The 72,089-nt window shown below is 35.0% G+C and overlaps 1 long non-coding RNA gene across 2 annotated transcripts; it reads right to left on the bottom strand.

The window, feature by feature from the left end:
* Positions 1-3,604: 3,604 nt before the first annotated feature.
* LOC123609775 lies at positions 3,605-43,353 on the bottom strand. 2 transcript variants are annotated; one of them, XR_006717959.1, is made up of 3 exons: positions 43,286-43,353; positions 5,877-5,929; positions 3,605-3,760 (listed from the first exon to the last, which is right to left on the bottom strand). It is a non-coding gene; the product is annotated as an uncharacterized LOC123609775 (long non-coding RNA). The 2 variants fall into 2 exon arrangements; XR_006717960.1 differs by lacking the exon at positions 43,286-43,353 and adding an exon at positions 17,645-17,704.
* Between the last annotated feature and the right edge of the window lie 28,736 nt (positions 43,354-72,089).

Below are 72,089 nucleotides of genomic sequence, written 5' to 3' on the forward strand. Positions count from 1 at the left end.
TTTAAACCAAATAATTACAAATGCACATTCACAAAATAAACCTTGCAGGGTCAGTTCATTTTTATCTACTTTGATAAATAATAATTGTGACAGCATTCAGTTTCTGTTTTAAAATGAAATGAGCATTTTATCATAAAATCTGTTAAAGTGTAATTCTTAGTAAGTCAATAAAAACTAATTATAAGGGTCATAGAATATTGAGTAAACTTAATTAGTTCACTTCATATTTTCTTTCTAGAAATTACACATAACATTTACAGTAAAAAATTCATAACATTATTTTAATATTATAAATTATTACATTTGTGTCCTAGTTCAACAATAGCTCCTCCCCTCAATAAAATCTTTTCTAAGTAGAATAGGCTCTTTCCTTATTAAAACAAAGAGATGGCTAATTTGTTTCTGAATGTGGCAACAAGAGAAGAGAGCCATTTAGGAGTTATTTTTTTCATCCTCCAAACATCTCTTTTACACTCCTTCCTTACTTCTGTCTTGAATTAAGTGATGTCTTGGGTTAAGACATTAAGGATGTTTATACAAAGTATGGAAAATATTTAAGAATGAGTAAGGCATGACAAGGCCTTACTAAAACAACTGATCAGTTGGGACTGATGTTGGCTGTTAGCCTACACAGCCATCTACCCCACACATACCAATACTGTCCCTAATGCATCTCCAATTTTAGGCGGAGGGGGGGGGGGCAAGTGGACATTAACAAGGGATTCAAGGAACTGAGTGGCCTTCTTCCCTGGTATTGCCCCAATGCTAATTTTGTGGAAGAAGATCTTTTGGCAGTGGTTTTGCGTCAGACACATTCTAATAAAGGCTGCATGCCATTTTCCTTTTGGGGAGATTTCCCATCCATTGCTTTGGGTCCTTTTGTAGAGGAATCAGGGAATTGTAAAAAGGCCCATACTCTTGTCTCTATCTGGTAATTGTTTGACCTGGTGCCTGGCACTTAAGAATAAGAAAATCAAGAAGAAGTAATGCAAGTATAATTTTTATAGCCAAGTAACTTCTGCATATAAATATTTTGTAATTTCATTTTAACATGAAGATTCTCTTTCTGATATTGGACCATTCAATAATGGAGTGGAGTGCATTATGAGATAGTGAGATTTCTGTGTCATTTGGTGGTATTCCAGCAAACACTGGTATGTGTTTAGCAGTCTTCTGTGTTGTAAAGATATCTGCCCTACTTTTTTGTACTAACGATCCCCCCCCACAGAAAATCCAAAAGTCTATGACTTTTCAATACCTTATTTTAAACTTTGTTGTTCATACACATAACTTTGAATATTAATAAATTAAGTAATTTAACAGATGAGGAACCCATATCAAATACTTAAAATCATAATTGTATATGTATGTAAATAACTGTATTACTAATATATATATTTAAGTCAATGTATACTATTTTTACTCAATGCCAGTGATTGGAAATTAATTCAAGTGAATTATGTATAAACTATGAATTAAACATCTTTTGAAATAACTGACATGAATGAATACCAAACCACTAAAAATACTATCTTGAGTTAATGCCAATTAGTTATAAAATGCTAACAGGTTTTTAAATGCTTTTGTTCTACCATGATTTTTCAGTTTTTTTTTTTTTTAGTGTTTGTTTATTAGAGAGAGAGATGGAATGTGAGCAGGAGAGGGGCAGAGAGAGAGGGAGGCACAGCATCCAAAGCAAGCTCCAAACTCTGAGCTGTCAGCACAGAGGCCCAAAACAGGACTTGAACTCACAAATTGTGAGATCATGATCTGAGCTGAAGTTGGATGCTTAACTGACTGAGCCACCAGGGTGCCCCTACCATGCTTTCTAAATAGCATGTCAACTATAATGCTTAAAATAGTAAACACTTGTTTAATATAAATTGTAATATTCATGTCAATTTCTACTAGATATTTAGGAAAGAGAGCCTTTAGATATGAAACACATGTTGGCCTTCTCGGAAGTTTCTCAGCACATGAATCAAGTTACTTAAAATACATATGCCTATGACCAGATGCCTCTCAATGTTATCAATATTCTTTTGTGGAATATTTAAGAACTATTATAATAATATCATATGAATACTGAAATGGATTAAAAACTCCTGAAATAGAGAGAAGGGAAAGGAAGGAGAGGGATACATATCTGCAAAAAGGAACTTAAAGGGTTCTAACCTCTCTGATTATAATAAATATATGAACTCTTGAATGTACTGATGTTTGTGGCATCAAATAAACAGTAAAGTTTAACATTCCCCAACTACAGATATTATAAAGTTTCTATAAAAAGATAGTGTTTTTTTCTAACTACTCTAAGTATTTTTAAATCCCTAGATTTTATTGAAAATTCAAAAATATACTAACCACTTAGCATCACTGGAACAAAGGAATCTATTTGAAGGACTAGATAGAAAAAAATTTGAATTATCACTGTGTGAGTATCTATAGTGCTAAACTTGAAATCATTTTAGACTTTTGGAGGTGTGTTTGACTTTGCATAAGACGTGGATAATTTCTTTGACTTACTTGATTTAAATAAGACGAGTTTACTACGTAATGCTGTAACTCAATCATTATGCAGTCATCCAGAGCGAAAGTGAAACGTTCAGAAACATTTTCACATATGTAATTAGTATAAACCATAAGGTTATGATTAAGAAATCTTAGGAATATGTATTACTGTGGCAAAAGCAGTAGTACCAGCCTTTTTATCTTCTTGCTATAGACAGGAATATCCTCAAGGTTAGAAGGTTGCCTGCCTGTTATTTTATGAACCAAGAAAGTATTTCTGCTTTACAGGTATGGAATTTTCTAAAACCTCTTACAAGCCATAAGTAAATGTTAACAATATGCTACTTTACTCCAAACTCTCGTCACCAAAAGTACCTACATTAGGAGGATTTCAGACTAATTCTAGCATGCAGTTTTGCCCTAAGAAGATCTCAGTATGTAATGTACAGCCATTTTTTTGCTCCAAGTTCTTAATGAACTGAACACATTACAGGAGTATTTCCTTTCTCTGTAGTGTGCACAGTTCAAATAAAGTCGCCCAACTTCCACAAAATATCCCACCTCATATCATCCATTGCACAGTTAAAAATAAATTTTCCAGGGGCGCCCAAGTGGCTCAGTAGGTTAAGTGTCTGACTTTGGCTCAGGTCATGATTTCACATGGCTTGTGAGTTTGAGCTCCATGTCAGGCTCTGTGCTGACAGCTCAGAGCCAGGAGCCTGCTTTGGATTCTATGTCTTCCTCCCTCTGCCTCTCTCCCACTCATGCGTGCGCTCTCTCTCTCTCTCGCTCGCTCTCTCTCTCCTTCAAAAATAAACGTTAAAAAATTAAAAAATAACTAACTAACTAAATAAAGTTTCCATCTAGCCTTTAATGAGAACTTAAGTAAGTCCTTAAATAAAGACCCTTTCATTGGTTTTATACTTCCACAAATGTCATTCAGTTTAAATGACTGACTTATTTGCATAGCTTGTTGGAGAAATTGGTAAAACATTATTGCTGCATTTCTGATAGTTTCCTAATATTTTGCTACATTTGTTTTATCCACATTACTTTGTCTCACATTACTTTCTTTTCTTATAGATGTTCAAAATCGTACTGACATGTTTTATTCAATAAACAAACACATTTTAAGCATTACCATATGAAAAACACTTTGTTAGATGTTATGAGAGACAAAAAGATACATCAATCCTGGTCCCAGACTTCACAGTCCGGGGGAAGTAGATATATAAGTAATTCTCATGTCCTGAAAGAGAAAACAAAAATTTCCACGATGAAAGAATACAATGGGAAAAGAAGAGATTATTCCCAGTTGTGGAATTTTAGACGAAAGCTAGTGTTTCCACAGGTGACAGAAATATTCTATGGAGAGGGAATTCCCATTATTGGCAAGCAGTATCCATTTCACTGGGATTTCTGCTAACCATGGCCTAGTGAGGTATGTGGTGCAGTGTCTTCAATCCAAAATCAAAACAACACATTTCTAAGAGCACTTCATTTATTTTGGAAAACCATTTTTCTGAGTTTTCAATTTCTTTCTCTGTAAAGTACAGCTTTTCTAATCTATATTCATGAGAAGCTCTATAAGTTTGAGTAACAAATGGAATAATGTACAAAAAAGCACTTTGAAAATTACTATTCAAAATCGCAGGCTTTTTTTGTCAAGCTCTTCATGTGTATTTAAGATATTGATATAGGTTTTTGAGTGAAAGTTCTTGAGAAATAGAAAATCTAAATGTATTGCTGATGCATCACTGCTCATTACAAGAGCATCCCAATTCCAAGGAGACATCAGAGAATTGAGACTTGAAAGTCAGAAAGGTATTTGCTGTCCTGTTTCAGGCCCCAGTTAGTTACAAAGAGACAAGGATGCCCCTTAGATTATTTATTATTTTTCCTTCCAAAAACTTAAGTTCTCCAAAAGAAAAAGGACTTAGAAGACAATTGTTACCTATTTCCTCCCCAGCCTGTGCATGGGGTAAGAGATGAAGCTAAGAAATTTTGCCATTTGATGATAAAAATATAGTCAACTTAATTTTTTAATAGCCAACTTATTTTTAACAACACATTATTAAGCATGAGTTGAAAGAATATCTGTGTAAACAAATCAGAATCCAAGGAGATTCAGGCTTTATGATGCTCAAGTCATTCTCTTGAACCATGTAACTACACTTCTAACACTACATTTGATGTTCTCACTCCCAGAACTCTTTAACTGCCCTAAATCACAATGTTCTACTTTTTAAAAGACAAATAATTTAAATTTCCCCTGTGTTTTACTGTCAAATCATAATTCTTCCCTAAAAATCGTAGACTATTCCAATGAGTTATTGGTGAAGTTACCACCTTGATGAATAAATGGATTCCAGATACATGAAAAGAAAAAAAAAATCATCAATTTTTCATCAATATTTTATTGGCAAGCTCTTAAGAAGTAGTTTCCTGGGGCGCCTGGGTGGCGCAGTCGGTTAAGCGTCCGACTTCAGCCAGGTCACGATCTCGCGGTCCGTGAGTTCGAGCCCCGCGTCGGGCTCTGGGCTGATGGCTCAGAGCCTGGAGCCTGTTTCCGATTCTGTGTCTCCCTCTCTCTCTGCCCCTCCCCCGTTCATGCTCTGTCTCTCTCTGTCCCCAAAATAAATAAACGTTGAAAAAAAAATTAAAAAAAAAAAAAGAAGTAGTTTCCTACTATAAAAAAATGCACACTGACAGTAAATTTTGAAATTTCTAAAAGATAACCAAAATACAATAACAAATCACATTCAAAATGGAAACATGAACATTATAAATGTATTCAAATTCACATCTAGTAAATTTGTGAACTGAAAAATCTCAAGTCCTAAAAATAGTGAAGTATGACTGAACAAAGGAAAGATCATTTGAGATTTTGTCTTTATTCATTCAAAGATGATCATATGATATACTCCCATCTTCCATAGAATCTATTGCAGTAGGCAAACTATTTAAATATTAACAAGTTTTCATCAAATATTAACTTTAAACACATTAGAGATCATTTAAATCTAAGGAATACAATAACTTAAAATAATACAGTTATGGTGGCATATAATTAGTGGCACTTTGTAATAAGCTATTTCACTTCACATTACATACTCTGAATGGGAACAGGTTTAGAAAGACATTAACAGAAAATGTGACAGAATTTGCCTGAAGACTATAAACTGATTGATGTTTTGGAACTTTCCTCAGACCTCACTGAATGATGTTCTCATTCAGGCAACACTAAATGTACTAAAAAATTCAAATTCTGTTTTACAATTTTCAAGAAAGAAAGAAAGAAAAATGAAAGAAAGGTCAGCAACAATCGTGGCTTAGAATTTAGGTTAAAAGAAAATGTTACATACTTGTCAATGTTGTTTGTATGTCATCCTGAAGGAGATGTATGTGGGCATATTCACTGAAAATAAATGAGCAACGATAAGTATTTCCTCTTAATATTATCTTCCACTTTACAATTTTGTAGAGTTCATTTTCAAGCTCTTTCACAAAAACACAGGGCTTCAAATCAACTATTCTAGGAAGAAATACAGCCATATTTTTGTTGATACTTTAGAATGCAAGCACAGAAGACAAGATACCCTACTATAATCTCAAAGATATTTAACCTCATGTTAACAAAATTAAATAGGGTTCATACATTTTATGTAGCCTTACTTTTAGAAAGCTTCATCTGTAATAATAAAGACCCCATCTCACTGCCAGAGCTTTGATTCTGCATTAATTAAATATTTATTTCCTCTTTTATTCTTAACCTAATTTCTAACCCAGAGCTTTAGTTTCATGTTTTTGCTTCTGTAAACTTTAAACCACTGCTGCTAATTACAATAGCAGGATATATATGCTGAGTTATCCAAACCAACCTAAAACATTTGAGGTCCACCTGGTTTTGCCTCATTATAGGTAGAAAATGGGTCAAAGCAAAAATTTCTTTGTACGCATACAAACATTTGGTTCTTAATTTCACTGACACTGAGTTTCTGGGCAATAGATGTATTTTTCTCAGAATTATTTTGGAGATATGTACGTGACTCGGACTTTGTGTCAACACAGTAAGAAAGAATTCTGGTTCACTGATCTTTTTTATCTGAGATACCTGCAAAGCTAAGTCATTATAATATTACAAGGCTGAACTTACTTCCTAACTAAATATGTTAAGCATTTCAAATGTAGTACCTGAATTTTCAAATTATTTAATGGAAAGTCAACAATACCCTGATGCAAGGCAATGTGTAATTAGCAAAAATATGTTTCCAAGATATGCTTAACATTTCAAGTTTATGTTCATTAACATATAAAAATATATATTCATCAACAGAATAAATATGAATTCAAAATCCTACAGGGTTTATTTTCCCCATTGATCATGAACAAAAGCCATTAAAGGGTGAAGTGTATCTACATCAGTGAGTAGCTTTGTTCTTCATTTCTGGATAAGGATTTAGGTTGTCTTCTTTAGATTTTTCTCATGTCTATAACTCAGATGTCTCAATGGCTTCTTCCCATTTTTAAGTCAATAAATCACTTCAAATAATGTGCAATTATTTTTTCCCAAAATCTGACTACTAATATCCTCTCTTGGATGACAATTAGTTATATGTACTCTTTATTCTCATTAAGAAGAGCAATATCAGAGATCCAGTAGAAGTATTTACCTTGACATTCAAGACAGTGTTAATTTTGCCATCTATGAACCCCAGCCCATAAAAACAAACTTCCTCTATCCTCCTAGATAATGTACCCTCCACGCCACGGCAATTTAAAGTTGCTGCTTTGCATGAACATTTAAGTATCCTCTAGACTACATAGCCAATTTTAAGATCTTTGGTGATAGACCATGCTAGCCTTGGGACCAATTGTTTCCAGACTCATCCCTCTTCCCATTTTCCATTCTTTATGAGAGGGGCTCACCTCTTCATCCATTTCCCAGGTACATTTCCCAGGACCACTGTCAGTTGGCTTCTAGCTGCATTGGACAGTGGAGACACTGGTGGGATTTTTAGAGTGTAGTGAGAACGGAAATGCCAGGTTATTTTCACCTTCATCTTTGTTGGGCAGTATTTTCTGTTTAAGCTTATATCTGGCCCACTGTGGTTCGAGCTTTGAAAGAATGATTCTGACTAGTACCAACATTTAGTCCTCCAGTTTAAGGGTGACAGTAACTTCCCACTTTTGCTAATCTCTGGGTTAGGTCATAATCACTTTTAAGGCTTCCCCAAATCCACAACACCTTTGTAACTAATTCCCAGAATTAAATAACCTGTTACAGGGGCACCTGTATGGCTCAGTTGGTTGAGCATCTGACTTTGGCTCAGGTCACAATCTCATGGTTTGTGGGTTCGAGCCCCACATCTGTCTCTGTGCTGAACTCTTGCTCAGAGCCTGGAGCCTGCTTCAGATTCTCCTTCTCTCAGTCTCTCTCTGATCCTTTCCCACTCGCACTCTGTCTCACTCTATCTCTAAAAAATAAATAAATGTAAAAAAAATTTTAAATACCCTGTTATAAACATTTTAGGTGGTTTCTTTCTTCCTGGTTAGACTTTGATATACCAATCCTATACATTGTTATAGTCATATAAAATGTTACGACATTGTTTTGATCCCATTTTATGTATCAGAATATTGATATTTGGAGACATTAATCAGATTTCTTAAGTCACAACTGATGATAATTGGTAGTGGAAATTGAATTTGGATTCGGATTGGTCTGTCTCTTTAGCCGGCGCCTTTAAACACGGAACATATGTTTTGTTTGGTGCTCTGTATATCTACTAGACAAATATCTAAACTTTTCCTTACTGGATCAAAGCCTTTAATGATCATAATACACAACTAAAAGGAGCTTGTATTCCTTTACTTTGTGAGAGGGCCTTCTGAGTGACACAGTGTAACCACGTTTTCAAACGTAACAGGATGCTGTACTGTACATGGGAGCAGTGAGACCAGAGAGGACGCTGTGTGATAATCCAGGCGAGAGCTCTTGTTGGTCTGGCCCAGGGTGGCAATATTGGGGTGGTAATAAGTGTTCAGATTCTGGATATACTTTGAAAATAGAGCCATCAGAATTTTTGGATGGATTAAAAGTGATCTTAGAACGAACTATTGGCATCATTTGAGATGAAGATATGTATGGGAGGAACATATCTACAGGAGTGCCATAGGTAGTTTTACATATGTGAAGTTATATTTGTAACAAGTGCATTATGTTATTATGAAAACTAACTTTCCAGTGATAGAAATATGTCTATCATGTAAGCACCCACATGTATGATTGTAATCTAAGGAATTCAGAGAGAAGTTAACCCAATTTTGTAAACCACTGAGACCAAAATAACAACATTTTGAAAAAGTCACTTTCAAAAAAGGAGCAAATGATCAAGGATGCACAAGTCATGGGTAAAGTTCCTAAAGGAAGAGTCAGTCCTGAGGTTTGGGCCTTCCTGAGTGGGGGACAGCCCCACCCCCCTCTTGCCTCGCAGGCTCAAAAGCTTGACAAAACCTATGGTTCAATGCAAATGAGAGATTTACAGAGTTTATAATTAAGCATAACTTATTTTAGATACTCAGCCTAACTTGTGTGTACATGTCTATTTTCTGCTCATTGGCTGTTGATCTAGAAAGCAGATTTTTGCCATCTTTCTACCATTTGCCCCTTTGTTGTTTCAAGCCAAGTTCTCAAATAGACAGGCAATTCCTTAAATACTGAGGTAAGTTTGCCAAAGGGTTTAGTGTAAAAATGAGTTCATATATAGTACATGACAGTCTATAAAAATGAAACCAGAGCAAAAGAAAAAAAATAGTATATAAGGAATACATTGCACACGGCAATCATAAATCCAAGTTTGGAACTTGTATTCTAGACACAGCATTGTTGCTCTATGTGTAACTAAAGCTTCAGTTTCATTATGGGTCCTTTCTTAGAGACTTCACTTTCTCAATTAAAGATTTCCTGTTTGTTGCAGTCCACAGGAAACTATTTTTATAAGTTTCCTCCTTTTATTTTGATGTTTATGAGTGTGTCTAACAGTAATATTTTTATATTGTATTTGTACTTTGATATTTAAAGGTAAGCTTAGGCCTAGAAGCAGATAGTATCAAAATTTTGGAGAAAACTAGGTAAGTTTTTTTTTTTTTTTCTGTTTAATGAATCTTTGTGTGTAGAGTTAGGAACAGTGCATTCATTCACTAAAATAATTCTTTGCTTTTAGAAGTTTGAGAATTCAAAGTCATAAAATAAATTATATTTCCCTTTAAGGGACTTCACCTACATTTGTAGAACAAATAATAAATGCCACAAAAGGTAGAAATTATTTCCAGCTGTTTTTCCAGTGTGGGAAATAAAATTCATCTAGAGGGTGTTGATTTCCACTGGAAGGCCGGATGATGGGTAGAGAATTTCCTTAAACTATCATTTGGAAGACAGGCCTCAGGCATACTTCACTTAATGCATGGGCATTTAGTTCCCTTAAAACACCAAACTGGAACTTATATCTGCAAGTTGATGACTATTCATGTATCACCCATTGGTTGAGGTATACAGCAATGGCAGTTTACTATTCAGACACTGTTATACACATTGTTTGCACTACAATGGTAAAGAAGTTAACAGTGTGAACTCTCATATCCTATACAAAGATAGGAAAACACAATAAAAATTAGTTATAGTAATACTTCTGGTAATGATCATGGTAATTTATCAAAGCCTAATAAATACTACTTTTCCTCAGTGAAATATACATATAATAAAAAAGTTAAAATATTTGCAGTTATCAAAAAAAAGTAAAGGGAACAATCTGATACTACAAACCTCAAAAGATGATGACAAAGGAAAAAAAAAAAAAAGATTAGAGCTTCATGGTATTGTTTCTAACTTCCTTCCAGGCCCCTTTGCTTAAAGACATAGTGTCTGAGAAATGTGGTTGGAATATAAAATGTGTCCCCAAAAGTTAGTTCAGAGAGGATACTGAACAGGTCTCAGAAGAAAGTCAAGGGGAAACTGAACAAAATGTATCAGCACAAGGAGAAAATCAGGGCAAAGTTCTCCAAGTATCATTCAAATAAAATGATGTATAAAATATACAAATACACCGTAGAATAAAAAAAATTATAACTATTCAATCTAGAAAAAAAGGAAAGCCAAGGAATAAAAGGTATGATTGACTGCTACTGTTAGAATACGTGGGGTGTCTGGGTGGCTCAGTTGGTTAAGCATCCTATTTCCACTCATGTCATGATCTCGCGGTTTGTGAGTTCGAGCCCTGTGTTGGGCTCTGTACTGACAGCTCAGTGCCTGGAGCCTACTTCGGATTCTGTGTCTTGCTCTCTCTCTGCCTCTCCCCTGCTTGCATTCTGTCTGTCTGTCTGTCTGTCTGTCTGTCTGTCTGTCTCTCTCAAAAATAAACAAACATTAAAAAGAAAATTTAGAATATGTGTCTTTCTTGCTTAAGGGAAACTCTCTGGCCCTGGGTATTTATGTTTTCCACTTTTGTCTGATAAGATGACAGTGACTACAGTGAACTTGAAAGCTGTGTGTTGAAGACCCAGAGTCTCCATTAGCCCCAGTCCATGAATACCCATAGGGAGAGCCACCCACTAACCTGGAACATCCACCCGGAGCTGTTAGCTAAATGGGAAATAAAAAGTCTCTCTGGTTTGAGCAATTGTATTTTGGGGGTTTCTTTATTATTAAATCTAGTAGAGCCCTAAATGAGTCACATGAAAATTTTGATCTTGGTGTGAAGGAGAGCGTGGTGTATAGAACAGGTAAGTAAGAGCATGCAATCAGTTAAAAAACAAAAAGACACACAACATTAGAGTTTAAAAAAGAAAATAAGGGGTCTCAGGGTGGCTCAGTCAGTTAAGCATGAGACTCTTGATTTCGGCGCAGGTCTGGATCTCACCCTTCATGAGACTGAGCCCCACATCGGGTTCTACAATGAGAGTGGAGCCTGCTTGAGACTCTTTCTCTCTCTCTCTCTCTCTCTCTCTCTCTCTCTCTCTCTCTCTCTCTCTCTCTCTTTCTCTCTCTCTCTCTCTTCCTCTACCCCTTCCCTACTCATACCCGCACACTCTATCTACAAGAAGGAGAAGGTGATGAAGGAAATGTGATTTTAAAAACTACAAAGCTAAAAAAATGGGTGGAGTGCCAAAAACAAAAAACAAACCAAAAAAAGGGAGGGGGAAGAAAAGGAAAAAGATGTGGAAAGATTCAGAAACTGAGTAACTGTACAGAAAAAAAATGAAAGGGAAATTCTGATGCAGAGATAGATCCTGAAATAATCGCAATGCAAAAAGATAATAGTTGTACAATTCAGATATTCCTTTATCAAGATAGTTTATGTTCCTGAAACAAAGAACTCAACACACAGAATCAGAAATTATTCAATAATGCAGTTCAGGAAAAAAATGTCTGAAATGAAGGAAGAAATTATCTACAGGCCAAGTGATACACCACTTTCCAGGAAAAGCTTGATATGTACAGCTAACAATGACTCGTATCCTAATTATATTATTGAATACCCAGCATGAAGAAAGGATTTTTAGTCATTCTGGAAGATAAATAAAGACCCTTACAGGAAGAAAAAAATGACTTGAGACTTTCTTTCATAACATTCAACACTAGAAAAAAGTCCATGTGAACAAATTTCTGAGAGAAATTAAAAGGCGCCCAAGATTCCTTGGACACTGAACAGATATTACTCAGTTACAAAAGCAAGAGATTTTATCAAACAAAAAATTACTCAGGTAATGGAATACCTATAGTCCCTTTGTGAAAAATAAATTCCTGAACACCAGACCCAGTCAATCAACAAATGAACCAAAATATAAAATTAATGAAGATGCTAACAAGGGGAACCAAAAGTAAGCACTGTTATGTTTAAAAAGAGATGAATGCCATAAACCATAACAATAAAGTATAATGTAATTGGTACAGCTTTATGAGAAGGAAGAAAGTGTGAATATTATGATGTATTTCCACTTTATCAGACTATGAGAACTAGGAACACAATGATGAAAAGACCTAGCACACAAACAAGATCAACAACGAGGGTTATCCAAAGAATGTCAAGCTAAGCAAAATCAGAGTTACACAAAGGAGAAATCAACATGTTCTACAGCCAATGGAAAGACAAAATTCCGCACCCCCAAATCTTCACAAAGTGTTGCCAGTAGTAATTTTCTAATTGTGTGTGAGTCACTTCAGACGTTTTCAGTCCCCCTCTTAGCCCTCTGCCTTGTGTACATTGGCTTATATACCTAAACCTGGAATAGTCTTCATTCAAGCTAGTTGATATGTGCCAGGACTATCTCTTCTGGACTAAGTGCTTCTCATCAGTTTTAGAATTTACATAATACAAAATACAGTAACAAGGTAAGGTTTCATATACACAACATCTACCCAGATTCCATTTATCACCCCCTGCAGGCTTACACAGCCTGATGTAAGTACATTATTTGACTTGGGGCTGTAAAATAGGAACAAGGATCAGTTACCCAGATGTCTTAGGTAGTCATGTTTATAGGTCTATTGATAAGTTCTATCTTGCAACTAATTACCTCATCATTTATAAACAGAGTAAATAATACTGTAAAAAACTGAAAAATGTAGATTAAAAAGAAAACATACTAATTCAACCTCATAATGGGTTTCATAAATCCTTGACCTTAGCTTGATCTTTTGCAAATAAGTTCTTCTATGACAACATTTTTCTCATGATCATCAGATTCTTTGTTTTTTCCTGTTTCTTTTCCCGCTGTTCAATTCAAATAAAATTGAGTGTCTCCTAATACAGTTTATGTATTATCCCATTTTAGTCAAATAACTTGAATGTTCACTCTATCCATTATTTCATCGCTATGCCTGCATAGAATGTGGAGGTATCCGAAATGGCATCACCTGATGTTAATGGTGACTGTGAGTGTTGTAGCAATGATGTCCAAGCACTGTCTCCCAAGTTAGAAAATTTATTAGAGTGTGACTCAGATTCATGTCTTTTTACTTCTATGCCATTAGTCACCATGTCTCCTTAAGGCTCCCCTTCGCTGTAACATATTCTCAGGCTTGTTTTTGATGGTCTTGAGAGTTTTGAGGAGTAATCACCAGAAATTTTGTTGACTCTTCTTCAATTGATATTTGTCTGATGTTTATCTCCTGGTTAGATTGAGGTTATGGGTTTCTGTGGTGAGGACCACAGAGGTAAGGTGATGTTTCATCAAATCACATCAAGGATCCATATCCTCAAAATGACATCACTGTTGAAACAAACCCTGATCGCATAAGGTAGTGTTTGTCAGGTTTCTCTGTAAACAATAACATTATGCTGCCCCCTTCCTTCTTTAATACTGTACTCTTTAGAATCAACGAAGTAGTTTTTAACCATTCCTTTCTTTCATATGTATATGACAGGAAACAAAGTGTGTCAAGGTTAATAATTAAGTATTTTGAGGAGATTTGGGGAGATTTTTAAAAATTAAATGTTTGTTAGAAAGAGAAACTATTAACTGATTAGCTAACTAGTTAATTCTTATTGAGTGTTTACTCTCGCTAAGCACTATATATGAATTATCTCATACAAACATTCATCTAACCATGAGGGAAGTAAGTATTATCCCTATTCTACAGACACATAAGGGATAGACTCAAAAAGTGGCTATTTGCTTAAGACCATACTATAGCAAATGGCAGAACTATATTTCAAATCCAGGCTTGCATGTGATCCAATAACATAATTTATATTACTACACATTAGTGCCCCCTAAAGTGTCAGATGCTGTTCAAAAGAAGAAATCTCTAATAGTCATGCCATACTATCTAGACATTAAGTTTTAGGGAAATACCAGAGGTTATGTGATCTCCTTTCATCAGATTAAGCCTAGTTTGTTACTATCTATTAAACATTTTTGTTATTTGAGTTTTTTTTCCCAAAATGAACTACCTGGCTTTCTTTGCCCTCATTGACTTAAATTATGCTGGCATGAACTTTTTCTCAAGGTTATATAAATGATATTTCTGTACTCTATAGAATAAATAATGCTATGTAATATATCTATCATCAATAAATGAGTCTACTATTTATTCTGTCCATAAAACTGAGGATAAAGCATTATTTAAATAAGTCTATTTTATGCCAAAATAAGTGAAAAGTGCAATTCTTTCTTCCCTATTATTTGAAAATACGAGTCAGCTTCTAGTAAAGAAAATGCAAAAATATAGAAAGAAAAGTAAATTAACATTAATGCTGACATTTAAATAAGTGATATGTCAGGGTAAAAAGACTGAGTGGAAAAAAAAATCAGTAAAGGGTATAATTACATTTCACAAGTCCTCAGCAGAGGTTCTGGGTTATTTTTTCTTTTTAGTAGCCAAAACCTCTAATAAGATAAATAGATTGAGGTATAAAGAAGCATCTCAGAAAATTGTTATAGGTGCCAATCCAAAATCTGCCAAGGATATCAACATGCACAAAACAACCAAATAGATAAATAGATCGAAGTATAAAGAAACATCTGATAAAATTGTTATAGATGTCAATCAAAAATCTTCCGAGGATATCAACATACACAAAACAGCCAAATTTCTCTACTGATTTTCAGTAAACAAACATGTCAATGATTAAAAATAATAATAACCTCTCAATTTGTTTTACAAACATTACAAACATCTCAAGAACTGCCATAAAAATGTTAGTATTAAAGTATCCATAATTGAATTAAAAATCAGGCCCAGAAAGGTTATTTAATTTTACTGATGTCACACAAGAAATCTGACATTGAAAGGGGAGCCCACATTATCATTTAGATTCTCCACGCGGAGTAATGATAAATACAGAGAAAGGCTGATGTGAAAAAAAGCCTCACTTTTTGTAGTATTTAAATACATATAGTAAGTTGGCAAATGGTGATTAGCATTTGAATAGATAGACTGCAGTGGAGTCTTGGCTTCATTAACGGTACAGGTCAGTAGATTTGGAATTAAAAGATGAACTTAGATTTTCATTTACAAAACCAGTGAAATAGTTGGTTGTCAGTACAAAGAGCCACTAAGAACTAGGAATACACCTTAACTTTTCACTCATTTTTCATAAAGCACATATTTTTATTCCCTTAAGGCCAGGGCCTCTGCAGCCACTGCAAATATCGCAGGCCATAGAACCCTGTAAACTACTGAAAAATGAACATTTCATCCTTGGGTGAATATTGTTATTGGCTCTGTATTTACATTGTGCAGTGTATATAGATATAACTTATCTATTTTTCCATTAAACGAAATCATAACTGGCATGTAGCAGTATGGAATTGGCTTATTCTGTATGCTTGCTCTCTTTATAAGAGATGATGTCCTCATTCTAGCTTTGCCAGGTCTTGGTAACAGTAGTTTTTGTTTGTAAAATGAAACAGCACCACCTTGTATCCCGAAGTAAAGCTACAACCTCTCTAAAATCTAAGAGCATTCAGATCTGTGTTTCAAACATATGTACTGATGACTATCTTATGAAGCAGATGAAATTTAATTACAAGTGTGGTCTGTGCTGTGTTCTATCGTACTATTATTAAACCACTAGATTCACGCTACCATATTCACCCTCCAGAAATTACTCCTTCTCTTACTATCAAAATATACTCTGATGCAAACAAATGCAGAAAAATGTCATATGCTTAATTGTGCAATGTCTATCAAATGCCAAAAAGCCTATAATACCTCGCAAAAATTATGATTGATCCTCACTAACCTTGTTATTTTATGACTCCAGTAATGTTTATGTACCTACAAAATAAGACGGGGTTCCTAATCTATACAGCACATGCGTTAGCTCTTAAACTTACAAATAACATAGGCAAATGCTTTGATGTGATATATACATATAGATATAATTTACTGAATTATATAGTTGGAGTTATAATTATGGCATTTATTTTTGTTACTGTTGGTTTCTTTTTCAGTTTTAGTTTTCAAAATACATGATTTATTTACACCTTTATTTCATCCTCAAGAAAGGATCTTTGTCATTTATTTAGCATACTTTTAAATAGATTTAATTGGCCATAAAAATGATTCCAGACAAATACAGACATAGATTTTCAAACTCTTCACCAATATCATGAAATGATATTCAGTCAGTTCCTCATACAGGTGGAAAATCAAAGTTCCTAATTGCTTTTGTGACTTAACAAAATGGTGGAAGTGTGCCATGATCTATGCCAATATACTAAAATGTTTCTTTAAGTGCATTTTTATAACGATATAAATCTTATTTAACAACAAGATATTCTGCTTTCTAAACCATTGCACATTGCAAACAAATCTAATTCACAACTCACTGAAAATGTAAAGAATATTAAAAATGTACTTATACAAATTGTAAACGTTCTAAAAGCAAGTATATGCATTTGCGATTGCTGGAGCTATGTTTGCATTATGATTTCTAGGTCAGTGGCGTCATAACCTCTTTAAATTGTTGGCCAGAACTACAACATTGTTAAAGGTGGAATGAGATCTCTAATTTTTCTCCTTGCCAACACAATATTACACTCCCTGTGCACAATTGCCAAGTAAGGGTGACCCCGTATTTTGGGTTTCAGAGTAGATTCCGTGCCATAAAATCAAATTACGATATAGGAATACTTAAGCCCAGCCAGGTGCCTGGAATTTTATTCCCCATCCATTTGATTGCTTACAATTAGATATTCTATAAGGAAGGTTCACTTGTCACATTCCACTCTGCATTTAGAAGTGCTCGTTTGTATGCCTCTGCTCCTAGACTGTAAAATAGCATAAGGCTTGCACTGTACCTGACTTATTGTTTTAAGTCAAGCCCCAACATCAGTGAAGGGTCCATAAGAGGCACACAAAAATAGGTTTCTATAAATACATTTTCTCATGCGACTGACAGAACGAAGAGTAGGTAGTATTGAAAAACTTCACAGAGCTGAAGTTTCAGGCTGCACCCCTACTCTCAACTGAAAATATTGATAGTATGATATGCTTAATGAAATAGGGTGAGGGAAAGAACATATCTTTCCTTAGGGTTCCTGGTAGCCAACAGTAAACCATTTGCATGTTGTTCCCTCCATTATCTGTTTTGTCAATTTTAAGGATGATATAAATGCTGCTTACTCTTATCAGAATTAGAAAGGCTGTGGCTCAGGTCATGGCAGCTTCTGCTTTCTGCAGCCTATGGAGTAATTATAACCCATTAAGATTTTATACATATTTTGTTTCAAACTCAGGGATATGTCAATTTCGGTTGGTCTTGTTTTACTCTTCTGGGTGAGTCTAAGTTAATGCCTAGTGTATCAAAAGGCAGTTCAATAAATGTTTGTTAAAGGAATAAATGAATCATATTCTATACAAAATATGTATTAAAATATACCTATACCTGTGTACAGGTATTTAAATAAATATAGAGTTAAAGGCCTTATGTAACTAAAGTACACCTGATATAAGAAAACTTTGCAAATGTTTTCTACTATTTACTTGTATGACATTATTAAGAATAAGTAGAGAATCCATCCAACATTGTGTCTATATAGGAGTTTAAAAAATATATCTGGAAGCTGAGAAGATTTTTTAAGATTGGTAAGTGACCTTGGAATCCATCAGATCTTCAAGTTCCCAGCATATCCATTCTCTCATAACGTAGACAATATTTCAGTTCTTATCTGCTGTGAATCTTATTTTGACCTGAAATTGAGCTCTATTCCTTTGACACGTCGATAGTAAAACCCCCTAGATTCTACAATGAATTTCAAAAGATCCCGGAAGTTGAAAAACAGGATGGGGGTGAAATGTTAAGTTATGACAAATTCATTTAAGCATTTCATTTCATTAAAGTATGAAACTGAAATTAGATAATATATTCAATAAATATGATTCAAAGTGTAACATATGGTATATTCAGAAAATAATATTTTAAAATATTCTGAACTTATGATTTCTAGGAAATGAAGAAAATTGGAGAATATGCAGAGATGGGATTGATTCAAAATTGAGGCTTAATCAAATGTGAAAAACATTACCAAACTCTAAAGAGAATAGGGAATAGAATGTGCTTGCTGATGACCTTATAGTTACTAACTGTGAATTAAACTGAATGGTTCAAATTAGATGCTGGGGAAGAGAGGACAGGAGGAAGCAGAATTTAGTAACTAATTTATTATCACTTATAATAAGGAACCATTAGATCATACCCCCACCCCTCAAAAAAAGGATTAGGAATGCTGTGGAAAGGTACTGTGTATGAAGGCAACCACTAGAAACCTTCCTACATACCAGAAGTTTGAAAGAGGTATCTGTTTACATTAAAACACAAAAATAAGTACACGATAGAAGACTAAACATTAAGGGGGACAACTGTTGGCTCTAGGAAGAGAGAGAGAATAGCATAGAGGGGCAAACCCAGATCCTGGACTTCCTTGTTTTGTAGATATGACTTTAGAAATCTACAAACATTTTACATTTACCTTTAGAATTAAATTTTTAAAAGAAGCAAAACAAGAAACATGCAAACCTAAATGTGTATTTAGTTCATAGTATAAAGAGAGGAAATTTTTAAAAAGTGACTTTAAGTCATAGTAATTTGACAAAAATAAACTGCAAAAGAAAATCTTAAACATTTAAGCAATCATTTTTGTTTTAGTGTTTGTATTTTTATACTGATATATTTGTACGTGTACTGTGGGATAAAGCAAATGAGTAATGTTTTCTTTGTCTAATTCTACAGTCTCAGTGTTATTGAGAACTGGAATTCTCAGTATAGATATGAGAGAAACATATATAATGCAAAAGAGATTAAATAAAAACCTTGGAGGCCCTAAGTTTGAATTGGATGCATCATTATGAGTTCATGAGAAATTTGAATAAAAATATCTTTAAGAAAAAATAAACACATTTCCTATATGTTTCTAGAAAAAAGCTTAGAAACAATAACCAGCCATTAACAATGAATAAAATTTGGTCTTAAATTATATAGGTATTTCATATGTATCTATCTCTATTTATCTATCATCTATCTATCTATCATTTTTTTCTCTCTCAGAAGGAACTAGAACTTCTTACAGAAAAGACAAGCAGGAGGGATCAAGATGAAATGGACCATATTGTCATGACACAGAGTACAGAATGTTTCAAAGATGTTGAGTGCTGTGTCAAAATGATGCAGGAGTCATCTTAGAAAGGATCCCACTTGGACAAAATATGAAAAGTTTGAATATCAGTATTACTTGCAATAGATAAAAATGTACAAAATATATTTAAAACCATGAAATTACAATGAGACCAAAACACAAAACAAAAAAGAACTACCATCCACCAATTGGTTATGGTTGAAAGATGTTTTCCATTATTTTGAAGCTGATAAAAAGGGAAATAATCACACATTTATCTCATCTTTCCCCCACTAACTATTCTACTGGGTAACCAAGCAGTAGATAACTAGACAAAGGAACCTTCTCTTTAGGGAAGTATTCTGCCTAAGATACAAAGAAGACATGATCTAATTAGAATAGCACTTTTTTGGGGCGCCTGGGTGACTCAGTTGGTTAAGCATCCGACTTCGGCTCAGGTCACGATCTCACTGTCCATGAGTTCGAGCCCCGCGTCGGGCTCTGTGCTGACTGCTCAGAGCCTGGAGCCTGTTTCAGATTCTGTGTCTCACTCTCTCTCTGACCCTCCCCCGTTCATGCTCTGTCTCTCTCTATCTCAAAAATAAACAAACGTTAAAAAAATTTTTAGAATAGCACTTTTTTGGTCTGAATTAATGGATCTATGCCGTTATCATATATAACTGCTAATATCAATAGAGACAACCAAACATTATGTGCATCCTGAGGGAGAAACAGAACACCACATAAATAGTAGCCATGCCAAATAAAGCAAAACAAATAACACAAATTACACACACACATACACACACACACACACACACACACACACACACACTCATGCACATGAAAACTAAATCTAACCAAGCTTCTAAGTTTTATCTTTATTCATAGGACATAAAAAAGAAAAACATATTGAATAATGCCATTGTTATGTAGTCAACAAATTCCAAAATGTGGGAAACTGGTGGACAAAGAACCAAATTGCTTCAATGACCAATTGTAACCAAATAAAATTTTGCAGAGAAAGAAAGCAAGAGAGCCTGCAGTATAAAAGACAGTTAATTATATCCTATTCAACAAGCAATCTACAAAAAGAAAAATATATACATTTTATGAGACAAGTGAATATTTGAACACAGTATTTTACACTGTTTAGGAAGCATTCTTATATTTAGGTGTGATGGCAATCTTTGTTTTTGATTTTTATATTGGACTGTAATTTTCTAAAGCAGATTTAGGTTCACAGCAAAATTAAACAGAAATTACATTCTGGGCTCTTCTTCAGACACAGCCTCTCCCACTTGAGATATTTTAACAGGCTTTTGTTAAAATTGATAAGCCTTCATTGAGTCATCATTATACACTAAATCCAGAGTTTATATTAGCATCCATTCTTGGTATTGTATAATCCATGGGTTTTGACAAACATATGATGGTGTGTACCCCCCATGACAGTATCATACAGAATAATTCCACTGCCTTAAAAATCCTCTGTGTTCTGCCTATCCATCCCTCTCTACAACCCCTGGAAACCACTGATCCATCTACTGTCTCCATAATTTCACCTTTTCCAGAATATCAAACAGTGTCATACAATATGGGGCCTTTTTAGAGTGGTTTCTTGTAGTCAGTCATATTCATTTAAGTCTTTTCACGACTTGATAATTCATTTCTTTTTAGTGCCGAATGATATTCCTTTGTCTGGTTCTAGCACAGTTTGTCTATTACACACTAAAAGACATCTTGGTTGCCTGCATGTTTTGGAATTATGAAGAAAGCTGCTAAAAACATCTGCGTGCAAGTTTTTGTGTGGACATAAGCTTTCAACTTATTTGGGGAAATACCAAGAAGCAAGATTGTTGGATCATATATGGTAAGAGTAAGTTTAGTTTGATGAGAAATTGTCAGTCTTCCCAAGTAGCTTGACCATTTTACATTCCTACAGATGACGAATGAGAGTTCTTATTGCTTTACATCCTTGCCAGCATTTGCTATTGTGTTTTGAGTTTTTGCCATTGTAATAGGTGTGTAGCGGCATCTCTTTTTGTTTTGCTTTGCAGTTCTCTTATGACATGTTAAGAATCTTTTCATGTGCTTGTTATCTATTTTAATTTTTAAGGTGTCTATTCAGGTCTTTTGACACATTTACTGATGAGGTTGTTTCTTATTGCTGAGTTTAAGTGTTCTTTATATGTTTTGAATAGCGCTTTATCAGTTGTGTCTTTTGCAAATATTATTTCCCACCCTGTGGCTTACCTTTTCATTCTTATTGACTTTTGCAGAGCAGAAGTTGTTACTTGTGATGAAATCTAGGTTATCAATTATTTCTTTCATAGGTTGTGCCTTTGGTGTTGTGTCTAAAAAGCCGTTACCATGCCCAAGATCAATTTTCTTCTACATTTTATCATAAGCATTTTATAATTGTTTGTTTTACATTCAGGTCTATGATCTATCTTGAGTTAGTTTTTATGAAGTGTTCTGTATATTATATATATATATATATATATATATATATATATATATGCATATGATGTCCAGTTCCATCATCATTGTTGAGAAGATTATCTTTGTTCTATTGCCTTTGCTCCTTTGTCAGTGATCAGTTTATATATATATATATATATATATATATATATATATATATATATATATATAATCTATTTCTGGGCTCTCTGTTCTATGGATGTATTTGTCTATTCTTTCCATCAATACCATACTGTCTTGATTTCCACAGCTTTATAGTAAGTCTTAATGTCAGATAGTACCAAACCTCTGACTTAGTTTGGATCTTTTTAAAGAATGATGATACTAGTTTTTGGAAAGGTATTGAATCATAGGAAGAGATATACATTGCTGGTGATACTACAAATTGTTAATAGAGTTTTAAAATCCATTTGGTAAATATCTAGTAAGGTTCATACTTTTTATCCCATATTCTCAACTTTTTATAGATCTAAAACTTTGGCATATATGACAAGATATATATTGTAGCCCATTATAGCATAACAATTGTAAATAAGGCAAATGCCTGCTAACATGGAGATAAATTAGGCATGGGATACTTATAAAATATTAAAATGAGTTTTATTTAAATTTATTACTGTAGATAAATACTAAACACAAAAATGTTTGAAAAATGAAGTTGCACTTCAAATTGAATGATAGTGGGGTATCTAGGGGGCTCAGTCAGTTAATTGTCTGCCGCTTGATTTCCATTCAGGTCATGGTCTTCCAGTTCATAAGTGCAAGCCCCGCATCAGGCTCTGTGCTGACCACAGGGAACCTGTTTAGGATTCTCTCTCTCCCTCCCTCTCTCTCAATAAATAAATAATTTTTAAAAATGAATGATACTTACATAATAAACATTAGTGTAAAATTTTAAAAATAATAAACAATACTATATTAATGCAGATACATAGTAATTTTCTACAAAAATGTCTTAAAAACATCAATAGCATGTCTCTCTAATATCCTTTCATATTGGGGTTGGGTATCTGTGTGTCTTTGCTATAGAAGAATTGGTCTTCATATAACTTAATATTTCTTTCATGATGCTTCCTCATCTTTGCCTACCTCCTTTAAAATTTATTCCTTTCCTAAGAATATCAAATGGAATAAAGACAGTCTCTTCAGCAAGTGGTGCTGGGAAAACTGGACCACTATCTTACACCGTACACAAAAATAAACTCAAAATGGATGAAAGACTTAAATGTAAGACAGGAAGCCATCAAAATCCTCAAGGAGAAAGCAGGCAAAAACCTCTTTGACCTTGGCTGCAGCAACTTCTTACTCAACACGTCTCCGAAGGCAAGGGAAACAAAGGCAAGAATGAACTACTGGGACCTCATCAAAGTAAAAAGCTTCTGTACAGCGAAGGAAACAGTCACCAAAACTAAAAGGCAACTAACAGAATGGGAGAAGATATTTGCAAACGACATATCAGATAAAGGGTTAGTATCCAAAATCTATAAAGAACTTATCAAACTCAACACCCAAAAAACAAATAATCCAGTGAAGAAATGGGCAAAAGACATGAATAGACACTCCTCCAAAGAAGACATCCAGGTGGCCAACCAACACAGGAAAAAATGCTCCACATCACTTATCATCAGGGAAATACAAATCAAAACCACAATGAGATACCACCTTACACCTGTCAGAATGGCTAACATGAACAACTCAGGCAACAACACATGTTGGCGAGGATGCGGAGAAAGAGGATCTCTTTTGCATTGTTGGCTGCAGTGCAAGCTGGTGCAACCACTCTGGAAAACAGTATGGAGTTTCCTCAAAACATTAAAAATAGAACTACCCTATGACCCAGCAATTGCACTACTAGGCATTTATCCACGGGATACAGGTGTGCTGTTTTGAAGGGACACATGCACCCTATGTTTATAGCAGCACTATCAACAATAGCCAAAGTATGGAAAGAGCCCAAATGTCCATCGATGGATGAATGGATAAAGAAGATGTGGTATATATATATATATATATATATATATATATATATATATATACACCACACACACACCACACACACACACACACACACACACACACACACACCCAATGGAGTATTACTCGGCAATCAAAAAGAATGAAATCTTGCCATTTGCAACTACATGGATGGAACTGAAGGGTATTATGCTAAGCGAAATTAGTCAGAGAAAGACAAATATCACATGACTTCACTCATATGAGAACTTTAAGAGACAAAACAGATGAACATAAGGGAAGGGAAACAAAAATAATATAAAAACAGGGAGTGGGACAAAACAGAAGAGACTCATAAATATGGAGAACAAACTGAGGGTTGCTGGAAGGGTTGTGGGAGGGGGGATGGGCTAAATGGGCAAGGGGCATTAAGGAACCTACTCACGAAATCATTGTTTCACTATATGCTAACTAATTTGGATGTAAATTTTAAAAAAAGTTAAAAAAATAAAATAAATACTTGAGTAAAATAAATATTTACTCAAGGCCTCAAAAAAAATTATTCCTTTCCTAGAACAAATCCCACACACTTGAAAAAAATAAAAAGATCAAATGCAGTCACCTCCATGAAGCCTCTGTTCATGTAAACTCCAACACTGATCCTTAGTGTAATCGCTAAACTTTAAACAAAATCTATATTTATCGCTTAAAAATAGAATGTATTCTACATCACAATGCTTGCTAATTGTTTTATAAGCTATTTGAATGTTTATGCAGTGAGCATACTCTTTTGAGAACATATAAACATGTAAAAGATAACCTACCAGATCCATCAAATTCACAAAATGGTGACTATTGGTAGTCAGTCTGGAGGGTCTATTGCACATGAGGTTCTAAGAGCGAAACATGTTAGATTTTTGAGTAAAATCTTATGACCTTCTATTTGAATTTTGAGTTATCTGGTAAAGGAAAGATGACATGAAACGCCACTTTTGGACTCCTATGAGGATTTAGTTTTTGGTGAAAAAATTTGGTGGAAAAATTAGTTATCTGCATTACTGTATCTAAAATAGACACACAATGAAAATGCCCACCTATACAATATATGAGAGAAATGAGAAAAAAAAACTGTATATAGAATATTTAGACTTGTGACTTTCTTGACTTGCTATGATGGTAAAAATAACATAATTATTGTTAATTTGATAGTAGCAATCCTAGTGGTAATAGAGATGGGATAAGTGGTAGTGGTATTGATTAGTATAAAGTAGAAAATACAAAACAAGCATAGGGACACTTTATTGACCTTATGATGGCTAAGAGTATCTTTCAACATTGTATCCAGTGTCTCAATCCAGGTCAGATAAATCTTTTTTATAACATTCTATATAAGGTTGGTAGCTCTCTCATACTCATAAACACATTTCCAAATTCCGTCTCCTTTGATTTTTCTCTCCCGCCATCACCAAAACAATTAAGACTACTTAAAACAATCTCATGGAAGCGCTTGCACTTTTATGGCATTTTCCCTTAAGAAAAGCTTCCAATCAAAAAAAAAAAAAAAAAAAAGCTTCCAGAGATCAATACTGGAAATGAGTAAAATTTAGAAATATGTTGGAAGTAGTTTCCTTCAAAATTCTTTAGTTAGATTTGAACCAGAAGGAAGTAAAATGACAATTTAAAAATTCCTCAACTCCTCATGCTGTCTGCTCATCACTCACCTCTAACCCTCCTTCAAGTCATGAGAGCTTTATGGCAGATGAAATAGTTCATCATTTTCTACTGCCAAAAATCAGGTTTATGGAGACAATTGTTTTGGTCATATGTGACTCAAAGATCAATTTGTGATAACTAAAACAAACTTTTAAATTCAGTAAAGAAAATAAAAGTCCATTTTAAAATGAACCAAATATTCAAAGCAAACAAAAGCATTATTTCAAAGAGATGTCTGCACTCCCATATTCATTGAACCATTATTTACCATAGCCAATGTATGGAAACAACCTAAGTGTCTATCTATAGATGAATGGATGAATAAAATGTAATGTATACAATATGGAATATTAGCCTTAAAAAGAGAAGAAAATCCTGCCATATATGACAAGCTGGAGAGCATAATGCTAAGGGAGATAAGCCAGACAGTGAAAGATAAGACAAATACTGCAATGTATCACTTATATGTGGAATCTAAAAAAAACAAAAAAAAGAAAGGATTTATAAGGTCTGAGAATCTAACATAAAACATGGTTATTTACACTGTATTGTACAGTTGAAATTTGCTAACAAAATAGAACTTAAATGTTCTCACCATAAAAAAAAAGGTAAAATATATGAAGTGATGGTGTGTTGATTAACTCAATGGGGGAGTCTTTTCACAATGTTTATGTATATGAAATCATCATGTTGTACACTTTAAAGATCTTATAATTTTGTCAATTATACCAGACTGAAAATTTTTAAGCACTAAAAATATATAAATACATAAGTGGGCATTTATGTTTTTTATTTCACCACTTTATCAATAGTCTAGCAGTTACAATGGAAGAAAAAAATACTTCATTATTAATAAGCGGGGCATTTGATTGTAGATGAATCTCAAAATACCAGTAGAGCGCTTTTAGTTTGTTAGTTGGTCAAATAATACTCCTATTCCTGTTACGTAACAGACATCACTGTGTCAATCCATGATCAAATCTGCCACAATTGAGAAAATATTTTTTTCTTGGCTGTACATCAAATCCATGCAAGTAGAATGAAATTAGAAAGAGACAATGCAGATTTCCAACCACCCTTGTAAGTAATTGACATAGGTCTTTAGTAAGCAATCTTTCTCTCTTAGTCCCCTTTTTGCTTTAAGCAATCTTTCTCTCTCAGCCCCCTTTTTGCTTGATAGGGAATAAACCACAGACACCCAAGAAAGAAAAAATAGGAAAGATCATGAAAGGTAATATGCTTCCAATTTTACAGGAGGCACCCTATATTCTTCTAAGATATGAAGACAATCATTAACAGGCTTTTGTAAATTCTTAACTTTTAATTTGGCTTCCTGATTTCATACCTTCAAGATAGCTAGGCTTCCAAATTTTGCCAAATTCCTGAAATTTCTATTTAGTAGAGGGCTTGTTTGAATAACAAAGACCTAATAAAAAATCTCCAAAATGCTCCCTGCCACTGGGCTTCTTGTTATCTACCAAAAAAAAAAAAAAAAAATTGTAAAGCTTCACAAGTACTCACTTGGCCTCTTTTGACAGAGAAAACCAAGGTTGATAATTTAAGCTTGAAAACATAGAAAGGTTAACGTATAAAGCCCAGAAAAGTCCTTACGACGTTTCACTTGAGTTCAGGACTTAAGTATATATGGTTTCAGTGATCCTTATAAGAAAAGGCAGAATGGCTTAGTGGACCAGAGTATGTGAATTGGAATCAGATGCCCGTGAAAGCCAACCCTTGAACTTGGCACCTTGAAAAATCCTTTTAATCATTTTGTCCTTAGAGAATTGTCACTTACCAGGTAGGGTGCACCACCTTACACAGATGCCAGAATGAAAATTTATAACTCATATTAAGCAGAAGTCGTAGTGTCATTAAGCAGATCGTGACTCTATTACAACATATCCTGGGCTGAAATTGAGAAATGAGAGCAATTGGATTCAACATGTTGTTTTAGTATGTAATATACTCCAGCATATACGTAAAATCAACCAACTACACCTTCGTGCAGAAAGCAAAAGCACATATTGCCATTTAGTCATCTTGCTAAAAATTGAAAATAAATGTTTTTGCAAATGTTAATGTTCTCATTCAAAATGTTCTTTTCTAAAATTGGAATCATTTTTCAGGGCTTTCATTTTACACATTTGTAGCATTATTTTGTAAATGGATAGCTCCAAGCAATTTATAATGAGGTTACATTAATTTGCTAAAACAAATTCAGAATCCCTAAATGTTGTATATTATTTGGCTTTATATCATGTAACACATGTCATAGATGCATCATCATATGCTAGTTTGAGATCCTGAAAGAAAGAAGTAAAGTTTATCACAGTTGTTTACCATTTAATCCATTTATTTATTCAACAAATAATTATTGAATACCTTATATTTCCACGTTCCATGACAAGTGTCAGGTATACGTGTTTAAAAAAAATACACACAAGGTATGCTCTCATGAAACTTATACTTTAGTAGGAAACACAAACTGAAAATAAAGAAATGAATACAAGAGCACATTTTTTTTTTTGAAAACTCACCTATCCCAAAGAAGCACGTTTTATAAGTTTAAGAGAATTAAGGCAGAGTCTGAGGACATGGAATTTAAATTAAGATCTGGACTTTGACGAAATTGTAGACAAGTGAAGGACATTTCATAGAATTGATAGCATGTGCGAATGCCTGGTGTAGGAAGTCAGTAAATTCAAGGAATTGGAAGGAGGACAGTGTTACTGACACAGTGAGTTAAGGAGAAAATGTCTGGAGATGAAGTTGGGGAGGTATTCAAACCAAGATCCTATAGGGTCAGTTTTACTTCCTGGAATAATTCATTGAATGCCATTGAATTTTGTTTTTAGTAGGGTGATAACATGATTAAGTGTCCAGTTGCAAAATAGCATTTTGAAATTTATGAATAATGACATATTTGAGGGCAAGAATAAAGCAAGCACACAAAACAGGAGTCTATTGTAGTAAAAAATGATAGTGTCGTGAGTTAGTGATGCCAATAGAAATGCAAACAACTACAAGTCAAGAATTACAGAGAATGAGAACAGACTGAGCAAGAGCAGAGAATGAGAGAAGTGACAAGAACGATTTAAAAATATCTATTTTGAGTATCTGCATCATGGAGGTGCCATTTAAAAAAAACGAGAAAAAACAAAGCAAGAAATTAAGCAAAATCTGATCGAAAAGAGCAAAAAGTAAATTTTGGAACATAAAAGTTTATCATCGGGAAGCGTTCTGGTGAATGTGTCAGTTGGGTAGGTGCATACATAAATTTGCATCTTGTTAGCAGGTTCATGGCTAGAGATTAAAATGTGGGGTCATTTAAATCCATTAGCCATTAAGGACTGATGAGGGAGCAGTTTTCTTGTAGCAATTTGAGTAGAAGCCAGATTGGAGTACATTTTGGAGTGAAAGGAAATTGGATTACATGAAAACAGTCATCCTAAATGGCTTTTTTGAGAAACTTACACGAAGAAAAGCAGAAGGGTTTTATATGTTAGATGTAAGGTTTGTCAGAGAGGGGTTTTTACTTACTATTTTTATTATTATTTAATATAGAAGTATAGCAGGGCATATTTGAATGCAGGAATTATTTTAATGGAGGAAAACGCAGAGTGGAGAAGTAAATATTGAAAGAAACAAGTTTAAAAAGAGGCATCAAGATCATGACCAATTGTGGAAGGACTGAGTCTGTGGTAACAGGAGGTGGCATAGTATCTGGGAGGGCAGGGTCAGTGATCTTTAAATAATAAATTTTTTAATCCAATTGTAAAATAATCCTGCCTATTGCTACACCATTTCAGAGCATAGCTATGAAAATCTTCTGCCGCAGTTTCACACCAATTTGTTGATATCCTGTCCTTTAAAGTTGGAGACTAATGGGTTATTGTTGAGCCTGTATTTAAGAGTGTGTGTGTGTGCGCGCGCGCGCGCCCGCACAAGGCACAATGTATGGAGTGGCCATGAAAGCCTTATGCTTCTAAGAATTCTACTTCCTCTGTTAAGTATCTGTATAATAATAAATCTGCACAAAAACTGCTGAAGATCGCAAGGGAAAATGAAAATGCTTGGTGAGAAAGGAGTAGAACGTGGATCTCCTAACATAGATACATTGTGCCTGCTTTATAGCAGACTAGGCTTCAAGCAAAATAATCTCAGTTCTTTCACTGCTTTCTCTGGGTTTAATGCTTCTCATGTTATCTTAGGAAAATAGGTTGGTCTGGATTGAATTAATACAAATGAATAATAAAAGCAAATGGGCATTTGCAGATGAAATCATGTCTAATTCATCTCATGTTCATGGTATGATTTTTGTCAAAATAAATGCGTGTGGGTGTTACAAATGAACCACTGTTTCAACAAAGGAAAGGAAATAACAATAGTGATTGTCAAAGTGATTTTAGGATGCATAATTTTACTAATATGTGCTATAGAGTCTACAGAGAAGAAAATATTTTGTATGGAGTCTAGAGAAAAACATTCTGTGGAGTAAGACTAAAAATTTATGGCAGGTTAAGAATCATATGGAGAACTTTCAAAAACACAGATTTGGGGCCGAAGTGCGGAGATTTGGATTCAGTAGGTCTGAAGTGGGTCCTGGAAATCTGCACTGAAGAAACTTTTCCATGCAGTTGGCTTGCAAAGTGACCATATCTCACAATTTCAAAAACGAAGGTTAAAAAACAGGATCAGAATTGTTCTTTTATCCAAAATCTAACTTGTAGCAGTTAAGCAAAGTAGAAAAAATACAGGATGGAGAGGCAATCATACTTGGTTAAATTCACAGATTATTTTGACCTAAGATAAGTGATCTCATCTCTTTTTGGAGTAGAGAGAATGGGGCAAAATAAACATTTGAAACTTGTCAATCTAGGAATTTATTTATTTATTTATTTATTTATTTATTTATTTAGAGTGCAAGTGAGCATGGGGCAGAGAGAGAGAGAGAGAGAGAGAGAGAGAAAGAAGGAATCTCAGGAGGGGTAGAAAGAGAGAGAGAGAGACAAGTGGGAAGTGGGGCTCACCTAAAGCAGGGTACTAGCTCACCTGATGTGGTACTCGAACTCACGAACCATGAGATCATGACCTGAGCCAAAGTCACATGCTTAACAGCTGAGCTACCCAGGCGCCCTCAATTTAGGATTTTATTAACTGAAATATATATTGGCAAATTTTACCAAGAGAGAAATTTATAAAATCACATTTGTGGCTTCATGTAATAGAATTTTCCACATTCCCCATTATAATTTCAAATTAAATATGGCCAATGAGTTTCAAATTTTGTTTCCAAATTTTATTATTATTAAAAAATGTTTTTTTTTTTTTAATTTTTTTTTTCAACGTTTATTTATTTTTGGGACAGAGAGAGACAGAGCATGAACGGGGGAGGGGCAGAGAGAGAGGGAGACACAGAATCGGAAGCAGGCTCCAGGCTCTGAGCCATCAGCCCAGAGCCCGACGCGGGGCTCGAACCCACGGACCGCGAGATCGTGACCTGGCTGAAGTCGGACGTCTAACCGACTGCGCCACCCAGGCGCCCCTAAAAAATGTTTTTTAATGTTTATTTATTTTTGAGAGAGAGAGCGAGCGTGAGTGGGGGAGGGGCAGAGAGAGAGGGAGACACAGATTCTGAAGCAGGCTCCAGGCTCTGAGGTGTCAGCACAGAGACCAACGTGGGGTTTGAACCTACGAACAGTGAGATCATGACCTGAGCCAAAGTTGAGCACTCAACCCACTGAGCCACCCAGGCGCCCCTAAAATTAATTTTAAAAAAGTATATTTCTGTAATTTGTTACAATTATATGTACATCATCAAAGAATAACAATTAGTAACAATTACATATAGGTAGAAAAGTACTGTCATATTGAAACAATCACTTGAATATTTAAAATGCTGAAAGAAAAAGAAAGGTTACTGGGGTGCCTGGGTGGTTCAGTCCATTAAGCCTCTGACTCTTGATTTTGGCTCAGGTCATGTTCTCGTGGGTTTGAACCCTGCATATGGCTTCACTCTGGCAGTGTGGAACCTGCTTGGGACTCTCTCTCTCCTTCACTCTGCCCCTTCTCAGCTTGCTCATTCTTTCAAAATCAATAAATAAACTTAAAAAAATTAAAATAAGAAAAAGGAAGTTTACTGAATGATATAATAGGTCCTAACGGCTGAACATTTTTGTCCACGCATCACTCCTAAACCATGCTGGTCACAAATGCAAAACAAAGCTATTCAAAGAACAGGATATTCTTTCCTTGGTTGCAGATAGAAAAATTAAATCAGACAAATTCTATATATCTATTCTGCCAGTAATCCTAGTGTCTTAATTATGCTTACTATATAGTAAATATTAAATTGGGTGGAGTGATTCCTTCCACTGTACTTTTTATGTGTATTTTATTTTTTAAATTAACTTTATGTTAGAGAAAGAGAGAGAGCAGGGCAGGGGCAGAGACAGAGACAAGAGAATCTCATGCAGGCTCCACGCTCAGCACGGATCCCGATGAAGAGCTTGAACCCATGATCCTGGGATCGTGACCTAAGCCAAAATCAGGAGTTGGACACTTGACTAACTGAGCCATTCAGGTGCCCCTATTCTTCTTTTTCGAGGTCCCATGCCCTTACATGTAAACACAATAATAAACGTCTTTGTGTCTACCAAAATCTATGTCCTGATCTTGACAGAAATTGCTTCAAACCTATATGAATTCGGGGAGAATTATCATATTTACTTCCTTGAATCTTCCAATCCATTAATTTGCTAACAGTTCTGCTTTTTAGATACCAGGGCTCTGTCACTCATAGCAAAGCACCACGCATTATCAATGGGTAAAGCTGCACAGGGGGTAGGTCATCAAATTGGAATAATTGTAACATTAGATAGACTTGCATTGTGTTTATTTTTACTCTACAAAGTGATTATTTTATCTTCTGTTCAAAACCAGGTAATAGACAAATGAATTGATCCACAATGTGTGTGAAGTATTACTGGGGATATTAAATATTTTAAGTGGAATGCAGTTTATCTTGAAAGCATAACAGTACCTATTTATTGCCATCTCCAGATTAGGAGAAAGAATAGAAATTGCCCTGTGGTGACCAGGCCTTTGGGAGGGCCCAGAGAGGCAGTTGGTGAAGAAAGTGAGGTAGTTCCCAATTAACTCTATAGGTGAACCATTGACTTCATGAAACTGTGGGGCTTCTCATTTTGCCTTCAGCATTATTGGTTCCCTTTCCTCCCTGAGCTATTTTACTAAGTCATTTGAGGTTAAACACAAAGGTGTGTCTTACGGAAAGGGCAGAGTGAGAAAGGATAAGTGACCCAAAGTGATTCAAACCAGACTTGGAACCTCTCTAAATATGGTCTGTTCACCAGTTTCCCAGAATGGAGTGGGGCTCCGAAAGTGTATTTTCCCATCCTGTTCCTCATTTACCTTCTGACCGTGGAGAGAGAAACTTCTCAATTGGGCGGTGCATTAGATGTGCTGTGATTTACAAACAGATTTGCCAGCATCCTTCCCTGCCCCCTCCACCCCCTGAGAAAGACAATGAAATAAAAAGTTTTTCACCCCACGTACCATTTAAAAAATTCCACAGGTGATTCTGACACAAAGCCTAGGTGCAGAACACTGGTGTGGAGACTAAAGTAGGTAATGCCAGTTATTAAAACCAACAGATGCAGAGAGCTTAATGGAAAAGCCATTGTAACTTCCTACTGATCTCTGCCTTTTCTATTAGCTTCAGTTAGATTTTCATGGGAATTCATGTTTGTGACTGAATGGTGAATTTATCTGGTCACAGGTGGAAACCAGTGGTCTCATGGCCTTGTGATTTAGAAAGCAGTAGGAGAGGAAAACATTGCTAAGGTGGGATAAAGGGGAATTTTGTTCTGGCAGAAAACTGTAAACCTTTCTGTAAGGTTAAGCTCTACACCACCTCCAGCCAATTAGCGAGAACAACATCGATAGGGCAGCCTTGCAAAAATGGTCATGAGCCTCCCATGCTAAACAACACAAAATTCTGAAAATTTATAGGCAAATTATGTAGAGTTAAGGTGCACAGTCAAATGCAGTCAATTAATGTTATCATTATAAATCAGGATTACAGCTTGCCATGTAAATAATAGTTCATAGTAAGCATAAATAACAGCACAAGTGACTCAATTTAGCAAATCACACAAGCTGCTGTGCATGGTCAGTGTACCGAACTGTTGAAGAGAAAATGAGCCAATTTAGTGCTGGCAGAGAGATTGCTGGAATGCTAATTCAATATTAAACAGACATCAAAGTAGCTGATAGAACTGAAAGCAAACTACAGGCAAAGAAATTCAAGACCAGTAGCAAACAAACAAAAGGCTCAGGAAAACAAGGTGGCGGAAGTTTTAAATTAATAACCAAAGAAACCGCATCGTCTTTTTAAAAATGTAGCCGATGCAGTAGTGGTTCTGAGACAGAATGCAGCAGGGAGCATAGGTTATGCACAGCAGTGAGAGGTCAGATGATCTAGGTTCAAACTGCCACCAAAATTCCAAAGTCACTCTACCTCTCCTTTGAAAAAATGGAGAGCTATAAATGGCCCTTAACTCATAGAATTGCTCTGACAGCAGTACAGGCTAATGAACATAGCATGGTGTGTGTTGTGCAGTAAACTCAATAGATGTCAGCCAAAAAACCCACAAAAAACAAAAAAACAAAAACTTGAACACTCAAGCCTTAGCTGCTGTAGTTACTTTGATAATTCATCACGTCACTCAAGATATGTTCTGTTGTCCACACCTTTGTTTAAGGGAAGAAATCTGCTTTCTTATTGTAAAGAGGGCACTCTGAAGGTATTGTAGTAGTATAGTTTACCCTTCTGTATTTCTCTAGGAAGTCAGAACACAGAGCACGGAGTGTGTCAGCTCCCCAGGACGGCTGTAACAGTGCCACAGAATGAATGGCTGACAAAAATAGAAATTCATTGTCTCACAGTTCCTGAGACTGAGTATGAAGTCAGGGTGCCCGCAGGGCCAAGCCCCCCTCTGAGATTCTGGGTAGCACCCTCCCTTGCTTCCACCTTGACCCTGCAAGGCCAGCCACCTTGGCCTCCCTGGTGCTTCACCAAGTATGCCAAAGCTACTCCTCCTTCAGGGATTTGAACACTCCACCCCCCTTTGCCGGGAGCATTCCTCCTCAGCGTCCCTGTGTTTACTTCTCATTTCCTCCAAGTCTTTCCATAAATACCACTTTCTCCGAGACAGCCTCTCTAGACTGCCCTCCGTGACAGAAATTCCGATAAACCTTCCATCTACCCTGCTTTCGACTTCTCCATATCATTAATACACTAAAAGTCCAAGTATTTGTTAAGGTTCTAGTCAGTCCTGTAGAGTAAAAATATCACTGTAGGGTGTGTTTTTGTCTGTTTATATGGCACTAAGAACATAACCTGCACGAATTAGGCACTCGATAAGTAGGTCAAATGAATTAAAAAATGAAATTTAACAATCTTACAAGATACTTGGAAAAGTGTCTGGTGTATTGTCAGCATTTGATACATGTAAATTATTGTTTTACTATTACTAGTAAATGCTCTTTGAGAAAAATTGATGATCATCATCATTATTGCACTTATGGAGGATATATTGTGTTTCAGAAAATGTACTGTTCTGTGTTTTACCTCATTTAATTCCTTCAATTCTATGGGGCAGGTATTGTTATTATTAATATCACTATTTTACGAAGGGGAAAACAGACATTCAGAAATAAAAATAATTTGTTGAAGCTCAATTATCTTATAAATATGGTAAAGTTTATTTTTTATTAAAAAATTTTCAGCTAAGTCACGGGCACCTGGGTGGTTCAGTCAGTTGAGCGTCCAACTTCAGCTCAGGTCATGATCTCACGGTCTGCAAATTCAAGCCCCACATTGGTCTTGTTGCTGTCAGCACAGAACTTGCTTTGGATCTTCTGTCTTCCTCTCTGCCCCTTCCCTGCTCACGCACTCTCTCTCAAAAGTAAATAAAACATTAAAAATATATATCCGCTAAGTCATTAGACTTTTTAAATAATGGACCAGATGAAAATAAATTCCATTTTAAAAGAAAATGAAATGGAAAAACTGAAGTCTTCATGATATTTTATGCTTTTAGATGGCCTAATTGTCCTGAATGTTCCTGGTCAGGCTCTCATGCTAGGGTCCCTATGCCCCCAACACTGAAACAGAAGCATTCCGACACATGCTTTATAATTTCCACCAATCACTGAGGACAGTCCAAAGATTAAATAGGATTGATGGTTAATACTGCCACTAATCTAAACACAGCAATCCAGTGGTTATATTCTCAAAGCTGTTCTGGTTTCTATGGCACCATTTGTAGCTGGGAAAGGAGCTGTGTCACTCTTGAGGGGTCTGTTCTCTTGTGTAAGAGCACAGGAGGCCTCAGCTAGTGTTAGAAGATGCTAAATTCTGAAATTCACTTATTTCCAAAGAAGCCCAGTTGTTAAGGACATTCTAAAGGACTTATCATCTGTAAAATCAGAAGGAAAGCAGCCTATTCATTTAGTGCTCTTTGGAAAGAAACCAAGTCATCCCCTTCTATCATTGAGAATTCTGCCAAAGACGTGGGACTCTGTGGGCAATGGAGGTCAGACTAGTCCCAACCCACCCCTGTGAGTAACATTAAAAAAAAAAAAAAAAAAAAAGCTTCTCGGAAACATTTGGAATCATGGTAAATGTTTCCTGCCTACACAGAATATCCTTTAAAACTTCTCAGGAGTTAAGTCTCCAACTGTGGAAACATTTGTATAAATTATATGTAGATTAGGCACTCTGTATATGCATTATATAAAACTGAACTCTCTATTCACTTTTATAACCCTCTGAATTTTAACTGAAGGCATTGATTTTTAAATTTTCTCTAGTAAGAGCAGTTGATTTCATATCTACAGCTACCATTTAAGGGTTATATAAATTTTAAAACGTCTTTGAGAATGAATAGCAATAATATATAGAGTGCTTATAAATATTTATATAATACAACATAATATATGGCATTAATAAAATATGTATAGCTTATTGTGTACTAGGTACTGTTCTAAGTTCTTCAGAAGCTGTAAGTAAACAGTGAATTGTTTTGAGATTCTGATGTAATTGTGAATTATATCAATTAGAATAACTACTTTTTAAAATTTTTATTTAAATTGCAGTTAGTGAACATACAATATAATATTAATTTTAGATGTACAATATAGTGATTTAACACCTCCATACAACACCCAGTGCTCATCACAAGTGCACCCATTAATCCCCATCACCTCTTTAACCCATCCCCTCACCCACCTCCATTCTGGTAACCATCAGTTTGTTCTCTATAGTTAAGAGTCTGTTTCTTGGTTTGCCCTCTCTCTCTTTTCTTGCCCTTTGCTCATTTGTTTTGTTTCTTAAATTATACATCTGGGTGAAATCCTATCGTATTTGTCTTTCTCTGACTAACTTCTTTCACTTAGCATAATACTCTCTTACTCCATCCGTGTTGTTGCAAATGGCAAGATTTCATTCTTTTTTATGGCTGAATAATATTCCATCAGGTACATATATCACCTCTTCCTTATCTAGTCATCAGTTGATGGACACTTGAGCTGTTTCCATAATTTAGCTATTGTAGATAATGCTGCTATAAACATTGGGAGATCATATTTTCCTTTGAATTAATATTTTTGTATTCTTTGGGTAAATACCTACTAGTGTAATTACTGGATCCTGGGGTAGTTCTATTTTTAACTTTTTGAGGAAACTTCATACTGTTTGCCAGAGTGGCTTTACCGGTTCTCAGTCTCATCAATATTGCAAGAGGGTTCCCTTTCTCCACATCCTCCCCAACACCTGTTGTTTCTTGTATTGTTGATTTTAGCCATTCTGACAGGTGTGAGGTGATATATCATTGTCTTTTTTATTTACATTTCCCTGATGATGAGTGATGTTCAGCATCTTTTCATGGGTCTGTTGGTCATTTGTATGTCTTCTTTGGAAAAATGTCTATTCCTATCTTTTGCCTATTTTCGATCAGATTACTTATTTTTTGGTGGTTGACTTTCATAAGTTCTTTATATATTTTAGATACTAACCCCTTACCAGACATGTCCTTTGCAAATATCTTCTCTTAATCCATAGGTTGTCTTTTAGTTTTGTTGATCATTTCCTTCACTGTGCAGAAAATTTTTATTTTACTGTAGTCCCAATAGTTTATGTTTTCTTTTGTTTCCCTTGCTTTAGGTTACGTATCTGGAATGAAATTGCTATGACTGATGTCAAAGAAGTTACTGTCTGTGTGCTCTTCTAGAACTTTTATGGTTTCTGGTCTCACACTTAGGTCTGTCATCCATTTTGAATTTATGTTTGTATCCAGTGTAAGAAGGTGGTCCACTTTTATTCCTCTGCATGTTGCTGTCCAGTGTTCCCAAAACCATTTGCTGAAGAGACTTTCTTTAGCCCATTGGATATTCTTTACTGCTTTGTTGAAGATTAATTGACCATAATAGTTGTGAGTTCATTTCTGGGTTTTCTATTCGGTTCTATTGACCTACATGTCTATTTTGTGCCAGTACCATACTGTTTTAATTACGACAGCTTTTAATATAACTTGAAGTCTGGAATTGTGATGCCTTCTTTTCTTTTTTAAGGTTGCTTTGGCTATTTGGGGTCTATTGTGGTTCCATACAAGTTTTAGGATTATTTTTTCTAGTTCTATGAAGAATGCTGGTGGTATTTGGTAGGGATTACATTAAATGTAGAATATTTTTTAATGTGTAAAAATACATTTAAATGATAATGCATATTATTAAATAATCCAATTAGAGATTTATGTGTTTTGTGCTATCAGAATAAAATTCTGTGGCTGTGAAATCAGTTTTGCCATATTGCCATCATTAGTATATAGCTAATATGTCCAATTCTAAACTAAATACTATTCTGATTGTTTAGTGTTATTTAGATCTGTCTCTTACTATTCTTTTACCAGGTATTCTGGTAAAGTTCTGGTCAGTTTACAGATGAACAATTCTAGTTTTTAACTTGGTTGCTCTTAAGCCTCTATATTTTCTCCATAGTTTTACTTTTAATGAGGTGTACAAAATAAAACCATCCTTTTTAATCAGTATTATGGCTACATTGATCATTTTTAGTATGGTCTGTGTTGAATATTGTTAGGGCAAGTATAGTCTACTTTATTTTCCATATTGCCAAGTATGACAACATATTATGCTTAAATTATTGTTTGATAACTCTTCTAAAATTCTTTATTTTTACATGTGCAGTATTTTGTATGAATCATTCATCTATGAGTTTAAAATAAAACAATTTCACTATTTCATTTGGCCAGGGGCATACCTTTTTTCCTCCCCATTAATCTTCTCTTTAAATACTAACTAGCTATATTTCTTCTATGTTTTCAGTTCATATGTTCCAGATTGAATTTCAGTCTGATATCTATTAAAAGAATGTTTATGAAAAATACGATCCCTAAAGAGAATAACTTTAGAGAACTTGTCTATTGTTCCAATGGATTCTGCATACTTTAAATATGATATTTTAAAATCCACAAAATAATTTAGTTTTATGAGGATCCAATGTCCATTTGAAAGAAGGAAAGCCATTTATAGAAATTAATCTAAGGGAAAAATTAACACATCCTTAGACTAAAGCAGGTTCATAATCTCTGGTATGTCAAATAGGATTTCACTCTGTAATAGTAATACATTAAAAAATATGCCTACCAAGTATTGAAAAATGGACTCCAATGGCATAAAAGGAAAACAGAATATATGAAATTATTGACAACATTTTAATTTTCTTTGGAAGTTAACTGAAATGTCCTTATATATTATTAAAATAGAAATTCATACCAAAATTTGCATTTTGAGAGCCATGGACAAAACAGTGTTTAACTTTATCCTAGTAATTTCTCTTGGAGCTATAATTACAGATTTTTTTTCATCAGTCTATTCTCAGTCTGAGATTTCAGTTCTGATTGGTATTGTAGGTTTAATTTCTGGGTGCTAACAGAAGAGCAAAAGAGATAACATTAGTTAAGTGTCTATTATGTCTATTAAGAGTCATTAATTCTCAGGATAACTTCTCGATTAGGTATATAAAAGAATGAAGATCTTTAAGAAAGTGGCTGTTACAGAAAATCCTTATTGAATACAGCATCAGTTATGATAGGCAGAACATGGTAATATAAGTCCATGAGAAAATAAACAAAACAGACTTTCATCAAATGCAGGGAAATTGATTATCTCAGTAGCACTTAGATCCTCAACATTTATCGTTTTTAACCAAATGCAAAATTTGCATCAGAAATGCTGTGGCTAATTCGTTCTCTCAATTTATTATCGTCAACAGTAACTACTGAGTGGAATTAACTGTGCTAGACTAGAGATTGACAAGAGATTTAATGAGTGTTTATTTTTTAACACAGATCAAATAACATCATTCATGCACACATGGAAATTGTAGTATAAAGAAATGGTGTCATCATCATGAACAACTAAAATGGAATTTACCATGTGACTCACTGATCCTAAGAATAAAGTCTTTCAAATCCAGTATCATTAAAAATGCTAATATTTCAATTATACAGGCATTCTCTAATGTCCTAAGCATCAGGTCAACAGAAAGATGTGGAAAGCTATAATTTTAGAATTAAAACAAAGATATTAGATCATCATATTAAACTCAAGCTACTAATAAGATTAAAGGTCATTCTTATCTCTGTACTTTAAGAAAATAGTTAACAGTTTTTTTCTAATTATATTTTTTCCTTACAATTAAATGCCTAGGATATGTAGGGAGGAGAATATGAAATTTACCAAAGGAAAATATAGCTTATTTCTTCTTGTTAAATAATAACTAAATTTTCTGGAAATTTCGTTGGACATGGTCCCCCCCCCCCAAAAAAAAAAAGAAAGATTTCACTGCTAACATATTAGTTTCCAGCATCATCAAGAATATGTTCAAATTTGTCTCTGAAATCAATGAGGTGTCCTGCCAAGCACTCTTGATCATAAAACAAAAAGTTGTATTGATCTCTCCTCAATGGGGGTGGGGTTGGGTTAAAATGTCTTTTAATAAAAAACAAATGGGTGTGTGGAGATCATAAAATTCTGTGCAAACAATATTCTAAGTCCTATTAACCTCCATGCTATCATGGTTAAGAACAGTTTTCAGACATCACATAATGAAATGATTATACTAAGGCAAGTTTCTGAGGAGAAGAAGGGATGATTAAAACACCAAGAATTTACCAGAGCTGCAAGAAGAGAAGTGTTGAGTGGGTCAGTAGACATATTTACTGTTAAAAAATCTACATAAATGAGCCTAGACAGAGAAAGCATCTGTGAATTTGTTAAATTTGAAAACTCTGAGGAGAATAATAAATATAGCACAGGCAGCATGAAAAAAAAAAAGTCCGTGAAATTTGGCAGTCTACTGTGCTAAAAGTAGTTGTATGTACAAAAATGGAACCTTGTACAGCTGGCTTAAGTATAAAGAACCAAAATGGGGAGCCAAAAACTCTAGTACATTAAGAGCCCTTATAGAATATTCAATAAAAAAATAAGTGTCTATTAATATTAAGGACTGTATTTTGGACATGTAGTTGAGAAAAAGAAAATACAGGGGTTTAGAAAAATATGTTAGAAGAGACAAAATGATTGATGTGAAAGTAATATCAGTTTATTACCATACACCATCACTGAAATGTATGTGGTCACTATTCATCTAGCTATCTTTTAGACAGTGTAGTAGAGTTAGTTAAATCTTACATGCTACATAATAGCAAATAATTATTTTTCTGCTCACAGAAAATGTACCTTGTGAGGAGGATAGGGGCAATGGTTTCTAACACTGGTTATAAACCTATACATTTATTAACATGTTTAATTATTTTAAATTAAATTATTTAGTACCTATTGAAAGTACACATTGAAAGCATTTTAATGTGTTGCAGAGTTTTACATTTCACCAGGTACATAGGACAATGTTGAATGATAATTTTTCAAAACATATCTCCAAACTACTACCATTTTAAATCACTGCCCTACTTCTCTCTTCAGCAGCAAACATTTTAAGAGAGAATTGTACTTGAATCTGTAACTGTCAGAGACAAACTTTTACCATGTTGGTAGAAGCTGAGGTGGGGTGGTTTATCTCCTACTTTGACTCTATTGTGAAGACAAGATGTTCATTAGAGTCTACTTGAATCCAAGAAGTTCTCTTACGTGATTTCTGTGCCATAGTAAATTTGGGACTGAGTTTAGTCATTTACTCACCTACTCATTTATTACTCCAAAAATATTTATTGTTAACTATAGTCTGATTTTGTGCTAGGTGCTGGGGATATAGCAGTCACTAGAAAATACAGGGCCCTGCACCTTTTATTTGGGAATAACTGAAAGAGGAATTCTTCTTATTAATTTAAAAAAAAATGACTACATTTAATAAATCATTAAATTACAGGCAATGAATCACGAATATCTCCAAGAGAGCAGTATACTATATATTAGAGTCTACGATTAATATCCTTCTTAAGGGTTGATAATAACTTGCAAGACTACAAGATTACAACTGTTTTATTCCATTTACTATCTGTCCTCATGCTCTTGGTCTTTCATTTTCTGAGGTTGCTTAGTCCTTATTGATACCATCAGTTGATACATGAGTTGATCATCGTCTCACAGAGCCTCCATCCTCATTTCAAGAGGGACTGCCAACTCCCTCACCAAGTGTGCTAGCATGATATTTCCATCATCCCTAGGGTTTGCTACCCTTGTCATAGAACCTCATAACTGTGTTTGTGTTTTCTCATTCTCCTTTGTGTCTTTCATTTCTTCTGTATGCCTCATGCACTGGGAGGTATACATGGGGATGCTTCCTTTGCTGCCTTTCCTATCCTGGGATATTGGATGGCCTCCCTTCCCTCTCTTTGTCCTCCTCACTTATAGTGTATAATACTCTGTTGTCCAGACTCTTTTTTTCCATCTATTCGTCCATTTTAACTTTCAGATTTTGGTCATGGAAAAAGAAGTTATCTATTCATTTCTCAGTAAACCACATTGTTTTAGGTGAAAAATATTACCATCCATGTCCTGTGGAAAGGGCTCCAAGAAACTGTTAAACTTGATTTTTAAGTACCATTCTTTTCATTTTACAAATGTTCATAGCTGGATAATTGTATTGTGAATCTCACCACAAGCTGTAAATATAGTGATCCACTTAGCACATTGATGCTTTTGGCCTTTGCATGATGGCACACTTCTTTGTACATGGCCTGATTACGGATGGCCACACTGATGACGTCTCTTTTTGGATGCAGTTGGAAAATTTGCCTGTCATCGTTTCTTCAGAATTAACATCTTTAAAAATGAAGTTATCTGAATATTGTCCAAACCACTCAAGGTTTCCTTTTCCTACTCACTTTCCTACTTCTAATATCATCTACTCAAAATAGGCTAAACAAGCTGAGTCCCTTACCTTCATCAATGCTCATCTGCCTTGAAACTCCTAACATCCTGGGGTTTTTAGTTTCACCTGCCCAAACATTTCTTCTTCTTTATTCTAAATTCTAAATTCTAAATTCTAATTCTTCTTTATTCTAAATTTATTCTAAATTCCCTAATAGATTTCCTCATTAAGTTTATTCTTAATTAATTTATTCTACTTAATGTTTCAAGTTTTTATTTAAATTCTAGTCAGTTAACATATAGTGTAATTTTAGTTTTAGGAGTAGAATTTAGTGATTTACCACTTACATATAATACCCAGTGTCCATCACAACAAGTGCTCTCCTTAATATCGGAAAGACTCCACCAAAAAATTGCTAAAAGTGAGACACAAATTGAGCAAAGTCACAGGATACAAGAAATCTGCTGCATGTCTATATACCAATAATGAAGCAGCAGAAAGAGAAATCAAGGAATCGATCACGTTTGCAATTACACTGAAAACCATAAGATACCTAGGAATAAAAAGAGGTAAAAGATCTGTACTCTGAAAACTGTAGAACACTTATGACACAAGGAAATGGGAAGACATCCCATGGGATGCTCATGGATTGGAAGAGCAAATATTGTCGAAATGTCAATACTACCCAAAGCAATCTATACATTTAATGCAACCCCTATCAAAATACCACCAGCATTTTTCACAGAGCTAGCACAAACAATCCTAAGATTTGTATGGAACCACAAATTATCCTGAATAGCCAAAACAATCCTGAAAAAGAAAAGCAAAGCTGGAGGCATCACAATTCTGGACTTCAAGCTATATTACAAAGCTGTAGTCTTCAGGACAACATGGCCCTGGCACAAAAACAGACACATAGACCAATGGAACAGAATAGAAAACCGAGAAATGGACCCATAACTATATGGTCAGCCAATCTCAACAAAGCAGGAAAGAGTATCCAATGGGAAACAAAGACAGTCTCTTCAACAAATGGTGTTGGGAAAACTGGACAGCAGCGTGCAGAAGAATGAAAATGGACCACACTTCTTACGCCATGCACAAAAATAAATTCAAAATGGATGAAAGACCTAAATGTAAGACAGGAAACCATCTAAATTCTAGAGGAGAACAGAGGCAGCAACGTCTTTGACATTGGCTGGACCAAGTTCTTACTAGACATGTCTCCAGAGGCCAGGGAAGCAAAGTAAAAATGAACTATTAGGACTTCTTCAAGAAGCTTCTGCACAGTGTAGGAAACTATCAATGAAATAAAAAGACAACCTTTGGAATGAGAGAAGATATTTGCAAATTGCATATATGATAGGGGGTTAGTATCCAAAATCTATAAAGAACTCATCAAACTCAACATCCAAATTTCAAATAATCCAGTTAAAAAATAGGCAGATGACATGAATAGACATTTTTCCAAAGAATACATCCAGAGGGCTAACAGACACATGAAAAGATGCTCAATATCACTCATCATCAGGGAAACACAAATCAAAACTAAAATGAGATGCCTCCTTATTAACTTTAACTGAGAGTATTTTACTCTTACAACAGATCTTCCCATCTACATTCACCCTTATTTTTGCAGCCCAATCACCCAATTTTCTTCTTTGATATGTCATTCTGATTTTAAGAAGCCTGCAAAATCTTTCTAATGCCTAGAAAATAAAGCCCACATTCCAATCTTACTCCTTATTTGTTTTTGTTCATCTACCCTACTCCCCAGGGCATCTCCTTTCCCCTGAATATTATTTATACTTATCTGTTCCTTCTAATAAAATATCTCTACTTGTAGAATGTTCTCCCAGTGTCTTCACTGCCATGCCTCTTCTCTAAACCTTATGTCCAAATCTTGCCCATGTTCAAATCACAATAAAAATATCATTCTGTCTATGGTCCTACCTGCAAGATCCATTGTCTTCCTCTATACTCATCATTAACTCCCTTTGTTTGTCTTTCTCAATTTCATTATGTTAAGTTGTTTATGTGATTAGTTTGTTTTGCTTTGCTTTTTTGTTATGGTTTACAATTTCTTATTCAAAGTATATTGTGGAAAATATTTTTTTTTTCTCCTGGAATTCAAATTCATCTTGAGAGAAATTACTGTGTTACCTTATTTAATAAAAAGAAACAGATTTGTAGTCAGATAGGCCAGCCTTTCTGTAGTCCAAGAGACTCTAAGTGATTTGGGGCAATATGTGGACTAGATCCTTGCATGCATAAGCAATTTTAACCTCAACATGAGGAAGTCAGTTTAATTATCAGTAATGAAAAATTAAATGCAATCTGTGACGGTGAGATGAGAATCTTACAATGTCTAGCTGTCTTCCAAGCCTAGAAACCTAAGGGATAGGATGTCAGCATTCTGGGGGCCCTGAGGCCTCTGCATTATTCTTGCTTTTTGACTCATCCTGCTCTGTGAGGAAATCACCCATGTCTTGCTAATAGGCTACTCTGAAGTCTTTTCAAGGTTGTAGATTTTCACCAGCCTTTTTTACCTAGAGATGTTCATGATCACATTTCTGATTTGGCTGGAAAAGATTATCCATCCAACATCCAACCATGGCACTTCTCACATGGCAAGCTCCCCAAAAGGGAAATAAAAAGTCTTATACTCTCCTCTATTGTTTAATTGTTCCTGCAAGAGACAAGATTAGAAAAATAGTTTTTAAAATATTAGAAAAATATTGACAGTGACACCTAAGTTTTATGTAGGTAATGTTGGCTGAAATAGGCTCAAAAGATACAAAGAGAGAAGAGGCTGAGGGATGGTCCAGGCAGAGGCCTCCACTCTGCAGCAGTTATGACAAGGGGGGCATGCTCAGGCATCCAGAGTGAGGCTCTCCCTTATAGTAGAAGGCCAAGAGAGAGGTTATAGAAATCCTTTAAAACCTTCAGCTGCACCACCCAGAAACTTCAGCATAAATACTTTACGTAGTAGAAAATAAAACTTATGAGCTTTTGTGAAATCACAGCACCTAGAAATAAAATCCCAGGGATAGCTGCTGGAATAGTTTTCTAATATAAAGTTATGCACAGTTTTCATTGCCAAGGCTACGTGTCACAAGGTCGAATCGGCACTAAAGAGGAGATTACACAAATGTGTAAATAGCAGGAGGCCAAGAGAGCAACTGTTCACCATAATGTTTGACTTAAAAAGATGTAACTGATTAAGTGTAGAGTTAAGTGTAGAAGGACAGCAACATTGTAACTTACAAGGAGTTACCCTCCTAAGTGATTATCAAAGTAACTTCACCAGCTTGGCTCAATAAGGAGCATAGAAAAAGAAGAAATAGTGTCTAGAAATGCTTACAATTGGGGAGGAGAAAGGAGGACTAGTGAAGAATTCTTGGGGAAGAGTGTCCAGAGGATTTAGAAAGAAGCCTGACTGTGAGGGAAGAGGCTTTGCAGACAGACAAGCATGAACACAATCAGAGCTCCTCTTTTCACCTAGTTGTAGTGTGATTTTGAGCAAGTTGTTTACCAATTCTGAGCTATCATTCTTTTGCAAAAATGAGGTGACTGCATTTGCCCAGAATAAAAATGGAATAAATAAAAAATTGACTATATACGCATATATACTTGGCACAGTGAATATGCAAAAAATGGCAGCTATATGGGACCAAAGGCAGATATAGTATCATGAAGGCTATAATCCTTACGTCTAAGGTAAACTTGAAATTTAATAGTAGATCAATTGGAATTATTTATCATCACTCTATTTCTATAATCACATCAAATCTGAAATTGACAGACATAAAAACATAATTAGATAATTTTCTGCTTCCTAACTTCCTAGGTCCCCAACCTCCTTTACAAAACAAAACAAAACAAAATGAAACAAAACAAAACAAAACAGTTTTGAGCTAATTTTATCACTGAACTTAGTGTGTAGCAGTTGTTTAGAACATTCTTGTTTTACTACCACAAATGGCAGGAAAGACTCTTATTTGGATAATGTCGAGTACACCATCCAGTGTTAGCATTTCAAGTCAAGGCTAACTTGCGATGGTACAGCTAGACAGCTATCTTCCTGTCATCCCCGGAAGCTCATGAGAGCCAAACAGTGGTTGTACCTGCAGTTAAAATTTACCATTTGTGAGCAAAATTTTAAACTGCAGTATAGAATTACTTTACCATTGATGCAAAAGCAGTTTACTTTTTAAGCATGCTTCATTTTAGAGATTTCCTATGGCACAAAATGTATAACAAACTAAAACTAAAAGCTTGCCTATAAACCAGAAATCTAGAAATCCAGAGATAATATATTCGAAAATGTGGTTTATAGACAGGCTTCAAATCTTATTGACAAATAAATATGTATGGGTATATACATGTATAAATGCATATGCATATTTAAAATGTAAAATAAACATTTTAGACATACATCATACTGTATACATTTCTAAATACATTAGTTTTTTCAATTGAATAATACCTCATAGATATGGTGTATCACATTAAGTATCCTTGAAAACATGATTTTAATTATTATATCTTTTTGTATCATTAAGTCAAATAATTTTCTCTCTTGGCAATTTAGGCATCGTTTTTGTATTTTGTTTTAATATTAAGATAATACTATAAAAAACATATATCAAATATATGTGCACACACACAGTCATGGCTATCACTGAAGTTTTATTTTATTTGTGATACATTTACTTTATTATTTATATAACCTTGACTAGACAATTTTTTATATTTATGATGTTTAATGTCCAAGTACAAATAAATTTCTACGCACGTACTAGTTCTTGATTTGTTTTAGGAGATGTGCTATGGAGGTAGAAATGCAGAAATTTGTATTTGTTAACATCTTATTATTATCATTTCTTATTTATTGCTGTTAAAGGCCCTTATTTCCATAGGCCTCTGTGGAATTCTCTCCTGTGTTTTATCTCTAATCCCTGTCACTAAAGACCAATGCTGTCATTTCCTGCTGGTTAATGGAGAGCTCCATCCTGTGGCCACTCTTCAAGCACTTCAATCCTTCAAAACCAGTCACTGCACAGCTCTCACATCTAATTAGTTTTGAAAGCCTATTGATTACTCCCTGCAAAGATCCGCTCACATCTGCTGCCTCATTTCCAGACCCAGTGGCTCTGCACTAATTCTGTCCTTATCATTCCACCTCTGAACCACTGCAATAATTTCCTAACTCTTTAACTCATCAACGTGGTCCCATGACGTAAATTACAAAGATGAACACTCAGTGTCTCTCAACATACTGTCCTCCATGATCCTTTCTCTATAGCTATTCAGGTATACTCAATAACCCTGTAATCACCTTGAAATCACCACTAAAATTTTCCCCAACCTACTCCTGCAGCCTAGAATGCACCCCTCCCCTTCTCTTCTCCTTTCCCTTCCCCATTCCACCCTTCTTCAGAAATTCACTCGTACCTCAAGCCTCACATCAACTTCTTCCACCTCTCCCTAAGCTTAAAGCACTCTGTCTTCTCTCTGAATTTCTATTACACTTGTTGTGGGTCCTCCAATTTCCTTGGTCTTTCTGTCTCCCTGTTTCCTCATTGGCAAAATGGGTATAATGTCAGCAACATACCTCATAGAATTAATATAAAGATTGGATGATGGGATCTGTGCTTAGAAACAAATACTTCCGGACATTGTAAATGCTCAGTAAATTTCGTTTTGCTATTAAAACAAAGTGGATGATGGGGCGCCTGGGTGGCGCAGTCGGTTAAGCGTCCGACTTCAGCCAGGTCACGATCTCGCGGTCCGTGAGTTCGAGCCCCGCGTCGGGCTCTGGGCTGATAGCTCAGAGCCCGGAGCCTGTTTCCGATTCTGTGTCTCCTTCTCTCTCTGCCCCTCCCCCGTTCATGCTCTGTCTCTCTCTGTCCCAAAAATAAATAAATACACGTTGAAAAAAAAAAAAACAAAACAAAACAAAGTGGATGAATATCATAATGATGTTGTGTTAACTCATAAATTATATTTCCTGTTGGCCTGCATCGGTACTCCCCAAGTAGAAAAAAAATTTCCTGCAGAATAGAGACTGTCTTCCTATTTTGCTTCTTATAGAATGTCTTATATAAAGTGGATGTTTCAGGACTACTTCTTGATTAATGTGTTCGTTTAAGCGCAAGAGGGCTGAGGGGCGGTACTGCTGTCAACATTCCCTTCGTAGGACCTGTAGCACTTCAGGAATATTGCACAACTATGAAGAAAATGAACGTTAGTCTCTGTGAATGAATCTGAGTAGATTTTTATTGCAAGAAAACTTGTCAGCCTCACAATAAAATAATTTTGATCAACACATAAAAAATAGGAAAAAAAAAACCCAGCCCTTGTCTTAGTTCAGGCTGCTATAACAAATGGCCACAGGTTAGGCAGCTCAAACAACAACATTTATTTCTCATAGTTTTAGAACTTGGATGTCCAAGATCATGGTGTTTGCGTAGTCAGGTTCTGGTGAGAGCCTTTTTCTGGTTTATAGAGGCCTGACTTCTTTCTGTATCCTCACATGGTAGAAAGAAAGCTAGCTAGATCTCTGGCCTCTTATAGTAAGGGCACTAATTCCATTCATGAGGCCTCTGCTCTCATGACCAAATTACCTCCCATTGGTGGCACTTCCAAATACCATTACTTTGGGATTTGGGTTTCAATATTTAACATTCCAAACTCAACATTCAGGAGGGGAAGGGGAAATATGTGTAGCATTATGTCCCTGGCCTTATCTCTCACCTATTTACCCTGTGAAGTCCGCTCATAGTTTTTTTTTTTTCTTAATGTTTATTTTTGAGAGAGAGAACGAGAGAGAGAGAGAGACAGAGAGAGAGACAGAGACAGAGAGAGTACAAGCAGGGGAGGGACAGAGAGATCTGCTCTTTTTGAAGGTTGGTAACAGCTCATAACTCTGTGCCTTCAAGACTGAAATAACCTCATTTATTAGATCTCCCACAGACCCAGGGACATCCCTTGGACTCTCCCCAACATCCTATATACTGGAACTTTGTTAAATTAACATTTGTTAAGTAGACCCCCTGGGTGCATATGGTGAGCCACAGTTCAACAAAAGACCACAAGGGCAAGTGAAATAGAGCAGTTTTTGACTCACAGATCCTGGAATAGGTACAAAGCACACCTGGAGGAGCCACGTGAGGAAGTCAAAGCAGGGTACAGATAGAGCATGGGAGGACCTGGGGCACAAGCTTTTATTAACATCCAAAAGTGAAGTGCTTTGGAGTTCCCAAGCTAAGGATGGACTGGTCAATTCAAACCAAGAGGAGTTCTGATAAGCTTCAAGAGGGGAGGAGGCTTATCTGAGGGTTGCATTAGGGGAAGGCGCTGGGGAGACTGCTTATCACAGGATTTTGGGGGGAGTCATATCAGGAATTTACATTTACTTTTACTTGTGACTTTGAAGGCTGTTACCTAGGGCTGGAGGGAGGGGCTAGTGTCAGTTCAAGGCAAGCCACGTGACCACACAATATGGATGCCAAGAGAGCAATATTATGGAGTAATTTAAATACATTCTCAACATCACAGTGAACAGTAATAATACATCAACCAGGTTACACTTAGCTCCTAGCATTCCCTATCTCAGTTCCCTTACTCAGCCTCCATTCTGTTAATCTAACACTTCAAGTCCTTTTCTCCTACATCCATTCATATCAGTTTATCTTATTGAAGCATACCTCCCACACATCATCCTTTGACTGCTTAACATTCTGTAGTCTTAGCTTGCATGGTATGTCCTTAGCCTTTTGAGACACTCATTCTAAAATACCCTTCACTTTTTTTTTTCTCCTAAAATTTATTTATTTATTTTTGAGAGAGAGAGAAAGAGTTGGGGGGAGGCAGAGAGAAAATCCTAAACAGGCTTCAAACCTGACTCAGGGCTCGAATTCACGAATGGTGAGATCATGACTCAAGCTAAAATTGAGTCTGATGCTTAACTAGTTGAGCCACCCAGGCACCCTGACTTCACTCTTATTCTATTGCATATTTTAGTCTGTACGTACTTTGTAATTTTTTTTTTTTTTTGGTCTCAAAAAATCAGGAGCTTTGTCTCCTTTATGTACTATTACCTAAAAAAATGCTTGCCATATAGTAGGCATTTTTTTCTGAAACATGTGCATAAAGAAATAAAAGAGGAAAAATGAAATATTAAAAAAATGTTAAAATATTTTTGCTTGTAAATAATTGAAATGTTGACTAGTACATTCTTTTAATGAAAGCAGTACACAATTCTCAAAAAGTGTCTCTTAAATTTTTCCTGATATTTTTTCCAATACAAAGCGGGATTACTGAAATAATGTTAAAATAATGTGTTTTAAAATAACTGAAAATTATAATTAATTCTTATTAAGAAGATACTTTATAATATTTCAAAAAAATCTCTTAATTTTTTCTTTCTGATTCTTTCCAAGTGTTACATAGAAATTCATGCCAAAATTTGTAAAGTGTTTTGCATTTCCAATGAATTTTTTTCCCTTTGTTTTATATATGCACCTGTTTTCAACTCCTACATATGTAATTCTCAAAAAAAAAAAAAAAAACCTAGGTGAAGAATTGGCATCTACAAAAATCTGGTGTTTCAGAATTACATGTATTCAAATGCAATGGGTCTAATCTGTTCTAAAAACATATAAAAAGATAAGAAAAATATTTTATAAATATGGTTAATATAAGATCATTCTCTCCATAATATAAAAAAAGACAAAATTATAATTTTATTTTTATGTTGCTATTTGTTCTATAAATACCTACATATCATTTTATTAAAATTTTATCAAATGACCTAATCACATTGACTAACCTTCCCCTAATGTTCTCCAATACTTTTCCATGCGGAATTTTCCCCAGCGTTTGAAATTCCTTCTGACTTTTATTTAAATAGAGTTGCGTTTAATTTCTTTCCCGCATTGCAATAGTCTTTTTTTTTTTTTAATTTTTTTTTCAACGTTTATTTATTTTTGGGACAGAGAGAGACAGAGCATGAACGGGGGAGGGGCAGAGAGAGAGGGAGACACAGAATCTGAAACAGGCTCCAGGCGCTGAGCCATCAGCCCAGAGCCCGACGCGGGGCTCGAACTCACGGACCGCGAGATCGTGACCTGGCTGAAGTCGGACGCTTAACCGACTGCGCCACCCAGGCGTCCCTGCAATAGTCTTGAACAAATTCTTCCTAGCCATTTTCAACAAGCATCCAGTGCAATTTCTCTTTGACAGTTCTTTTACCTAGGTAACCTGCTTTGAGAGAAGCTTAATTTGGCAGACAAGAAAATAATTGAAAGACCAAGCCAAAAGACCTAAGACAGGAAAGGAATCGAAAGACCTTACTGAAAGGGCCAATAATATAATACCACAACCTGACAAGTGTAGGGTTTGTTTTCCCCTAGGTGAACTAGATGAGTGGGTTGAAGGTGGGAGGAGAATTAAATCAGTTACAGTGAATTAAAAATCAGTGTTTTCTTTACACATTAGATTGGAGTGTAAATGAATTGTGACCCCTTTACTCAAGTTATAGGAAGTTATGGCAGAGCCAACCAAACTCATGAAAGTCACCCTCCTGTTATAAGCCAATCCAGGCACCCTCCCTTCACAGGGAGTATTGGAGGAATCAAGCTGCTCTGAAAATCAATTGACAACAGCTCAGCATTTAAAGTGAAATATGAGCATTTGTGGATGTAAATAGTAACAACTTTTTGAAAATAGCAGTAAGGAACATAAAATAAAGACAGTAAATGATTCTTACACAGACATAATTAAACAATAATGCCATAAGATAAACAGAAGAGGATTAGTATGAGCTGTAAGAGGAGAATTTAAACCAGAAAAGAATGTATATTATTCCCTTAGTCCCTGGCTAAGTGATTTCTTCCAACTCAAGAACTAATAAATTGTTTATGTGTGTGTGTGTGTGTATATATATATACATATATATATATATATATATATATGTATATATATATGTTTTCCGCTATCAACATAATCCAAAACCCTAATCTACTGTGCATGTTTATTCTTGAGACTATGCCCAAGAGTTATACAAAGTCCAGAAATATGACTTAATACCCAGGCCCTGGAGAAGACCTTTCAACCATTGGTGCTCAGTGTTCATTAGCTACACCCATCATACCCAATTTGAGGATCTTCATGGTCCCTTTGATCTAGAGATCTGTTGCTTTTGTCCCATATTTAGCATGTGAAAATACTTGTCATGGGGAGACATCCAGTACTCACTACCCAGCATGCCCAACATTCATTTCCTTGAGGTTGGCTACTTCCCCGGGGATACAGCCATGGAGCAGGGCATACAGAAATTCTGTCCCCTTCCTAGGCTCTAGGAATTGTGTCTTTATCTCTTGCTTCCCAAAACCTTCATCCATTCCCTTTTCACTCTGTGACACCAAAATTCTCTGCTTTTAGAGCAGGAGCAAATACAAATCGGATTATGCTACTTATGAGTAAATAAAGTAAATTATTTACTAAATAACTAAATAACTCATCAGTTATTTAATGTGACTGAATACTAAAGTTGCAATACAGATTATTCTTGCCAGTTATATTTTTTTCTGAGAATAACTTTGACTATCCAAAGTAAAAATTAAATATTTGATCAACCTATTGTCCTGTCACAAATGTTTACATAAAAACCCCTTTCACAGCATTTCTGGATATTATTTATATTTACATATATATAGGTAGATAGATATGAAAAATAGGCACAAAATTACACATAATAATATGAATGCATATATACACACATATCTTAATATATAGTAAATATATATATATATATATATATTTTTTTTTTTTTCTCATTTGAGAATATAGTTACAATTACCCTTCACAGATTATTTGGACATTTGCTTCAAGTTCACAGGTAATGACTCATAGATATTGCTGTATAAGGAAACCTAAACCACGTGAACAATATCTGAAGATTTCTAGTGCCAAGAGTAGAGAGAACTTATGCAGTTCTTACCTATCCATGAATACTGGCTTACGAAGGTTTGCTTCTCTGTGTTTGTTGTGCACTCTGTTTTTATGACAGAGGTGGGATGACTCAGAAACATATTGTGGTTAAAGTTCACACCAGTCTATCAATTTTAAATTATATTCCATGAATATAGTTGTAGAGGGTAACCTGTCACTCTTACAGTGCTCAAATTAAACAGATTATTAAATAATTAATGTATGTGAGCATGTCTAGAATAGTGTCTTTTCTGCCAGGTAGCCTCTCAGTCCATGCTTATGTAATCCAGCCATGAACTATAAGGAAGGGTACTTATAGTGAGGGAGGTCCTAGATCTTAAGTGTTTTTGTAGTTTAACATGGACTTAAAACATGAAAAGACAGAAATTCGGAGAACTCTTCAAGTTCATACACTTGGAGTGAGAATTAGAACCTGAGATGCATAATAATGTCCAGGCTGGCAGTCTTTCCACATGCCATGCTACTTCCCTAGACACTGGTATCATAACAGGATCATACTGCATTAATATGTAGATCCTGATTTGCCATGAAATAGCTCCAGAAAACTTTTTGGCTCTAAAATATAACAGAAAGATTGAATAAGCAATCCAAAACATTTCACAAGTTAAAATCCTATGGAGACAAATGTGTGTTCTCTCACTGTTTCTTCCAGTGAAAACAGACAGGTGGTATCTATAGATTACAGAGCCAGGAACTTGGCTTATTTCTGACTTGTGAGCTCTCATTGCCAACCCCAATCCTGACAGTAACTCATTAAAAGACGTTGGGCAAGCTATTGTTCTCCATATGAGAACAACCTCATTATGCAAAGAGAATGAACACACACCTGACTGAGAGCTGCATTACAGCTGCAAATATTGGCATTGGTGACTTCTTCCTTTAGGAAACAATCTCCTCAGACACAACACTCTCCTTTGATTTTGTGACTCTGTATCATTCTCATTTGGATTATCCTCATCTGACCCTCACCCCTGGCACTCCTGAAGAAATCTGTTCTGCCCTAAGTTGTATTCCTGCTTACCCTCCTACTGTAAACTTCAGAAGCCCTAGCCACAGGACTCTTTTTTTCTCTACCCCAAAGTCTCCTTTGATGAAATTGATCTATCATTTCCATTCAGGTGAAATCTGTGTTAGTACTGCAAATTGCTCTTTATATGTGTTGTGGATTGAATGATGTCTTCCCCAAAATTCAATTGTTGAAGTCCTAGTCCCTCGTGCCTCAGACTATGACCTTACTTGAGAATTGGATGGTTACAGATATAATTAGTTAAGATGAGGTTATACTAAAGAAGTGTGGGCTATGAATTCAATACAAGTGCTGTCCTTATATGAAGGAGAAATTTGAACATATATATGGTGAGAACACGATGTGAAGGTGAAGTCAGAGATTAAGGTGATGATTGTATAAGGCGAGGAATTCCAGAGATTGCCAGGAAACCACTGGGAGTTAGGCAAGAGGCATGGGACAGATTCTTACTTACAGCCCTTAGAAAGGACTAGTCCTACTGAAACTTTGATCTTGGACATCTAGCCTCCAACCTATGTGACAGTAAATTTCTGTTGTTTAAGACACTTAATTTGTGTTATGTCATCAAAGCAGTTCTAGCAAACTAATAGAATATCTCAATCACTAGCAGATCGTCATCAAATTCTGTTTCTTCTTCCTTGTGGGTGCACGTCTAGATGATGTTTCCAGCCCCCCTCATAATTAAATGACTCTTCTGGTCAGTGGAAATGTGAGTGAAAGCAATCTACATCTCTTTCAGGCCTGGTCCATAAAAATGTCCACAGGCGGGGGCGCCTGGGTGGCGCAGTCGGTTAAGCGTCCAACTTCAGCCAGGTCACGATCTCGCGGTCCGTGAGTTCGAGCCCCGCGTCGGGCTCTGGGCTGATGGCTCAGAGCCTGGAGCCTGTTTCCGATTCTGTGTCTCCCTCTCTCTCTGCCCCTCCCCCGTTCATGCTCTGTCTCTCTCTGTCCCAAAAATAAATAAACGTTGAAAAAAAAAAATTTAAAAATATGTCCACAGGCAATCTCTGTTATTTTTTTAATTCTGGTTGGCTAGAATGAAGAACACCTCCAGGACAATAAAACCATATGTTAAAGATGAAGGAGCCACAAGTTAAAGCATTAGTCCCTAAATTGCTTTCTCAAGATACCAGCCTGACCAGAATACTACTATAGACTGTGAAGTAAGCAACATTTTTCTCTCACTCAATCAGCTATTCTCCCTAAACTTGCTAATCACCTATCTTTACAATTTTGGGATTATTCTATCTCCATTTTTCTTATTTTCACAAATCTCCTTCATGTGCAAAACTCATAGATACCCCTTCCCAAATCTCTCCCATGGATGCATTCTTTGATTTTACCAGTCATGCATAGATAAGTTTGGTTTTGGGTAAATAAGTATTTGGGTAAATAAGTAATATAGTTTTTCTCCATCTATCCCTCCTATCTAAAAACTCACTTGTTCTAATATTTATGTGCCCCAAGCCAGTGCTTTTCAAATTCCTGTTTATAACCCAGGTTAGGACCTTACACTGAGGCTAGTGGGCCATAAACAGTATTTTAAAAAGAGAACAGAACAGAAAATATTGGCGAGAATAAAAGTAAAATACAACACAAGTAAAAACATATCCCTTATAAGTGTGTATAAGTAATTTTATGGTATCTTTTTTATGACATGCATATGTATATATGGGGCAGGTGGTGGTAAAGTATATCTCTTACTGTGATTTCAGGCAAATAAAAATAAGCATGGCCTTATATGCTACTGACCTGCTAATATTTAAAGGGTACAGGTCATATTATGTCAGGTATAGGCCAAAAAGGAAATATAAGTGACCTCCTAGAACACTTCTACACATAAGATGAACTCTAATATTTTGTACCATACACAAATTCTGTCCTCCAGTGTAGTAGGATTGTTTGTGTCTCCTTTACACATCTTCATGTTTTTATCTCCACGTGATTACTCAGACTCTTCCTTAGAGATAAAAGCCATCTGTACAATTCCACTTCTAAAGTACCATCTAGCAAAGCCTGCACGCACGATACAACATTGCAGTTTTTCCTGATATCCTGAAACAAATGATAGCACCGTGTCTCTTACTATCATGAGAACATTTTGGACCCCTAATCCAGAATTTCTCACATTCTGTCTAGCATTTCTGCCTCCTATATACTTTCCCTATCATGTACACTTTAGTACAAGACAAAGACCTTAGCTTAACATCAAAAATGTTGCTGAGATGATTTCTTAACAGGCTTAGGCATGAATATCAACAGATAGTACAGTTTACTAAGTATTGTGCATGGGTGGGTGAATATTTCTCAGGTTCATTAAATGTACTGAATAAATGTGAAGTTGCCCTGATTCTAAATTCATTGATAAATACATTAAAAAATAAATATGATATGAAGGGCGAAAAAATCAATACTTCAGTAGGTATTGCAATTTCACAAGTTATAAAAAACTGCTGCCACTGATACTTAGATCTGGATCTAAAGAATTTATACAAATGGTCAACCAACTCAGGTTCTGAGCGGCTACTACCTGAGGACACCAGATGTCCTGGGTGATGACAGAACAACCTTGAATTTCCTAGTAAGATCTCCGATAATGAATCCACTCCCTCAATGAACCTACTTCTCAATATGAAAACATACATGTCTGAAAATACTTTCCCCCAGGTACATGCCTACCATATTGTGAGAGATTCTGAGTTTCTTGGGACAAATGCACATATGAAAAAAAATAAGTTTTCTCAAAGGAACTTGAAGTAATTTAGAAGCAAATATGAACATATGTAAAAAATAAGTAAATTTCAGAAACAGGCAATGAATGCAAATGTAATACAGGATGATGGATAGCTTCCAAGTTTCAAAGTTGATTAAGGACCTTAGTTAAAAGTAGAGAAGTATGACCATCATTGAAAAGTAAGATAGAGATGGTGAAGAGTAGAGATGACCAGAGATCAAGTGCCTCAGAAAAACAAAACCATTTATCATGACTAATAAATTTAAGAATTACAAAGTAAAAATAAAAAAAAAAATAAAACCTGTCTTACATCTCATTAAGATTTCAGTACACATAGCTGCTCCCACATCTGAAAAGTAATGGCATTGCTGGTTGAATTTTCTGTTTGACTTCCCTACTATGGAATGTCTAACACCATATTAAATCTCCAGATTCTGGTATGATATGAAGCATATCCTGACTTCATCTCTGAGAACTGAATCAAAACTTAGTGCCCTTGAAACATTAGAATTCCTTTTGCTTTGGCAGTACTTTTTTATTCTATAGCCATGGCTTACATTTAAATTCAGAGTCATTCTCTGTTACAGAAGCTAATTATTTTTGGCATACATTCTAAAATCAAGTGCAAATGGTGTTCCTTATTTCCAATTCAGGAAGTTAAGAGGCTTTGTGCTAATTGGGTGGGGGGAGTACTTAAACTAATAGAGTAATGAAGTCTAAAATATTCACCTTCAGTACCAAATATATATATATGTATATATATATATATAAACTTTGAATATATATATATATATATATATATATATATATATATATATATATATATAAATATATTCAATATTCAAGGACCTGATGATATTAAGTCTCTACGGCCTGAAGATTATGCTAAAATGACAGAAATTAGAAGAGTTTAAAATATGTCATTGTATGACAACCAAGAAAAATACAGTTTTAGGCAAATCTAAAAAAATGCATTTTCATATCCATTGACTTGCATCTCATAGTTTAAAGAATAACAAAAAATACTAAAGGCATTTTTATACAATGTAAAAAAATTAGATAAGGGAAAACAAAGATACCAATTATAATAATATTCAAAGTTAAAGAAAAGACTATATTATTCTCAGACAAAAGACATAGGAATATATATTAAAGAACAGAGATAAAACCACCCACTATATTGTAGTTTAAATGAAAATTAAATTAAAGCTTTCTGGGATTGATATCTGAGGTATTATTATTGAGGCAATAATTGAATCTATTTCTGAGGCATTACCTATTTTTTAAAATGTGTATGTTAAATAATCTGTTGTTTTCACGTTTCATGGAATATTATACAAGAAGCCATTATTTATAAATATTTGCAGATAAGCCAATTTTGACATATGAAAATTACTACTTGATCAGCAGTTTATTGTGTAATAAAAACACCTAACATTTTTTGAGTATGTACTGTGTGCCAAGCTTATTTCCAAGCTCCTTACAAGTATTCATATATTTAATTTTTATGGCAGTTTTATGAAACAGACAACATGCTCTTAGAGGATGCAGGCTGAGGGCTCTGATTTTGAAGATGATTGTATTGCCATCACTCCATTTGGGTGTTTGGCCCATGGTTTTTATGCCTACTCTTAGTTAATACAAGATGCTTCAGTCCCTTTAACTGACAAACACAATCTTGACTAAGACATGTGGATGTCAGGTACATGATGTAGTCAAAGCAAATTTGATGTAAATCTTTTTATGTCTTTTTTCCCTCTCTTGAACCTGTTTTCACCTGAATGTTTGCCAAAAGATAAAAAAGAAAAAGGAAAAAACAAAAGACAAGTTTGGTGTCTTCTCTAATAGTCTTTTTTTTTTTTTAATACATTTCTGATTGAGACCTGGGGTGGACATGAGAAGCGTGGTGGGGAGGGTATGAAGCATGATAAGAAGTTAAGGTAGGGAAGATCTTAACTTGAGTTGGTTGCATGCAGTATAAGCTGAGAGTGCGCTGCTTTGTGTGCCTGATGACTCTCTCTTGTGGATTCTTTAGAGTCATTTGCTGGGGACCTCTGTCCTACAGATCATTTGAGTTGGCTGAAGGAATTCCTTTTGGGTGGTCAGCTTTAACTCCTCCTTTATCCTCCAGGGGTCTGGAGTTCACCTTCATCTTCTTGCTGTTGTAGTTCTTCCACCCCTGTAGGTGGCCTTACAGGACCCAATAGGAGCCATGGTGTCCTCTCCTATATCTAGTATACAGGCAGGATTTATATGCAACCTTTACTTTGAAAAAAAAAAAGGCTGATTCTGGGATTGCAAACCCAAGTCAATACAATAGCCAACTCCAACTGATCCCCAAAGTGCTGCCATCTCTACTTTCGTACTGAGTTAGTCTGTCTTTTATTCTCCAGATCTCTGTGTAACCTGATGCTTGTCTTCTGTGGCTCACGACTTCAAGAAACGTAATTCAGAAATCTGAGTGGTCCCATTGCTTTGCCAACCTAAGGAAAAGGAGATAGAGTCATTCCTCTTCTTAGGAATTCACATTCTAACACAGCTCTCTTCAACAATCCTTCTTAGTCCTTTCTTGTCTCAACACTCTGATCCATTTTTCTAACTTAGATCTACAGGGTCTGTCTACAGATCATGGAACTCATTTTTGTCATTTTCTCTGTAAAGTCTGTATGTAATGATTTTCCCACATGCACTTTACTGTCAGATATTTATTTTATTTGTATTTCAGCCAACTTTGAGTTACAAAAGTACTGTGTAGACTCCTGTCAATATTTCAGATCAATATTTGTCATGAAATTATAATTAATTATATGCTACATATATGTGTGTGTGTGTGTGTGTATGTATATAAATAATATGTATTTTTTCAGAGTAATGTTTTATTGCTGCAGATAGCATTAGAAGTAAGGTAAGAGTCATTCCTAAATGAGTGGTGGACATTTCGAATTTCTAGATTGCCTCTATTTCTTTCTTAGTAAACCAGTGCAGCATTAACACCTTTGGTGAGGATCTCATTTCTTAGATGGACGTTGCTACTAGAGAATGTATCTGTGTTTCTTTTGTGTTGTTGAAAGTACATTTTTTTGCATGTTTTTAGGTATTGTGTTTCTAGGGCTTTGAGAGATTTGTTCAGTGGGTTCATAACAAATTGACATATTTTAAAATATATTATGTGGGATATTTAGTGGTATGTGTCTCTTTAAGTTTGAATTAGTGTTTCTAAAATGGTGGTTACTTTGAATGTTACAAATGGATCAAGGCATTAAAATGTATGAGATTTATCTTTCCCCAAATCCAAGTACTGATGCTATTGTAAACAACAGTGTGTATAGTGCCTAAGAATTGTATGAAAATCCTTTTAACCATTTCAACCCAGATGTTTAACAAATCCAATCTCTTATTCTAATAAATATACTATCAAGTTAAAAAAAACAAAAACAAACAAAAAATGGCATGTGGTTCTATTTCTTTTCCTAATTAATAAAGAGATAATTAATTATATAATAACTAATGACTTTTTCTCTTTAAAATGAAATATTTCAAGAATTAATGAACTTATATTGAGTGACAATCTCAAGTTTGTGGGATCACATGGGCAACTCCTGGCACCATTAATTACTCAGGTTATCAATTCAGTTTGCTTTCACTAACCAGAGCATAGTTATAATCATTAAATAGCTTTAAAGACCCTTTTTTTTTTCATTCTCACTCACACTTTGGTTACGTTATGCCCATAATGGACTATTAGTAAAAACAGGAGGCTCAGAACACACTGATATGGAAACATGACAAGATAATGAGAAATACTGAAACTGATAATTTTGCAAAACCACTTAGATTTTACCAGATGTGTACATTACATTCTTCTGATAAAATGTCTTTGGCAGTACATCAAAATTCCTCTACTAATTGAAAACTAATGTAAAAGTGATAAAATATTTTATAACATTAATTCCCATTTAGATTTTTATTAGTTGGGATCTAAGCTCTCTTTTCACCAAAGCTACATTCAGGCAAATACTTAAACACAGCAACCAGGAAACTCTCACCTTAGCCATTATTTGGAATAGAAACGTCCTAATTAAAAAAATAACTTATTAAATATTATTAAAGTATGACATATAAGAATTCTAAAATCAAATGGCTAGCTCTGTCATTTCTGCTTATTTTAGATGAAGAAAACTCTCATTTTAAGATGCAGGTTTGGCTTCGTTTTGTGGGTTTTTTTTGCTTTGATCTCTACAATAGGCCAAACCTCCCAACTGATTCAGTTGATCTCAGCACTGTTTTTTTGACAGAAGTCAGTCAGAGATGAGAAGTACAGGTTATCATTTCCACTTGCCATTATTCCCTTATTAATAGGAGCAATCAATGACTTGGCCAGATACGCCACATTTCTTAGCTCAATATAATCAAATAGCATCCCAATCCAAAACTTACTATTTCTGATAATCGATGTACATCATCCATGCTCTGAAAATTCCAGGACATAAAATAATTAGAAAAAAATATATAGTAGACCTACAATATTAAATATTCCCAAGTTAAATTTTAAATAAAAATTTAAATGTATTAGTAATTGAAAACAGCACCAAATTCAGTAAGCAGATTTGATAGAAATGGGCAGATAATTTATAAGTAGAAAGTTTTTTCTATTGTCTAACCTCAAAAAATAGTGCACATAAAAAATTAAGTTCCATAATTTTATCTCATCTTTCAAAAGAAAATTCTATAATTAAATTCAACTCCCAAAACAAATTGTGCTTAGCATCCCCATGTTAAAAAAAAATTCCATTAACTGAAGGTATATTGCAACAGAAGCCTAAGGCGTAAACATTATAACTACTAATGTAAAGTTTCACCTTATTTCCTTTTATCTCATAACTTAAATAATTAAGAAGAGCAATGAATTTTGAAAGTGTTGTATTGTTTTGGAAATACGGATGTTTTATCGGATGTATATTAATGTAATGGGCCTTTCATTTTGTTATTTGTGTCTTAGAAATAGAAGAAAAATATTTTTTTAGAATATACTTTAGATGTAGTATGGAGTAATTTATATATATTGTCTCATTTAAATAAAATCACAATTTCACATTGGTTTATTTCTACAGGCTTTTTGTGACAGAAGCCACACAGTCATTCAAAATATTAATAGAATGCATCTGTGTGCAATAAGTCTAATATCTGAAAGAATATGGAGCATTTAAATTCAAATCCCCTGTGGGCCAGGGAGAATAGTTTGTAACGTGCAAGTCACAATTTCGTCTTTAAGAGAGAAATAACATGGATTTTAGAAAATCATTTAGTTGTCAGCAAAGAGTAAATATCAGCTTCTGGTTGTGGAATAAAATCTTTCATCTATTAATAATTTCAAGTAAACTTGTAAAATTCTCAGGCTATGTGTTTTTATTTCCCTGCCCTAAGGAATTAATCAAATTTTTCTGAATAAAAGTATTTCATTAATTGAGTGGTTTGTTTCACATATTTATTGAACCTTTCCCTAAAACAGACACTGTAAAGCCATTCAAGTGGCTCATAATGTAATAAAGAAATAGACATGTGTGAAACAATGAAATATAATCAGTCTATAATAAAATGTAAAACATATTTGAAGAACAGAAGAAATCATATGATAGCTTACCAGAGTAGGCTAAGAAGAGGGACAGAGTAAAATTTGGAAAGGTGAATTTTGAGTGATGACTTCAAAGATTACCAAGAATTGCTCCTGTTATCAAGGGATTATAAGGAAGAGCTAGAAGACAAAAGGGTTGTGGGGGGTGGGTGGGAGAAGAAAGAGGAAAAAGGCCAATCATAAAAGGAGATGTGCATGACAAGAACAGACACTCAGATCAATGGAACAGAATAGAGAACCCAGAAATGGACCCACAAACATATGGCCAACTAATCTTTGACAAAGTGGGAAAGAATATCCAATGGAATAAAGACAGTCTCTTCAGCAAGTGGTGCTGGGAAAACTGGACAGCGACATGCAGAAGAATGAACCTGGCCACTTTATTACACCATACACAAAAATAAACTCAAAATGGATGAAAGACCTAAATGTAAGACAGGAAGCCATCAAAATCCTCAAGGAGAAAGCAGGCAAAAACCTCTTTGATCTTGGCCACAGCAACTTCTTACTCAACACGTCTCTGGAGGCAAGGGAAACAAAAGCAAAAATGAACTACTGGGACCTCATCAAAATAAAAAGCTTCTGCACAGCAAAGGAAACAATCAGCAAAACTAAAAGGCAACCAATAGAATGGGAGAAGATATTTGCAAATGACATATCAGATAAAGGGTTAGTATCCAAAATCGATAAAGAGCTTATCAAACTCAACACCCAAAAAACAAATAATCCAGTGAAGAAATGGGCAAAAGACATGAATAGACACTTCTCCAGAGAAGACATCCACATGGCCAACTGACACAGGAAAAAATGCTCCACATCACTCATCATCAGGGAAATACAAATCAAAACCACAATGAGATACCACCTTACACCTGTCAGAATGGCTGACATGAACAACTCAGGCAACAACACACGTTGGCAAGGATGCGGAGAAAGAGGATCTCTTCGGCATTGTTGGTGGAAATGCAAGCTGGTGCAGCCACTCTGGAAAACAGTATGGAGGTTCCTCAAAAAACTAAAAATAGAACTACCCTAGACCAAGCAATTGCACTACTAGGCATTTATCCACGGGATACAGGTGTGCTGTTTCGAAGGGACACATGCACCCCCATGTTTATAGCAGCACTATCAACAATAGCCAAAGTATGGAAAGAGCCCAAATGTCCATTGATGGATGAATGGATGAAGAAGATGTGGTATATATATACAATGGAGTATTACTCGGCAATCAAAAAGAATGAAATCTTGCCATTTGCAACTACATGGATGGAACTGGAGGGTATTATGCTAAGCGAAATTAGTCAGTCTGAGAAAGACAAATATCACATGACTTCACTCATATGAGAACTTTAAGAGACAAAACAGATGAACATAAGGGAAGGGAAACAAAAATAATATAAAAACAGGGAGGGGAACAAAACAGAAGAGACTCATAAATATGGAGAACAAACTGAGGATTGCTGGAGGGATTGTGGGAGAGGGGATGGGTTAAATGGGTAAGGGGAATTAAGGAATCTACTCCTGAAATCATTGTTTCACTATATGCTAATTTGGATGTAAATTTTAGAAAATAAATAAAAAATAAAATTAAAAAAATGAAGATGTGCATGGTTTATAGGTGAAGTAACTCATGCTGTGCTAAGGAGTTCAGGTGTAGTCAAGAATATAATAGAAATCCATCAATGTATTTTGACTGGGAATAGTTACATATTCAAATATGATTGTATTTCACATGTATGAGATCAGAACAGGAAATCCAATGAGAGGGCAAGTGCAGTAGTTCATGGAAGAATTTATGAATGTCTGAACTAGGGCTGTGATAGAGAGGCTACAGTGGAGAGAAAGGGATGTACGTGATTCTTAGTTCAGAGGCTGAGAAGTTGTATAGGGAAGAGAAAGCCCATAGAAGGAGACACACCAAAAACAAACAAACAAACAACAACACCTGGATTTGACTATCCAACCATGTGCCTTTTTTTTTTTAGCCTAGGTAAGTTATTAACTCAATTTCTCCCCTTAAATGTTGGCTTCAGGGTTATAACACTACGCATATTCTTACCATAGCAATAGTATTCCAGTCATCATCTTTTGCCTGTTTTTATCCCTTCAGAGTAAATGGTTCTTAAGATAAGTATTTTCCTGTATTTATAATTAAATCTCCAGTGTCTGCAATAGTGTTTGATACAAAATAAGTACTTGAAAACCTCTAGTGAAAGAATGGATATGGACCACATAACAGCTTTTTGACATACATATGGCAGATTGCAAAGGAAGTTCATAAATCCTTGAAATCCCCCTTGCTTTGAGTTTTGCAGCTCTTCTCTCAGCAAGAGGCAGAGTCTATTTCTGAGCCCTTTCCACTTGACTTTGGCCTTGTGGTTTACCTAATGCAACATTAACAAATATGATTTAAGCAGAAACTTGGTAAGGTTACACATTGGGGCTTTCTCTTCCACCACCATTGACCAAGGCCACCCAGTATGTAGTTTTTGTGGGATAGTAACCTTAAATTCTTGTAGAAACATAAACGTTCCTAAAGTATACTTCTCCCTGATCCTTTCTTTTTTCAATAAGATAAAGCCAAAAGACAGGCACAAGACTTAAGTTTAGCAAATAAGAATCTCTCTCCAATGTTTATGAACTTGAACCAAGTGATCCAGAGAACACAGAGATGATTATAATTCATTATTTCCAATGGTGCAACCCAAGTGACATACTTGAGTTCCCCTTTTAAGAGTTTGATGTCTAATTCCTCAGATAGGTTCTTTAGTTACCCTATGTTACAGTTAGAAATTTCGCATAATTTTCCTGGGATTGGGGATTGCCATGCACTTCCAGGTTTCCCATGAATGTCAGGTGTATAACTGAAAGACAGGACTTATTTCAGGTCAACTAGGGCCCTGGCTAATAGGTGTTGGAGAGTGAGAAACCCCTAGCCAAAAGGAGCTGAAGTTGCCTTAATTTGCCTAAAAGTTGAGGAAAAAGTCACATGTATATAGTCTGGAAGTAGAAAAACACTTGTCTAGATCAGGAAAAGTGGGTAAGATACAGATCCCTTAGGGAAACAGAATAGTTGACAAAAGATAAGAAACTTCATCCAGGATATATAAGGCTTAGAGGCAGGAAACCACCAGCTAAGTCAAAACTGACCAGATCAACTCACCAACTTTCTCCAACTCCTTCAGCTTTTTGGGGGAGTGAAGCAATAGCCTGCTGATAGAAGTGGAGGTGAAGTGGGAGAAAGAATGAACAGAAGGACTAGGCCATAGGCCACTACCCAGTCTGAAATAGATCTGGGCTAGGGGAGTATGGAAGAATTAACTCTAGGCCAAATTGCGGTTTTGATTACTACATGGGTTTGAGTATCATAATTCCTAAACTAAGGTTTGTTTTTTTTTTTTTTTTTAAATAAGTGTAGAATTCTCAGTTACCCAAGGATGAGGAGAAAAGCCATCATATCGATCTCAGTTCTTATCCTGGGTAAATGTAACCAAAGTGAATAAAGTCTAAGGGAAAAGCAGGAGATACAGTTGTGTTAAGATTATGTCATAAATCTTTCTGGTTCAACACAGCACACTATTACAATTTTATACAGATAGATTTTTTCCCAAAATAGAATAATTTTCCCTTAAAAATGGTTGGTGGTGTTATAAACTTTCAATTATTTTGTTTAATAATAAAAACATGTGCATTATCCATTTCTGAGTACAATAAAAAGAAAATGAAAGTAAACTTACAACCTTCCCCAATAAATAGATAACGTTGTATGCTTGTCACCTGCTGGCATACAAGACCCGTTTCTTGCCGCTTCCTATTCTGCCATCATAGGGAACTAACCCAGCAAACAAGGTGTCTTAGTTTCATTCACTACTTAGATGCTGGCTAGAGTTGCCAATGAGAGGCACTGGTAGGAGATTATTGAGTGAGAAGAAGTAAACAGGTTATTTCCTTTTTGCTTTTCCCTGACTGATGGGGGCAGTATGACCAGCAGTGGCCATGTCTCCTCCTTGATTCTAGCTTCTACTGGACAGACTTCTTACTGTGGTCTCACTTCCTGCTGTCCCAGATCCTTCCATGGATTCTGATAACACCAAACCTTCTATTTGAGTTGCCTTACTATATTCTGAGTTTTTAATGTTTCTATTGGTAAATAGCTCCCCATCTTAATACCTCTTTACTGAACTATGTAGCGTGAATTTTGTTTCACTGACTAGACTCTGACTCCTAACACCATTGTTAATATTGTGGGGACTTTATTTAGGGAATTTCTATTTGTTTTGTTTTAGCAATATATATAGTTTAACTAGTATCTCATCCATCCCTGCTTTTTGGAGCTCTGGATAAACTTATCCAGAACTGTAAAGACAGAGCTTTTCCCATAAATTCTGCATATTCTGAGAGCCTTTTCCCCCATTGGTTCTCACTACTATACATTTTAAATTATCTATATTTTAAAAATTTAATGTTTTGAGAAAATTGAAGATATCTCTGATTGAGAACAATCAGTAACTCCCCTCTCTTTTCTTTTCCTCTGCCTCCTCCTTCTCTTTCTATATATAATCCATCTTCTCTCTTTGTCCCTGTCTTTCTATCTCCATCTGCCTCTGTCTCTTTCTCTCTGTCACATAACCATGTGTATAAAATCAATATCATTGTTTGTAATTTATATATTACCTCTGTATCCTAATTTATAGTGTTGCCAATAGAATTGTCAAATTCTGAAGAAAGTGTGATTGATCTTCCTCACTAATGTCGTTTTGTTTACTTCATGTATTGGTAATAACTTTTGCTGTATATAATTCAATGTTATGATATTTAATGAGTGAAAACATAGAACTATTATATATTTTGATGAATCAAAGCTTGTGTCAATGCAAAAAATACCACCCTTTGTTCTGTTCATGTTTTTATTTTTAAAATTTGAAATTTATTTTGGCTCAATTAAATATTGGCAAATTAGACTTATTTCATGTGCCCTTACATGATATATTTTTGCACATTTATTTTAAATAATTTTGAGTCTTTATTTCACTTATATATATAGCATTCAGGTAGAATTTGCTTTTTACCCAATCTTAGAATTTTTTTTAATAGGGAAATTAATATATTCACATTTATTATGACTAAGACTATGGTGTGTTGCTTCTAACATTCAATTATTTTCCTATTTTCAATGCTTTTTAGTTGTATGACTTTCACAAGATTAGATGTTTTCTTTGTTCTTTTTTTCTTGTATGTAAATTCTCAGGGCTTAGAAATCATATATACTCATGCATCAATTAATCTTTCGTAAGTGAACATGTTAAAAATGTGAGTTTAGATAAAATTACATAAACTGTTTCTTCCTCCACATCCCAGTATTTTCATACACATTCAAGAGCATAGAACATAATCACTTTAAATATCACTTAACTTATTCTTAATAACTTCCTTTCCTGTAAACAGGTAGCAAATTTAGAGCAATAAGAGGAACAGAGGATTATTCTAAAACAACTGTAGAGAAGATTCATTGACACAAAGGTTACTAAAATAACCTATGTACACAAAAGGGGCATCACTGTTTTAATATTAGAAATTCAAGGAATCTCCTAGGCACACTTTGAAAGAAATACAGATATTCAATATAGTCATACACATTGCTTTTTAAAGGAAGGAAACTATTCTACCAAATGATTCTTTAATCCAGTCAAAGTTGTATATTAGTATAGTATACTAATAATACTCCATTAGTACAATAGAAATATGATTTGGAAACTCAAATGAAGTTTTATACACTAATAAAACTCTATATAGAGACTTTATTTTAAAAATATATTTAGTTTAAAAAACACAAGGGAGAGAGCATTATTCTTTTCTGAGGGTGATATGAAAAGTACTTTGTTTCCAGTAAGTTCATAGGTAATTTTAAGGGAGGCAGACATGGTACCACCATTACCAGAAATCTGGTTACATGCCCAAATGTCTGTAATAACCCAATAAATTTGCTGTTTTCATTCAATTTTGTTATAAATTCCATAAGCTTATGTGCTTCCATATTTCTTTATTTTCTATAATGTATAATAACCATTGTAACATTACATTTAAAATTAGACTAATTAAACTCTTTAAGGTTAGAGATGCTCTGTCCTATATCTCTTTATAATCCAGTACTTGGCACAATGCTTTGCAGAGAATAAGGGCTAGTTTACAGTTAATGATTAAGCCCCAAATTTAGAATATCAGGTTAATTTATAGATTTTATAACAGACATGTAAATATCTCCTTTCATATTTGAACTAAGTAAAACAAAATACAACTGAGACTAATAAAGTTGGATCTATTTGGGCAGAAGCAGAAAACTCAAGCTAAATTTAGTTATTAGGGAAGAGTAACTTGTATCACTTTGATTTCCTATGTAATTGTTACTACATAAATTCATCCATAACAGTTGCACATTCACAAATTACCATGTTCCAAGTTAGGCTGAATTCCCCTTGATTTGAAGAAATTCTTCTAGCTTTTTATACCCCAATGATACCAGCCTCCTATTTCCATTCAACTCTTTAGAAGAGTTGAATTGTAATAATGTGTTTACACATCTGCCTTCCCCACTAGAACATAAGAGCAGGGACACATGTTCATGTTTGTATGCATAATGCCAGTGATACATTAAGGAGTAATGTATGAGGCTTCCTCACCCCAACACTTTATTGTAGGAGACACTTTATTATAGGATAACCTATATAGCCTTGGGTGTAGAAGCAAATATAAAGCAGGAACATGACAGCCAGCATCGCCTTGCTTTATATTTTTACATTTTTCACTTTCTTACTGATTACTGTTATATTGTGATTCACATCTCATGGCCCCTAGTATAAGCTGGTGAGGATGTGCTATGCTTTTGCTAAAGCTTACTTTAAAATTAATAGTAGAGTAGATACTGATGATTACCCAGGTACCACTTTTATTTTGGGGGGGGATAAATAAATGTTTATAATTGGATATCTGGGTAAAAATAAAGCAATATTTATTGGGGCTTTTAGTTAAAAAGTCCTTGTCCAAGTTTAACTTTAGCTTCAACTTTTCACATCAAGTTTCTTCATTGCTTTTGAGAGCTCCAGCCTTTCATTAATTTAGAAAATATTCTTGTGACCTAATAGCAGTAAAGGGAAAAGAGACATGAACACAAGCTTTTTTGACTTTTTTTTTTCACTGAAGTATTGTGTAGGACCACTTGAAAACAAATCCCTAAGGTACTTCAGTTAGACATTTATAATACTTACACATTAATAAAGTTTATTTTTCAGTAATTGAGTCTTCCTCAAAGTAAAACCAAACTTCTAGAGAAACCACATATTTTATACCATGCAACTATAAGTGTGGTCATTATTTAGGCTACAGAGATTTAGAAAGCAAATTCAAGATATTCTATAAGCTTCTGATTATGTTGCTTTGCAAAACCGAGGAGAGAGACCAACTCAGCACAAATATACCTTAGAATGAATGCTAGAGGTTGTTTTCAATCAGGTACTTTATAAAGAGACCCAAACAATGTTTTTATGAAAGTTTTGCTCAAAGCTGTTCAACTACTGTCACTAAATTTCTGTGACTTACGTTTGAGTTACAGGAACTAAAGTAATGAAAAAATAAAGTCATCTGAAATCTATCAACTTGAAAATCAAAAAGCACCAGTGGGGAAAATCAACTGTATTTTTCTTCTTGGAGAATGTAGTTTCCTTGGAAGGTATGGTGAACGTTTCATTCTAATAGGGATGCGTTTTACAGAAATTAATACTATTTCAAGCAATTGTTTACAGCTGAAGAGAGCAGTTGCTATATTATATTTGATAGTTCTAAGCTAATTGTGTAAATAATAATTCAATTTGTAGAAAACTAAGGGAAGAATAGAAGTAGAGTAGAAGAAATGGACTCTATTTCTAGGCAAATATGTATACGCCACACACACACACACACACACACACACACACACACACGTATGTATATAATTTTTTTACCAACATCATCATAGATCATTTATTCAAAATCCCTGAAAGACAGGTGTGGTGTTATAATTCACAATTAAAAAAATAAATTTTAATGAAAGTCCTAAAACTTACTTAAGGTCATGTTGCAAATAAGTGACAGAACCTTGAAATTGTATGCTTCTAAAGGATATCTTTTTTTTTAATTTTATTTTTTTAATTTATATCCAAATTAGTTAGCATATAGTGCAACAGTGATTTCAGGAGTAGATTCCTTAATACCCCTTACCCATTTAGCCCATCCCCTCTCCCCCAAACCCTCCAGAAACCCTCTGTTTGTTCTCCATATTTAAGAGTCTCCTATGTTTTTCCCCCCTCCCTGTTTTATATTATTTTTGTTTCCCTTCCCTTATGTTCATCTGTTTTGTCTCTTAAAGTCCGCATATCAGTGAAGTCATATGATTGTTGTCTTTCTATGACTAATTTCACTTAGCATAATA

The sequence above is a fragment of the Leopardus geoffroyi genome, chromosome B2, assembly GCF_018350155.1.
Source record: "Leopardus geoffroyi isolate Oge1 chromosome B2, O.geoffroyi_Oge1_pat1.0, whole genome shotgun sequence".
Lineage (NCBI taxonomy): Eukaryota > Metazoa > Chordata > Mammalia > Carnivora > Felidae > Leopardus > Leopardus geoffroyi.